This window comes from Lissotriton helveticus, chromosome 8 (assembly GCF_964261635.1).
Source record: "Lissotriton helveticus chromosome 8, aLisHel1.1, whole genome shotgun sequence".
Taxonomy (NCBI): Eukaryota; Metazoa; Chordata; class Amphibia; order Caudata; family Salamandridae; genus Lissotriton; species Lissotriton helveticus.
Genome location: NC_136069.1, coordinates 1,363,509,188 through 1,363,581,276, shown reverse-complemented (window position 1 = coordinate 1,363,581,276; position 72,089 = coordinate 1,363,509,188).

Here is a 72,089-nt window from a genome sequence, read left to right as displayed (position 1 = left end):
CAAAGCCTCCCCCAGAGGCTGCTGGAGGGGCGACGGATGACCAGGGCTCCACTCTGGACGTTGGTCCGGCGGCGGGTCTGCCGCAAAGCCAGCTGGAGCAGATCCTGAAGGCCATCGCCGACACCAGGGAGGCCCTGCATCATGACATCGGGCAGGTGTCCAGGAGCCTGGGCCTATTACGTGCGGACCACGGCAAGTTGGCAGATCGGGTCAAGCAGGCTGAGATCCGGATGGATGCACTGGAGCCCGCGACAAAAGCGGCGGACGCCCTGATGGGGGAGCTACAGCAAAGGGTGCAACTTCTGGAGCAGAGGGCGGAGGATGCTGAAGGGCGCAACCGCCGCAACAACATTCGCGTGGTGGGCCTGCCGGAGAAGATTGAAGGGACGGACATGCTGAGCTATCTGGAGGCCTGGCTGCGAGACGTGGTTGTTCAGGAGGGTCTGTCGCCGTTCTACACTCTAGAGCACGCTCACCGTGTGCCGGCTCGTCCCCCGGCCGAGGGTCGGCATCCCCGCCCGGTGGTGGCGCGATTGCTGCATTACAGAGATCGGGACCTCATTCTACAAAAGGCGCATGCTCTGGTGCCCTATAAGGTGGACAACGCCCAGGTCTCCATATATCCGGACTACTCCTTGGAAGTCCAGAGACAACGATCGACTTTTTGGGCGGTCAAGAAGGCTCTTCGGGAGGAGGGCGTCCGCTACTCTCTCCTGTTCCCGGCCTGCCTGCGGATCATGATGGATGGCAAAACTTCCTTCTACGATTCTCCCGGCGACGTTTGGGACTGGCTGGAGTTATACAAGACCGGCGCGGATGCACATCACACACCGGGGGAACAACGGAGGGCACCACCGAGACCCAGGCGGAGTAGGAGACCCAAGAAACGACCGCCGAACGTTCGGACACCTTCGATCTCACAAACTGAGCTGGAGCGCAGAGATGCCCTCCGGGCAGTCTCCACTATCTCCCAAACGAAGGGTTCTGCATCGGCTGTGGAGTCGGGCTTCCGAGGAGGCACTGACGAGGGGACTTCGGAGGAGTCGGGAGCTGGGGACCCCATACCGCCCCATGTCACAACTGGGACTGCTGATGGTTTGATGGACGAATGATGTTAATGCTCCCCTGCGGTGGTATTGTATAAACTGATGTGTTCCTGATATGGGTTTGGGATGGAGGCAGTGTAGCCCGGATGGGCCTGGAACTGGTGTTGGGCGGCTAACTCCTATAGTGGTTGCTGCTTTAATCGGGGAGGAGATGCGGGCCACATGGGGCACTTTGGGGAGACCTGACTGGGAGGAGTGTGCGGTTCAGGGTCTGTTGGAAGAGGCGACAGGCCACCCCCTCATATCTCACACCTACTGTGGGACTCTGGTAGTTGCCAGAGACTGTTCTTTTTGGGAGTTAATCATTTGGATGTGTTTCTACTGTTTGGGGCCTATTCTGGGGAGGGGTGGGGCATGGGATTGTTGGGGGATATCGGGGTTTTGGTTTTGGGGAGTAGCCAGTGTGCATGCGATACTTGCTTTCATTGGGACTGTACTCGTTATCCGGGATGGGGACCCTCCTTGAACTGAAGTGTGTGACCTGGAATGTGAGGGGTCTGAATTCCATGCTGAAACGTCATAAAGTCCATGCCTATCTTGTCCGCAGGGGGGTGCAGGTTGCCTTCTTGCAGGAAACTCACATTGATCGAACTGAGGGGAGGGCTCTGCAGCGCAGATGGCGGGGACACATGTTTTACACTACCTACTCGGCCTTTGCAAGGGGGGCTTTGATTTGGGTACCGGCGGGGATTCCCTTCCAGCCTTTGGTGACGGTAGTTGACCCTGAGGGGAGGTTTGTGGCTGTACAGGGCCGCCTAGATGGGAGGGACGTGACGCTTTGCAGCGTCTACGCCCCGAATGTGGACCAGCCTGCCTTCTTTGCTCGATTGTCTGGGAAACTGGCGACTGTCCTGGCTGGCACGGTCCTGCTTGGGGGGGATTTTAACTCTGTACTGGACGTAGAACTAGATAGATCTCACCCACCACTGGCGCAGGCGTCGGCTCACAGACTAGCGAAGAGTAGGAGAGAGTGGCAAAGTAGCTGGGGCCTGGTAGATGCATGGCGGACCCAACACCCCACGGAAAGGGACTTCTCCTTTTACTCCCCCCGCACGATCTGCATGTTCGCCTAGACAGCATTCTGTGTTCGTTGGACGCTCAGAGCCTGGTCCGCCACAGCGAATACTTGGCCAGGACGATATCCGACCATAACCCTTGCTTAGTGACGGTTCAATGGATGAGGCGACGCCAAGCTATCCCGACGTGACGGTTGAACCCACTAACACTGGAGGACCCGGCATTCAAGGCCGATGTGCGCAGTGGGGTGGAAGGTTACTTTGACGCTAATGTGGGCACGGCTTCCAGCAGGGCGCTAGAGTGGGACGCCTTTAAGGCGGTGATTCGGGGCGTCTGTATCTCGGCTACCGCGGGAGTCCGTAAGACCCTCCTGCAGGATGTAGAGCGCAGCGAGTGCCGCTTGCGCGAAGAGGAACGACGCAGCCACACGGACCCTGAGGCTCACGGAGCGGTTTCGGCGGAACGAGAGGTAGTAGCGACGACCATGGAAAAGCTGCGCTGCTTTGACTATAAGGAGTTTCTGGTCCGGGCTCACGCCGAGCGGGACAAGGTAGGCTCACTGTTGGCGTGGTTGGCCAGCCCTGGGACCCGTGGCTCCCCGATAGTAGCGCTGGCCACCCCAGAGAGGCACATGGTTTATACGCAGTCGGACATTAACAACCAGTTCCTCCAGTATTATACGCACCTTTATAGGAGCAGGATGCCGGACTCCCCGGTGGTGCTGGAGGAGTTCCTGTTGGCGGCGCAGTTGCCCAAGCTCGACCCGGAGCATGCGAACCGCCTGGGCGGGGACATCTCCGTGGGAGAGATCAGAGTGGCCATCAAGCACATGGCCCGCCGCAAGACTCCTGGCACGGATGGGCTGCCGATCGAATTTTATGCGGCATATGCGGATGTGCTGGTTCCGTGATTGCAGGCGGTTTACCGTGAGGCCTGGGACTCGGGGTGCTTGCCGGCGTCTACTCGCGAGGCCTTGGTGATACCCTTACTAAAGCGGGAGGGAGACGCGAGCTGCCGTTCGGCGTACCGCCCCCTCTCCATGCTTACTACGGATTACAAGATCCTGAGCAAAGTCCTCGCGACGCGACTGCTGACCCACATGCGCGCCTTGGTGCATAATGACCAGGCGGGCTTTATCCCCCAGCGCACCACTGCCACCTGTGTGCGCCGGTTGCTCCGGATCATGGGGGGAGAGGCCGCTGCTCATCCGGGGGCTGCAGTCCTCTCGATTGACATCGAGAAGGCATTTGATAGTGTCGAGTGGCCGTACCTGCTCCGTGTACTGGAGGCCTTTGGACTGGGCGAGCGCTTCGTGAAGTGGACTGCCTTGCTCTACGCTGCGGCCACGGCCCGTGTCAAAACAGGGGCCACCATCTCCGCCCCTTACGAGGTGGGTCGGGGGACCCGACAGGGGTGCTCTCTATCCCCCCTGTTATTTGCACTCGCTATTGAACCACTGGCTGCGCATGCCCGTCTGGGTCGAGCGTATGCAGGTCTCCCGCTGAGAGCCGACACCCACTACATCTCTCTCTATGCGGATGACTGTTTACTGTTTCTGGCGGACACGAACGATTCCCTGCGTGGTGCCGAGCGACTGCTGTCGGATTTTGGTCAACTCTCGGGACTGAGAGTTAACTGGGGGAAATCGTGCCTCTTCCCGCTGACCCCGGGGGCCGAGGACACCCAACCGGAGGGCGCATTGCGGTGGGAACACCATTGCCTCCCCTATCTGGGCACTCACATCTACCACTCACCATTGGCCCTCTTAGACGGCAACATCAACAGAGCGATTCGGAGCTTGCAGGGCTGCATGGGTTTCTGGCGGACGCTGTCGCTTTCGGTCGCGGGACGAGTCGCGTTGTTGAAAATGGTGGCACTTCCCCGATTGTTATATCTGTTTCGCACCCTGCCGATCTGGATCCCTGCATCGGTTTTCAACAGACTCCGCTCCCTAACATCTGGGTTCATCTGGGGGTCGGGTAGACGACGAGTTGCGCTGACCACGTTGATGCGCCCCAGGGCGGACGGGGGTCTCGCGGCCCCGGATTTTGAGTGGTACTACTTAGCGGCGCAACTGCAGTGGCTCACCCAGGTGGTGGCTTTGGAGTTCCGAGGCCCAGTGGGAGTGGCGGGCAGACTGTTCCCGAGGCACATCATCTCCTTTATAATCTTGGGCCAGAAAGTAGACCTCGCCCAGCTCACACTGGAGGAACGCACGATTCGCAGTTGTTGGCTTCGGTGCCACAGGCGCTTCGGTGCCGCTCCCCCCTATGCCCCTGAAATCCCGCTAGGGATGTGCACGGCCTTTCCGCACGGTGGCGACTGGTCAGCACTGGCGATCTGGGAGGAGCTTGGCTTGCAGATGATTGGCGATCTCTACAAGGATGGGTCACTGCTCACGTTTCAAGAATTGCGGGACACGTACGATCTGCCGAGGGGTGACTATCTGCTGCACGCTTCCTTAGTGGCTGGTATTCGCCGTCATTGGAGGAGTGGGCTCACCGAACCGTCGACCTCGGAGTGCTGTCAATACGTGGTAATGGCCGCTGGCACTCACAAGGCCGTCACGTGCCTTTACCGAAGGCTGTCGACTGCTGCCCTGCGACCCCTAGATGAGCTGCGAACCAAGTGGGAAGGGGACATTGGGCGACCTATTCCTGAGACAACATGGCCACAGCTGCTGCGCCGGGCATGGAAGGGCACTAGGAACACCAGGTTTCAACTGGTCCAGTTTTTTACCCTGCACCGTGCATACCTAACGCCAATTAAAATCTCGCAATATTTCGAGGGTGCATCCTCGCTATGTCCTAGATGTAGGACAGCGGGCGCGGACTTCGCTCATATGTTTTGGACCTGCAATTCGATGGCGGGTTACTGGGAGGCGGTGATGTCCTGCCTGAATGCTGTCACGGACCGGCAGATCGATCCTGACATGGGCACCTGCCTATTATTGTGGTTCCCTCACACCACCGGTAAATTTTACGACTTGGGTTTGATATTAGCCAAACGAGAAATCACCATGCACTGGAAATCTACCCAAGGTCCCAGCTACTCGCGTTGGAGGACCACTCTGGAGCGCTGGGCGAAGGCGGAGAGTACCTTGCGGCTGCGACAGGCCAGGAGCCTAGATAATGACAAGGCATTAGAGGTGGCTAGGGCGTGGGAGGCCCTAGTTGAGGCGCTCCAGCAACCGGAGGGCGACCTGAGTGAGGATGAGGGAGGGTCACCAGGATAAGGACACTGAGTTCAGGGATACCTCACACCCACCATGGCGCACACACTACTTACACCTAATAATAACAGATCTGAGGGTTCTGGTTCCCCATTGAAGGACGTTACTTACCCTTACCAAGGTTCCTATCCAGGAAAGGAATGTGATAACGTGTAAATGATTGAGAGGGAGGAGTGTGACACACTGGCTGCGGGGGTGGGATAAGGGGTGGGACGATTCGGCTAGGGGAATGTTCTATATAAAAGGTGTCTTGTTGGAACTGTACTGATATATTGGACTACCGGCTAATGCCTTGATTGCTTTTTCATTGTAATGTACCTTTTGAACTCGACTGCCAATAAAAACTGTTTTTGCAAAAAAAAAAAAAAAAAATGAGGAAATGGGGCAAAATACAAGGGAATATGCAAGTTCTCAGTGTCCATCAGAGCCTCACTGGTACAGGCTCCTATTGTCCATCAATATGTTGGCGGTCTTGAGTACCGGCGGTTGAGCTTACTCTGTCCTAAGCTTGGATCCCACATCCATCACATTGGTATACCTTCATGGTATACTTTGATCTATCTTGTTCAATGTTCAAACAGTGCACAGAACTCTCATCACCTCAAACTAACTCCGTTGGTCCTATATCAAAGTACGACCTGACTTACACAGTCCATCCCTAACTAATCTTTCTTCTGCCTTGGTGCACCGTCTTTCAGACAAGAGTGTAAGTTGTATCCTGTAGCCCAGGGCACAGAATGCTCAACAAACAACAGCTTCTTGATAGCTTTTATTTCCGGAGGAACCGCTGCATTCAACATGTCATCATTTTCCTTATCTGTCTGTGTCCACGTCAGTTGGGCATCGCTGAACGGGACAAATCGAGACACCGTTTCACACTCAGAGTACCCGATGCTGTCTTTTACCCACTGGTCATAGGGCAATGACAGGGGGATCCTGCAAAAATGAGTCACGTGAATTCAGTTTGTACACCCAGCGACCTTTACTGCGGTGCACATTGCTAAAAGGACTTGTTCTGGCCCCTTCCACTGTGGCTACAAGCTCTTCTTCCACTGAAAATTCTTAATCAATATGAAGTCTCCAGGCTGGCTATCATGGCCAGGTCCCACTGGCGAAGAAGGCAGTGGATCCGGGACTTGTTGGCAAATAGAACGCAAAATTACTATTAACTGGCCAAGATAATCAAGCAACAATGGGTACTCAATAGCAGAAAACCGCTGAGGGTGCGGGACGCCTCAGACATTTACCGGGCATCCAAACACGACCTCATATGGTGACAATCCTGTTCTAGAAAGTGCTGTTGTTCTCTTTCACAAAAGAGCTAACGCTAAAACATCTCAACCAAACCTGCTGACTGTATATGATTGGCAGCATGGAATTTTTGCTTCATGTTTAAACCATCACAAATCAATTGGATCACTTCTTCGTTAAAATGAATTCCGTTATCACTCCAAATCAATCGGGCACGACAAAATGAGGAAAGAACTCCTTCAGGAGTACCTTTGCAGTTATAATGGCTGTATTGTCTTTCGTGGGATAAGCCCCTACCCATTTACAAATTGCACAGACAACCACCAAAACATACTTCGAATTATTGCATCTCTCTCTAGTTCAATATAGTCCATTTGAAGGAGTTCAAAAGGAGAGGTGGGCGGTGCAATATTACCAGAAGGTGTAGGGGTACCCTTCCTGGGATTATGCATCATGCATACCATGCAGTACTTCACCAAATGTACAGCAATTTTAGAGATATTATCATTCTTCCATACAGGGTCTAATAATTTACAAATATCCTTAACACTAATATGGGCTGGACCATGGGCCATCGTAACCACAGGGAAAACGTTTGCATCGGGCAACATCCATCTCTGCGTCCCTGACTTATCAATCCAATATCCCTCAATGTTCAATTGTGCTGTACTTTCCTGCCACACTGCTAACTCTTCTACTGTGGCTTTGCACCTCTTTTACATTTTAAAGGGTGTCCTCGAACATGAAACTTCAGGCACCCACCTAGCCGGACCTGTTACACAATCTTTTCATCTTTGTCTGAGCCGTTTCCTCAACTGTTTTATCTGCAAAAGCATTTCCCCTACCTACATCATCGGTGACCTTCCGGTAGGAGCTACACATTACAATTGCCAATTTCTTGGCGAGTGTGAAATGAGACAAAAGCCTCCATATAAGGTGCCCTTGCTGGATTCTGGTTTCATAGGAAGTAAGGAACCCTCGCTCAGCCCACAGTCTCTCAAAATTATGCACAACTCCAAAGGCATACTGGCTGTCAAAATAGATATTGACAACCAGCCCCACACTCAATTTACAAGCTCGAATAAGGGCAGTAAACTCAGCAGCTTAAGCCAACTGATAAGGGACTCATGATGTCTTTACTACTGTACGCAGCGTAGTAATAGAAAAAGCTGCAGTTGTAGTGCCTTCTGGTACTTTGAAACAAGAGCCATCGACATATAGTTCCCCTTGCGGGTCGGATAAGGGAGCATCAGTCAAGTCTACCCATCCTTTCGTATCTTCTTCTGTCCAGAAGATACAGTCATGTTTGTCAACTTCATCACTCTCAGAAGGGAGGGGTAGTAGCGTGGCTGGATTCAGAGTAGCACACCTTTTGATCGTGATACGTTTAGCAAACAATGTCAATTCATAGCCAGTAAGATGTGCACTGGTGAGGTGCTGTGTCTTTGTCTTATTCAGAATTGAATCCATAGAATGGGATACCATGTCTGTGAGGCGTGTATCCTCTACAAGTCCAGCGGATTGTCTGATCGAAGTGGCTACGACTGCTCTTAGACATCTTGGGAGTCCTATTGCCACTGGATCAAGGACAGCAGAGAAATAAGCACACAGCTGTTGCTTATCTCTAAATTTTTGTGTTAGAACAGAAAGTGCGCAACCAGCCATCTCATGCACGTACAACAGAAATGGTTTACCATAATTAGGGGTGCCAATTACTGGAGCCGAACAAAGCGCAGTTTTCAATTGCTCAAAAGACTGCTGACATTCAGGCGTCCAAGGCAAAGGCTCATGCACTTCTTTCGCTGTTAAGGCAAGCAAGAGTTTGAGTAGTTAGGTATCAACTGCAGATAGTAGAAAGTGATACCTATAAAAGCGCGCACACATTTCTGTGGAAAAGGCATTTTCACAATGTTACTGATGCGCTCAGGAGTCAACCTCCAACCCTTCTTCGACAATAGGTGACCTACGTAGGTGACCTCCTGTAGACAATACTGAAATGTAGAACAAAAAACGTTATTTACATGTTGAGCCAAATGCAACATTAATTGAACTGTACTATCTTTACAACCCTGCTCTGTATCAGAAGCAATAAGGAGGTCATCAACGTACTTCACAAATACATTAGCTGCAGGAAGCGAAAGGGAATCCAACTGACTCTTTAAAGCCTGACTGTAAATACTTGGACTCTCAGTATAGCCCTCAGGAGCTGAACAGAATCTAAAGCTTCTGCCACCCAGTGTAAACTCCAACAAGTACCGGATATCTGAATGAATAGGAATACTAAAAAAGGTGTTTTCAAATCAATCACAGAAAATAATTTGACAGTGGAAGAAATCATCGTCAATAGTGTGGTAATATCTAGAACCACTGGAAACTGGGGAATCACTATTTTATTACCTTCATGCAAGTCAACCAAAAAACTGTCAACATCATCTTGATCATCAGGAGAACACAAGGGTGCCCGTTTGAGAATTGAAAGAATGGGTCTATTACAAATATTGGCCAACGTCTCTTCAACCACTCCTTTCTTGATCAAATTCTGAATGATTTGCAGTAAGGCTCACTCTCCTCCCTGTGATATTTTATACTGAGGAATACGAGGCAAAATAGCAATGTTTAAGACCTGTATCGAAATCAGTGGTATATGCAGCAACCGTACATCTGTATCACCTGCCCTCCACAAAGTGGGTGGCACATCGGCAAATTCAACAGGAAGAGGTGCATTCTTGGACAAACACTGTTTAACACCTACTACTTTTGGGCTCATCGTCATATAGACACCTGGCAGGGGACAATAAATAGTGGCATGCAATTTCTTCAACAAATCCAAACCCATCAAGTTCTCACCACAATTAGATGTCGGCAAAAATGGAGCATCCACAGTGAAAGGACCAATGCAAGGGGTCTTAAAATGGGGCTCACAACCGGTACACCTGAAAAGTCTGCCAAAACATTATTATGGCCAGGTAGAGCTGCCCCAGCTGCCATATTTCGAGAAACAGAACTTTTTGTTGCACCTGAGTCCACCAAAGATTCCTTAGTCGAACCTTGCTGTTCCACTGTTACATAAGGACCACGCTGGTCTATAGGTATCGGAACTGGTCCCCCACTCTGTCCCTGGTTGTCCGAGCTGGTAGACATTCCTGTTGCTTTATCCATATCATAGTCATCATGGTAGTACTGCCCATAATGGGGGTCATCAAAATAATTATTATCAGAACGACCCCGTGAGGCAGCAGCAGTCTGAGCCCGATCTGTCCCTCTACCTCGTCCCCGAGGGCCTCACCCTGGCGGAACTGCCACCTTCTGCAAAAGCCCAGGACAATCCCTATGCCAATGACCCTCTTCCTTACAATATGCACACTGATTTGGCCCCAAAGGAGTTGTGGCGGACTGCCTGTTAGTGCCTGGAAGTTGTCTGGCAGGGCCACCAAGTCCTCTATCATTCCCTCTAAATGCTTGCTGCAACAGCACCTTCATCTTTAAATCCTTATTCCTTTTATCTGTCTTTTCTTTCTCTTCCTGATCACAATGCTCATAGTATTGGGCCATATTCAAAATAACAGAGGGGAAAGAGGTGGTCCAGGTACTCTCAGATGCCTTCAAACAAGTTGCAATTTTCGGGAAGCAAATTAGAAACAAACCTATCAACAAACAATCAAGCACCTCCCTCAGTAGACATATCCTGTTCGCTATAATCCAAGAACGTATCTTCAAATTGAATAAAGAAATCAGCCACACTTTCATCTTTCTTCTGTCAGCAAGCCGTCAACTTCTCACAGCTTACCTTCTTTGGGGGAATTAGAGAGTGCATATGTTGGAACCGGAGGTCTCTGGTTGGCACAGGTATGCACTTGTGACAAGCAGGGACCCTCACTTCCAGTCAGGGCAAGGGAACTACTCCTTTGGATAATCCCTGCTCACCCTCTAGGTAGTGTGGTGCGAGCAGACAAGGCTAATCCTCAGGGCGATAGTAAGTTAAGCATTTATGATCACGCACAGTAAACTCACTGACCCACCACAAATGGACACCAGTCATATGGTTGTATCAAAAATACGCATACTTTATATAAAAGATATATTCAAGCAGGATTATCACAAGACCATATAACTTTAGCGATTTGAGGCCTCCAGATTACAATAGGCGATTAGTCTTTAAATGTTCATTGTTCAGCAAGGTACGATAACAGGGAAATAAGAACGTTGCAGACCCTGGATCCGATATGAACTCGAGACGGAGTTCAAGTGTACCTTGCTTGTGGAAGTCCGAGGCGTTTCAGGTGCGGCTACTGGTGAGGGCGGACCCAGGATGAGGCCAACGGTTCTCCAGAGGTTCTCTCCGGCTAGGTCCCCCTCGAGGAGCGAGGCGGGGGAGCAGGACTGTGGAGGGTTGCGGCAATCCGGGGTCGATTGAGCTCACGGGGCAAGGCGCCGTTCAGGCCTGTGGGACGTACTACTTCTTAGCACGCCGGGTCGTACTCGTGGATCTGTGAGGGGCGTTGCGTTCTCGGGCAGACGGGTACAGCACCAGGCTTCCGGCACCACCGTACGGGGAGGCCTTTCTTGAGGGGCGGTACAAGCATAGGTATGCAGGGGGGCAAAGCGAGACAGTCGGGTACATTACGACGTACGGACCGTCCGAAGCTATGGAATGCGCTCCGTGCAGATTCCGGCTGGAGAAGAGGAGAGGCGCACAACACGCTCCATTAGCAGGCGAGGTGACAGGAGAGCGGGCGGCCCGGCACTGGAGCGAAGAGCGACTCAGGGATGAGCGGGGCTCTCTGCGGCAGGGCGACCAGGCTCCGAGCTGTCACGACCTTGGGAGGGGCGAAGGCACCCGAGTCACAACTCCGGCGAGGGAATAAGAACTAAGGCCCAACAGCAGACGGGCACAAGCAGAATAGAACCCAATGGTCCTGGGGTTCCGTTCAGGTGGCAAGCTCGCAATCAAGCCCTTGGAGATCGTTTCAGGCACAAGTCTACAAAGTCCTCTCTGGTCCTTTCCTCTCCGTTCTTAGCAAGGCACCTCTGCAGGCCAGTCTTACAGGATACAGACTGGTTTCCATCCTTCAGCTTCTCTTGGTCCTTCTAGTCAGGCAGAGGTTCGTCGTGGTCAAAACTGGATCTGATTTGTAAGGAGCGGAGCTCCTAAATTGATACTGAGATTCTTTTGTCTTTGCAGGCCAAGGGGCCTGAGCCTAGTTTAACCCGGTTTTGGAGTACTCTGTTGACAGAGTGCTGCCGTCTTCTTTCAGGGTGCAGGGCAGGGACATCAGACGCTCCGCAGGAGGTGGTGCCAGCATTGTGGTGGTGGAGCACAACCCTTTTCAGAGTCAAGGACTACTTCGCCCACCCATCCTGGAGTAAGCACCCTATTCACCACCTGGAACCCCAGACTGTCCCCGGGAATCTCCCAGCCCTGTCACTCACACAAACCCAGACAGCAGATACACATCCTGGCAGAGGCGGGCTGAAACAGTTAGGCCAGCAAAGGCTAACTTTCTAAAAGTAGCGTTTGCAAACACAGGATATTAAAATAAACCTTACTAAAGGAAGTATTTTATTATTCTGAGTTCAGGCATACTAAACTCGACGTGCTACCGTGTTCCCTGAGCCTGCCGGAATTATAGCGTGTAATAGTTCCGGCAGCTCATCTTGGCCTAAGAGAACAGGTAGCCCTTCAATAGTGAAGAACGAAAAAGGATGGTAATTCACTACTAGGACATGCCACACTCTAGGCTTGTCCTACCTTACGCTTACAATGCACCCTGCCCATAGGCCTACCATAGGGGTGACTGATATGAAGGTTAGGGAAGGTTCAGGGACCAGCCAGCGTGACAGTACGAGACCGTACGCGGGGTCTGCAATGGCGGACCCGAGACACATCTTACGAGGCCGCTTCTGTTGGTGGTGCAACCAGCGATGCAGGCCCACTAGCAGCATTTGTATTTACAAACCCCGGCACTCCTCGTGTACGTTACTGGGGACTGACAGTAAACCAAATAAGCCAATTGTGGAGATCAATTACATATACACTTTGCATTGGGAGCACTTGCACTGCGGCCCGGATTGACCGTGGCGCAGTGCCCTGAGCATCGAATACCAGCAAAACATCTGAGGCACATCAGCAAAAAGTGGAAGGGAGACTCACGCCAAGGTGCCAGGTCTAACAGCATATATGTAATAATGCGCCCTGGCAAAGCGAGTATCTCAGCTCGGGGCATTCACCTGGCTTTCGTTCCTGATCCCATCCTTTTCTCACATCCCATGTACCACCCAGCACCACAACATGGTCTTGAGTAAGAACCTGTTTCCAAATATCAACTGGAAAAGAAGACCAAAGAACAGTTCAATGTCAGTAAGTGACATTATAGTAAAAGAGGCAGCTTCAGTCAATTCTTTATAATAAGCAGTTGGATTTTGTCTAGGATCTGGCACATGAGCTTTAAGGGATAAAACCTAGCTCTGTTTCCACTGAGTATAAACCCACTGTTCTTGGAAATGGGCCGCTACACCCCGTCTGGTGACAACCCCATGCTGATCTGTTAATTCTGGTATTTCTGTGTTATATATTGGAAGAAACCTCTTGCATCAGAAAGTGAAACTGGGGTTGGACTCTTGTCATGCAACCTACCTCTATAAGCAACCAACTTGGTAATGTTCCCAAAACCGTGGCCTATGTCCAAACCAGTGGCATACAGGCGATCTCTAATATCGAATAAAATGTGTGGTGCGTTGTCCCCAAAATGTTGCTGCCAAAGGCCAATCAACGTAGAGGACATATGTTTAAGAGCATGCTGCTGTATAAAAGGCTCATAATCTTTCACCGCACCCCAAACATCCTCCACACTTTGTCAAATCCCTTTCCTCAAATCCACGTGTTGGCATCTCAGCACCCAATAATGCTGGGAAATGAAAGATGGAGAAGCAATGGATACACCGAGTAGGATCATCGCAAGGGGGTGTGTCGCAGGAGAAAGAGCTAGAGACAGGGATGCAGAGACAATAGGTGTGATAAGGGTGCTAGCAGTCACAGTTGCTACGGAGGGTGAATGCAAAGGAGGAGGAGCTGAAGCCACAGGAGTTGAGATGACAGCAGTGGATACATGAATAGTAGGAACAGCTGTAACAGGCGGCTGTGATGGCACTGGGACAGTGAAATTTATCCTTTGCGGGGCATATGGGGGAAGGGGTTGGGCATCTAACAATTCTTCCACAAAAGTATTAGGCTCCTCCTTGGCCATATACGATATATCAAAATGCAATCGAAATCTCCTATCTTCACATTCAACTCCCTTCTCCTGTTTTTCTCTATCATATGCTACAGCTTTCTGAGTCAGCATCTGCATCTTCCCTTTCAGTGATTCTTTCTCCATCTTCAATTGTCTCTGCCTAGCTGCTTTCTGCCACGTTCTGAGGGAATCAAATCTAGACTGTCTACTTTGACTCTTGAACAACTGTTCCTATAAATACCCAATCTTTTGTTCATCAAAAGTGCCTGTCAACGGCCACTGAAACTCGGCATTGTCCCTTGTATATTTGTGCCATAATGTACTGAACATAATAGGGCCAAGACCATGCTTCACATACATATAAAAATGTGGAGTGCCTTCTGGAGGCGCCGGCTGAGCTTTTTCCAATCGAGCATCTGCAGAACAAAATCAACAGCACTATGAAACCAGTTTACTGATACCAGGCATTCTCAAAACAAAACAAGTTACTATTTATGCCTTGCAAAGCAATTGCAAATGCTTTTATCCAAAAGACAGTCTTCAGATCGTACAAAATTTAAACCAAAATGGTACCATTTCCACAAAGAACTAAGACAAACTCAGCTGATATGCAAGTCAAGCAAACTAATTCTCCACTGCCAACTCTCCAGACCCAGCGGTCAGATCCAAGGGTTTTACATTTTAGGACTCCAGTCGGGATGACCACTGGGTGAGGCACCATCTGGTGGGACAGAAGGGGCAGCTGTGAGTATCAGAAACTCTTCGTGCAGGGATCCCTGATCCGTCAGTCCGACCCGATGATAGCCTCAACCTCCCCCCATCCGCAGAAGGTGATGAGTCACTCACCCAAAGGAGTCCCTGTTCGGGCACCAACTGAAGGAGGCACTGGGTACAATCATACAGCATGGTACATGCAATTCTTCAGCTCCCAATTGGAAGGGATGGTTGGTTTGGGCTATCAAGACAAATAGGTGTCAAGCGAGATTCAGGGGTAACACCAGAGGGTTTAATATCCATAGGCCTGACCAATGCTTTGTACACACAGACGATCCAGGGATAGTGATTTCTTATAGTGTTGGGAAGTTGCGCCTAGAATGGCTAAGAATCTCATCACTACAACAGGTGAAACAACACTTGTCCCTTCTATCAGACAACATGGATCTTAGGGATTTCTTGACAGGTCCCAAGTAACCGCTTAGGAAACACTTCTTGTATGCCATCTTTAATAAACTGTGGAAAGTCTCCCAACAGGATGCTGCTGAGAGATTATGTGAAATTGATAGGTTTAAGCTCGAAAAGGCCCTGGTTGTAGTAGACAATGGTATGACCACACTTTCTTCACGTAGTTATTCACTGGGCAACATTGTGACCTCGGCAATTGACATAATGGAACAAGATTTGTCTATTCTACAAGATGGGCAATCTTAATTGCGCTCTGTTATGCTTTTAATCTGCAATCATTACATGCAGGCCACAAGCCATGGAAATACATTAACACTACGTTTGTTCTCGGTTTACAATCTGACCGACAGACAGTTGGCTATGGCATGCCGAGGTTCAAAGTACACCATGCTCAGTGCAAAATTAGAGTAGTTACCTTTCACTGTAGTAGAGTCCTGATCTACTGAATGGTTATTTCATCGCTACATCACACTGCCAATCATGAGTGAAGGGTACATAGAGGAAACATGGGAGTTACTTTATAGATATAGGTGCAGGAATAAAGACACTGAAGTTTTCTTACTATGCAAAAAAAAATTCTGCACGTTGTAAAATATCTGCCTTATTAAACTCCCAGAGGCCAGCACCATATACCCCAGCTGGGATGCATTTGCTCCTACATATAGTCAACAGGCCTCATTTATGAGGCCTTGCGTCAGTTTTGCGCTTACGATGCGTCACTGTTGTGACGCATCGGCGGCGTAAAACATGCCTCCTGTTGCGCACTATTTACAAAGTGACGCATCTAAGCAGATGCGTCACTTTGTAAACCCCTGCGCTACATTATACCTGCGTCAGGTATAATTTATGCAGGGGGGGCTTTCCCCGCAAAAAGCCTCATAGAAGTGACGCAGTGAAATCTATGAGATTTCACTGCGTCACTTCTAGGACGCCGTTGTTTCAAAATCTTGCGCCTGCCTCACAGCAGGCGTAAGACTGATGCAGGCCCTTTCACATGGGGCTTGCCCCATGTGAAAGGATGCATTGCTGGAATGGCGTCACTTTTGTGACACACTCCAGCAATGCGTCACTTTTGCGCCATGCATATACATCAGAAATACTGACGTATCTGTAACTCCTTGCGACATGATGCGTCATACAGTAAATATGGCGCAACAGGTATGTCGCAAGTTGTGCGCACTGAGAAGTGACGCATCACTGCTTTCACGCAGCGATGCGTCACTTCTCATAAATGAGGCCCAACATTTCTGGGCTTGGTTTGTTTTGGAGCTTACGGGCAAATCTAAAGATGGCTTGAATGTTCCTGGTTGAAGCTTGTCATCTAAGTGGTAAAAGCGGGGTTAAGCTTAGTGACTAATTAAACAAAATTCATGGATAGTTAAAAAGATTCACCTTTGATTAAATAGAGTCCCCCACATTAAATATCTTTGAGTTGGTACTGGGGCGAGTGCATTGCATTACCTATGGCTTAGAGAAATTTACTTCATCTAGATCAGCCGGTAGCAAGCTGTCTTAGAACGGTCCCCTTTTAAAAAAATATGGATTAGGATAGCGGACTTCCAGGACTAAGGAGACGGCCAGAGCATTACAGATCTAAACACATTTGTAAGTAGCTGGGCCCATAAATAGGGGATTGAATTCAAAAAGTCCACTGGCACCCTGTCTGGGCTTGGAGCAATACCTCACATACTCCTGTTTATAGCATTAATAATATCTTGAATTTCAAAAGGAGATTGAAAATCACATGGGAGTAGAGGTGGATTACAGTCATGGCCTCGTGATGGGGACGCATTCTCTGGGGTGAAAATCCTTGCACAATGTGAGACTTATTACTCCAGTGGGATAACAACATCGATGCCAGGATCGTCATGAACTTTAAAAAAAGTCTATTAATCACTTCCCAAAATGTTGCACTTCCTTTCAGATTACCAGCCTCCTGGAGGCCATCCCAAGCTTAACTTGTGATTTCGGCCTTTTTGTCTTCCAGAGCTGGTTTATGGAGACTCCTAGCTTGCTTGAGTTGATTTCAGATACCACACTGGAATTTTTTTTTTGTGTGGGTAGCCCGACTCTGTGTGATACTGAACAGGTCGAATTAAACAAGCGGTAAAGTGACTTCTCCCAAACAGGATTAAAAGACATAAGATCAATAGAAATAGTTTTACAAATTTTGGGGAATTCAAGCGGGATAGGTGCCGGTCTTCTTTCATCTCAAAGACAGGTGATGCAGCGCCCATGTAGAAAAACTGTCTCAACAATGCCACCCAACACCATTGTACTTACCATTAATCATAAATCACTCGTAAGGCCCATAAACTAACGAGACAATTTTTGGGCAACTGTATCATGTGACCTAATTAATCAGAACCTATTCACAAACTATTTACACATTTATATACATCTGCAGATTATCATTTCTTACCATGGTTTTTATGCAAATACCTTTTTAATTAAGTCACTTAGATGGATCAACGGATCAACTGATGGTAACTAGACCATGAATAAACAAGACCAGCTTGTCATTTCAAAATCTAATTTATTAATTTTATTCTTCAAAGAAAAGCATTATTTTTAATAAGTCATTATTTTATTAGCATTTAAGCAGCATTTAATGAGGTAAAGGCATATTAGACTGACATTTTAAGGAATCATTAAATAGCATGAAGTAAAGCAAATAATCAGTTTTCCAAACCCTAAGTTCTATTTTCCCTGTCTAAAACTCACATCATCTAAAAAGAAATAGTCATTAAGGCCTACATTCCTTACGTGCGCCAAAAGTTCATCAGCATGACAGGCCCTTCTGGATTCGTGAAGCGAGAAGACACCCTCCTGTCCATGGGGGCAATTTTTATACCTTTCTGACTAGCTAAAGTAACTAATCTTTGCATTCTTTTCTGAAAATCCAAACTTGCGATTGGCTGAGCCCTGTCAGTCTACCATTAGGTCATTCACTCCTGACCAAGACCGGGCCTCATCATAAGCTCCTATTGTTCTTAGATTCTCCATCCTTTCAGATTCCTCGAAAATGTTACTTTCGCCCAAGCACAAAACTTTTACTTCCTAATCTTGGCAGGCAATTCGAACATCCTGTCCTTGGTTTTTTCTTCAAGAACACATTCAACTCGACCAAAACCACGTCTGCATCAAACGTTGATTGTTCAGCAAAAAGCTATTTTTTCTGCACATGAATGAAGGATTCACTCTGGTCAAGTTTTCTTATTCTTTCCAGCACTGCCAACCATTTCTTAGGCCCAACCGAAAACTAATATTTAAACAAACACAAGACAATAATTAATTAAAGAATTAAAACTTATTCTGTTACCCACTCCCTTTGCTAAATTTAACCCATTAATTTATGTTACCTAGCTTAAGCACAAGCCACAGAATTCTCCATAAACTTAAGCCACATAAAAGACGAAAGACATAACATAAGCACACAAAATAAGCACATGCTTTTAATAAAACAGCCGCTGACAAAAACAATAGACAAGGTTAATTTATTATTTTCCACAAACTTGCAGTTTGGAACATAAAGCACATATGTTAATCCCCTATGTCGTGTAATACATTTTAATCTAGGTTGATTAGTATAATTCACTCACAAATTCATTAATATGATTATATTATGGAAGTTTAACTTCGCGAGTCAGAACAAAATATCATTCTGAACCTCGCTCCATCAACTCCCTCATCTGGTGATTTCAAAATCACCAAACTACACCCAAAATTTTTAGCAAAATTTTAGACTTTAGAACATGTTTTGATTTACACTGTATTAGTATTTCTAAAAACTTGTTTCTGCTGTCTGCTTGTAACTCTCATATTGTGACCTACGAAGTTCTTCTAATTCAAACTCCTTCTTCTGTTCTTTTCTGAGCTTGTAAATCCTCTTCTTTTCCCTTAGGTATTTCTTTCTCTTGTGTAACATGCAACTAATTTTCAACAAAAGTATCACAAAAACTATAACTAATAAAGGAGTCAGAATCTTGCCTAAAATTAAACTACCTATCTCTTGGAACCAGGTTTTGATTGCTGCAAATCTTTTACTCAAGCGTTCTGAAAAGTCCTCATCTTCTAAAGGAACAACTTCTGAATGAAGCTCTGTGATGTTCCTAATGTACATCTAAATATTCTTGCTCTTGTCAGGAATATATGTGCAGCAATGCTGGACATGTAATATTCCACAAACTCCTCCCTCTTTTGCTAGCAGAATGTTAAGTGCAAGATGATTCTGCATAACCATGGTTCTCATGGCAATAATTTCAGTATCCACTAACTGGAAACCACCAGCAGTGTCAGTGGACAATCCGTCAACAATAGTGGACAATTTTCTGATTTTTACTGCATTCAAGGTTATACCCACAAAAGGAATTACTGCACCAAAAATATCTCCCAAAATTTCTGAAAAACTTTCCCTTCTGAATCTACTCAGATGATTACTAATTTCAAATGAACATTTTTCATTTCTGTCTACATGAAAAAATTTTGGGAAAACTAAACCAACATAACAAATCCGATACCAGTGGTCTGGGAGATTGTAGTAAGCCTTATCCCCACATACAAAATAAATTCCAGGAAAAATTGGATCTTTGCCACCTTTGAATCCCCATCCGCCCACGATTTGATAAGTATCCTCACACTGACTTGCACCCACAAAATAATTGTCAAAAAGCGTGTTATCTCTTCTAATACAAAGCTTTCCACTAACTGGTTTATCTATGTTAATAGCAACATTTTCTGATGATCTACCATTAAGCTTTTCATCCTCAACTTGCCAAAACTTTAGATTTGGTTTGTTTCAGCATTTCATTTCTTTTATAAATCGCTCTTCTCTCTTCAACTAAATTCAAGAAAGACATCTCCTCAGTTCTCAATTTGCAAGTTAAATTTTTTCTAAAAGCATACTCATATGTTAGTTCATTTGTTACAATGAAGAATTCCCTCATCAGCTTAGCTTGTTTATGCTTATTGAAAATTTTATCAACCTTTAAATTTGCAAAAATCTCATCATGGTTAGAATAATAGTACTCTAAACGACCTGTCTGATAAAACAGACTAGCTATTACCCTACATGTAATGCCATAAGTAAGTGGAAGCATGTTATATGTTACCCCCTCAGAAACAGAGGCTGGTCATTTCACACAAATCTAGCAATCCTTAACATCCATCACTCTAACATATTCAGAAAGAAGTCTTGAAAAGGTATTACTAGAAAAATCACCAACAGATCTATCTTGGTGGATCTCTGGCTTATGATCAATAACTCTGTTAGTTTTGTCTGCTGTATCATGATTATCTTGTTTAGCCATAGTTTTACTTGTCATGTTAGCCTTGTATATTTCCTTGTCAATTCCAAAAGGGAAAATGACAGCCAAAATTGACCAGACCAAGATTATTAAAACCACAAAAATTAAAGACATTTTACAGCATCTTTTAAGGATTGAACATCTCAAGTTATTGTTAGTATAAGGCATCCTTACTTTATAACAAAAGCCTTACAGGAAAAATCAAAATTCAAAATAAAAAATTTAAAAATCATTAAATATACCCCCCTGTTTTTAATTTTTTTTTTTTTAGACAACCCTATTTTCTAACAGCTTTTCTTCGACTTTGCGTTTTACATAAATGTATTTTACAGCTAACACAATGTCTTCGACCTTGTGTCACCTAACACAATTTCTTCAGCCTTATGCCAAATTTACAGAAACCATTTTAATCATTACCACTTGTGTCATCTAAATCTCCCTGACTACTACTATTCACCTCCACCACAGGTGGGATGATTATTTAAGTCCACTCAGGGGACTTGTACTTCTGATTAGGCTTTACAACTCTTTTTGCTCTACTACTGATCACTTCTATTTTCTTCCCTGCTTGAATTTTCTTATCAGAGTCACTTTTCTGACTAGAAACTTCATTCACCTGCTCTTTTGATCTGTTCACAAATTTGAATTTTAGTCCCTCATTTTCATTAGGCCAATTATCACCTTTTCTTTGCACTTTCTTCTTTGGTTCAGATGTGTTGCACTCTGCTCTCCAAGCTCTTTTTCTAAAATGTCTTATTTTAGAATCTTCATCACTTTCATTTGAATCTGTTTCTGATACTTCAATTCTAAATCTAGGCTCTTCTTTTCTTGGCAGTTTTAGGAACATCATCCTTATAGCTGGTACTCGGCTTTTCGTCTTCTTCTTCTTTTGCAATAACTTCCAACTTCCCAGTTTCAGGAATTCCGTTCCTGCCTTCAGAGTTTCCAATCTGCTTTTCAATACTCTCCTGATTTTGAATTTTCACTTGATCAGATTCTTCTGCTTCTTTTTCTAGCAGATTTTCTTCATCTTCTGAGTCTAGTATCACAATCTCTTCAGTATCTTCATTCAATGCCTTATTCGCAAGTGAATTATCCAGATGTCGATCTTCTTGTCGATCTTCAGGATCTGGATTTCTTTCAGGTTCTTCTTCAGAATCTGAATCAGTTGTAGTGTCACCTTCGTCAGGATTTTCAGGTGTTGGCACACGAATGGTGTGACTAGCGTGAATCCATCTTTTCAATCCTCTGCACTTCACTGTATTTGTTGTAACAAGAATCACCTGTCTTGCTTTCTGCCACCTGGGTACTAGACAATTTCTTCTCCGGTGTATTTTTGTCCTTACCCAGTCTCCTGGTAACAGATCATGAGCTTTTTCCTTGTCTCTTGCAATTACATCAGTTCCCACCTGGTGGAACACAGAAGTCACTACATCAGAAAGGTTCTTGCAGTATTCCAAAATGACGCTATCATTTATACTCATTAGCTTTCCAACCGGTACAAATGCTTGTCTCATGACTCTACCCATGACAATATCATGAGGGCTTAGACCTGTCTTTTTATCAGGAGTACTTCTCAAAGACATCAAAACAAGTGGAAGTGCATCTGTCCACTTTACTCATGTAGCTAGACACATCTTTGCTATCCTATTCTTAATTGTGCCATTTACTTGCTCAACAACACCTGATGCTTCTGGTCTGTAGGCACAGTGTAACTTTTGTTTTATATTCAATGCTTCACAAATCATTTGTAATAGTCTGTTTTCAAAATGTGTTCCACAATCAGTTTCAACAGTCACTGGAAAACCGTACCTTTGTATGATCTCCCTTAAAAGTAATTTTGCAACTGTAACCGAATCATTGTGACGTGTTGGGAACGCTTCCACCCATCTTGAAAATAAACAGATTATCACAAGTACATATCTTAGCTTATTGTGTGGTGACATGTCAATGAAATCCATTTGCAGTCTAGTAAAAGGACCACCCTCCCGTCCTATGGTTCCCATGCTCACAACTGTTTTTCTGTTTGGGTTCATTTGTTGACAGACTAAGCATCTCTGACAAAATGATTCTGCAATTATTCTGAACTTTGGGTTGAACCATGTCTGCCTAAATAACCTGATCATGGAATCTCTTTCAATATGTCCTGGACCATGATACATTCTAGCCATGTCAGCAATCATTCTATTTGGCATTACTGGTCTGTCGTCTTTGTAACCCCAAATTTCATCTTCCTCTCGCTGTCTGCAACCTGCTCTTAACCATGAGTTTTTCTCCTCATCATCTGCCTCATCTTGTAAATCTTTAACTCCTTGCCATGTCTCAACTACAGATGTTAGCATGAGTGAATTCAAAACATGTTCATTGTCTTTTTCCCGATTGATTGAATAATTGTTTATTACGCAGTGTTTGGCAATCTCATCTACCTATGCATTTCCTTTGGTTAAATAATCATTGCCTTTTTTAAGTGCTACACATTTCACGACAGCAATTTTCTCTGGTAATTGAATGCCATCGATCAATCTTTTGATCAACTTTGCATTTCTTATTGGTGATCCCGCAGAAGTTAAATAACCTCTTTGAGACCAGAGCTGACCATAGTCATGGACTACGCCATACCCATACTGACTATCAGTCACTATGGTAATTCTTAATCCCTTTGCTCTTTCACACGTACAAATCAAAGCAATCAATTCTACTACTTGAGCTGAACGAATTCCTTCGAGACAGGAAGCCTCAACTACATCTGCAACTGTGCAGACAGAATATGCTGCTCTCAGAATACCTTCATCTGTTCTCAAACATGATCCGTCAACAAAGTAAATAAAATCTGGCTCTGGCAATGGAACATCTTTAATGTCCTGCCTGGGTTTAGTACAATGTTCTAAAACATCCAAGCATTTGTGATCAATGTCATTTTCATTTCTGATCTCTGTTACAGAACCATCAGGCAACAATGTAAAAGGATTTAAATTCACACACCTTGCTATTGAGACATTATCTGATCCCAGAATAGTTTTTTCATATTTTGTTAATCTGTTACTTGTCAGGTGCTGTGTTTTGCTTCTGGTAAGGAGAATTTCAACAGAATGGGGTACATAAACTTTTACAGGAAACCCCATTATGATTCCTTCACTCTGTTCAAGGCTTACACTTGTTGCAGCCACTGCTTTTAAGCAGCCAGGTAATGCTTTTGCAACAGGATCAAGAACAGCTGAGAAATAGGCAATTGGCTTTCTCAGTTTTCCATGTCTCTGGATTAGAACTGACAATGCACAACCTTCTCTTTCACTGCAATACAGCTCAAATCCCTTCTCATAGTCTGGCATACCCAGAGCTGGAGCTTCACATAGACTTCTTTTTAGCTTTTCAAAAGCTTCTAACTCAGTTTGTGTTCGAGTAATCGGGTCTTTTATGTCTGCTTTTGTCAGTCTTTGAAGTGGTTTTGCAATTACTGAAAATCCACTAATCCATTGGCGATATTAACCAACCATTCCTAGAAACATTCTGTCTTGTCTCTGTGTTTTTGGAGGTTGCATTCCCTGAATCATTTTAATTCTCTCAATTGTCACTTGCCTGATTCCCTTCGCAATTCTATGACCAAGATATTTCACTTCTTGTTTGCAAAACTGTAATTTTGCAGGGGACACTTTATGTCCCTCATCTGCCAGATGATTCAAAAGAGTAATAGTATCTGTTACACAATTATCTCGTGTTTTTGCTGCTACTAACAGGTCATCAATGTATTGAACCAATGTTGACTTTCCAGGTAAATCTAGATTTTCCAAGGATTTCTTTAGCAACTGATTAAAAATAGATGGACTCTCTGTATACCCTTAAGGGATACAACACCATGCTAGGATGCAATCCTGGTACCTGAACACAAAAATGTGTTGGCTATCTGGATGTAATGGAACAGTAAAGAACGTATTGCAGAGATCTATGACTGTGTAGCATTCTGCATCATGCGGAATCTGATATAGAATTACCGCTGGATTTGGAACAACTGGGCAACATGAAACAACTATCTGATTAACCTTTCTCAGGTCTTGAACAAATCTGAAAGTTCCATTTGGCTTTTTGATACCCATAATCGGTGAATTACATGGGCTACTCTCAATTTCTTTTAAAACACCCTGTTTTATGAATTTGTCAATTACAGGTATGACACCTTCAATAGTTTCTGCTTTCATTTTATACTGAGGAATGTTTAGAAAATCTACTCCTTGTTTCACTGTAATTTTAACTGGATCAACATTTTTCATCAGACCCATTTCACTTCCTGTCAAATCCCAAATTTTAGCATTAACTGTTTCTTTTAATTCTTCTGGAAGATTATCTTTATCAAATGCAGGAAATAATTTACTTTCCTCTGCTTCAACCATTAACATTGTTAATTTGTTAAGCCCATCTTCCTCTAGAGTTTGGATCTCTACACCATCCAGTGAGCAATATATCTTGCAATATATCTTGCAGTTCACAAAATATCCCTCCCTAACAGATTTACAGGACTGCTGTTACAAACAACAAATCTATGTTTGTCTTTAAATTTACCAATTTCAATATTTACAGGTTCTATTAAATCTGTTTTAATTTGTTGATTAGCTACTCCAACTACTTGGATGGTGTCCCCAGAGAGAGGCAGGTTTTCTATTTCCACTGATCTAACAGTAGAACGGGTAGCACCTGTGTCCACAAGAAAAGTGAATTCTACATCATTCACTTTACCATTAACAAATGGACCCGACTGGTCTACCTCAAGAGTGGCTCCAAGTACACACTCTTCCTCCTCTCTCAGGCACCGTCATAAATAATCTTCAGAATCACTCCCTCCATTTTCATTCAACAAGTATTGTTGAGAAACATTTTGCACATTCACTCTTTGCGATCTGTTTACCTGTTCACCTCCACAGAATCCCGTCTATGAATTGTATCTCTGTACATTCACACAATTTGGAAGTGGTGGTTGTGGAATCTGACTGGTGATTCACTACCTGTCGCTGTAGCTGTTGCTGTAGCTTTTGCTGCAGATTTATCTCATTCTGCATCTGTGGATTTAATGATGCATTTTTTAAATTTCTGGGCGGATTTTTACATTCGCGCTTCCAGTGTCCAATTTCACCGCAATTAAAGCATGGGAGTTTTTGCTTAAGTTCTTCAATATTCACATTAAATTTTGGTTTATTATAATTACCTTTAAATTTACCTTGATTCTGATTAACATTTTTATTTTCTGAACTTGCAATTTGTTGTTCAACCACTTTTACCTGTGCCCACATGGCTTTTTCTTTTAGCTTCTTCTGCTTCGCATCTATCTCATCACTACAATATTTTGCCTTTCTCAAAATGTCATCAACTGAGAGTGATTGCCAACCAACTATTCCGTTTCATCTTCATATCACCAATTTCAGGTCTTAAACCATAAACAAACCTGTATATGAAGTGGCTCATGTCCTTTTCACTTAATTTTTCATAGCCACTGTACTGTTTAACAACCAACAGTAACCTTTCATAAAATGAATGTACTGATTCTTTTGGCTCCTGATTTGTTCTATCTATTTTAACCCAATCAACTTCTTTCAGGGGAATCTTGTTTTTTAACCAATAAATTACTTTATCATACAAATCCATAACTTCTGATGAAGGTGCACCTGTTATACTATCTCGTGCAGGTTCTACTTTTGGCCAACTTACAGAAACTTTACATTCTGTCTAAAGATCGGACGGAACGACAATGTCAAAGAATCCATCAAGATCAATCCACAGAACTTTTGAAACCTTGATAAATCTAGCCACCTGCCAATACCACTCTACAGGCTTTTCTCTCAGCCGAGGGAAATCATTAGTGAACAATAAAATGTCCTGTCTTGTCCAAGAAACATGCACATACCCACCTCCTGCTATTTCTCTCATCGGGAACTGATTTGCCACTTCACCTCTTTCTCTCCTTTCTTCCTCTCTTTTCTTTGTCCATTTTACTCTCCATTTACTCAAATCTCCTAATCTTTTTAAATACACAATTAAATCTTTTATATGCGATATTCTTCCATTAGAATTCATGTTTTCAATATCCTTCTCGGTAAATTCTATTCTGTAATGCTTACCCAAAGTCTTCTGTCTGCTCAAATCAACTTCTAGTTCAATGGCTAATTCTTCCAACTGTTCATACTTATTTTTAGTTTTCCATTGTATACTTTTACAAATAAACAACAATTCTTCATCCTGATAATGCTTCAAATTGTCAGGTCTAATTGTGCCAATAATTAATTCCTCCAAATCTGCTTTTAATTTTACAACATCAAGTAATTTAGTTTCTGGAGTCTTTGGGATATGCGGTGTATGCGTTAAATCTATTTTATTTATACTCTTTTCTGGAGTATCAGCATCAGATTCTGCACCAGTTGGTGTTCTATCTAATGCACTTTGATTAAAAGTTAAATCGGGCATCCTTGTTTTTTCTCGATGAATTTCTGACAAATCTGAATAAAATTTTTCAGCTACTTTCTGAATTTCTGTATTTAATGGAATAGTCAAAGCTGAATGTCTAATTTCTCTTTGATCAAATACTGGTTGAACAGGACCAATCGTTACTGGAACTGTTACTGCTTCCATGCTTTTAGTTAACTGCTCTATTAATTCTTCTTTTGTTTGAAAATATTCTGAAGTATTTGGCATATCCCCAGAACCTTCTGTTCTCATGACATTTCTTAGGGTTTCATTTCTGCGAACTGGAGTTTCAACATCATTTCTGTTTTCACCAGATATGCTTGAATTAGTTCTGGTTTCTATTCTTTCTGGAGTATTTGCATTATTCGGGTATAATCTGGGTGATGCTTCGTTAATAATTTCTCTTGGAGCTGCACTTGGAGTAATTCCTGAAGGAACCATTGGGGAAGACCAAGTACAAGCTGGTTTATAAGGTGTATTCTTTTTCTGATTTGTAATATAAATCTCTTCTAATACTGGATCTTCTAAATCACTTTCTTCGACATTATTATTTTTCTTTTGGGTATTCTTTTGACCTTGTACTTCAGTAACCATCTCTCTTACTGGGTACAAACCATCACACATGTCCGCTTGATTCCAACGACGCATTCTATCTTCATGAGTTTTCCTATTAATTTCTAACTTTGGACCTCTTATTATACCACTGTTTTCCCGTGCTAGTTCAAACATCTCATCCTCCCATTCAACTAAAGCTTCAAATTGAGTAGGTCTAGGCTTCGGCACAAGAGCCATCATTTTTTTTCTCAAGTTTTTCAAAACCCTCAGATTAAATGATCCATCTTCGGGCCATGCTAATACACCATCATCTTTGGTATAATCCATCCAATTATCAAACCAAGGCAAGTATGATAACCATATTCACCTTCCATATAGGCTGCAGGTGTTTTGTACTTATGAAGTAACTTTCCACCTCGCTTTTCAATTTTCTTATCAGGTGTAAATATATTTTTCAATTTCTGAAGCCATGTAAGCTTCTTTTCCTCTTTCTTGTAGTAATAACTCATGTTTTTAATCAAATCCGCTTATTTCTAAATGATCGTAAATATTTCCTTGTTGTTCCGCAAACCCAACCAATCCGTGCGCGAAACTCACCAACAAACCATTCAGGTTAAGCTACGTCACCACCTTGCTCAACCAATAGAAACACTGCTTTCTGGTTCAGCCAATCAGCTGTCAGCTCGTCTTTGTCACGTGAGCCAGTCAGTGCGCTTGCTGTGATGTATGTTAGCCAATCACAGCGCGGACCCTTGTGATGTACCCTGCCGCTTCTCGTCTCTCACTCCTAGAGCTCACCCCTCCTTTACAAAATATTTTCACAGCACCATTTTAAACAAAACTTTTCAATGAATTTCAATTAGTAACTCCAGAAAAAACAAACCATTTGCCTGTTTCACTAAAATAAAGTGAAAGCTATTATGGTCACTCAAGTATTCTTTGCGTGGAATAGACGACGCTATTCTCACAGAATATTCATTCGTTGATAAAGTAGGTCTACTCTACCCTTCTCACAGGTAATAACGAATTCGTTTCTCTCTGAATGCACATAAAGTGACAATTCAAAGTTTAACTTGAACGTAATTACAAAATCATTTTCGCACAATCAATCAAACAAGGAAACCTAAACAAGCATACATAAATCTTGGTAGGACTTTAACCAACCAATGAAATCTACAATTGCCAGTAAGTATAGACATCACTACCTTACCCTTCACTCAAGCTTGGATAATTTCTAGTACTCTTTTCACAGTGAGTTTTAAAACAGGCTCCAAGTCCCTATACTCGAATGCTACAATTTCATAGACAATCCTCACTATGCATTTTACCTAGCACGCACACCTAGTGTCCCTATACTTGTGCTGTACGTCCACAACACTAGTAATATATGTCAATACCACTATTTTGAAACAGAACAAATGCACTGTGTAACTTTACCTGTTACACTACTCTTGTACCGGTACAAAACCAGGAATTTTCACACTGCTGGAAAAAAACCTTTCGACTACATATAACAACTTAACAAACTCAACATATGTTAAAACATCGATCCTATGTAATTACCATGTAGCATGTCCATTACCATAGTAACCATAACTCTGCTACCAAGAAATTGATGCAGCGCCCATGTAGAAAAACTGTCTCAACAATGCTACCCAACACCATTGTACTTACCATTAATCAGAAATTACTCGTAAGGCCCATAAACTAACGAGACAATTTTTGGGCAACTGTATCATGTGACGTAATTAATCAGAACCTATTCACAAACTATTTACTCATTTATATACATCTGCAGATTATCATTTCTTACCATGGTTTTTATGCAAATAACTTTTTAATGAATAAACAAGACCAGCTTGTTGTTTCAAAATCTAATTTATTAATTTCATTCTTCAAAGAAAAGCATCATTTTTAATAAGTCATTATTTTATTAGCATTTAAGCAGCATTTAATGAGGTAAAGGCATATTAGACTGACATTTTAAGGAATCATTAAATAGCATGAATTAAAGCAAATAATCAGTTTTCCAAACCCTAGGTTCTATTTTCCCTGTCTAAAACTCACATCATCTAAAATGAAATAGTCATTAAGGCCTACAATCCTTACGTGCGCCAAAAGTTCATCAGCATGACAGGCCCTTCTGGATTCGGGAAGCGAGAAGACACCCTCCTGTCAATGGGGGCAATTTTTATACCTTTCTGACTAGCTAAAGGAACTAATCTTTGCATTCTTTTCTGAAAATCCAAACTTGCGATTGGCTGAGCCCTGTCAGTCCACCATTAGGTCATTCACTCCTGACCAAGACCGGGCCTCAACATAAGCCCCTATTGTTCTTAGATTCTCCATCCTTTCAGCTTACTCGAAAATGTTACTTTCGCCCAAGCACAAAACTTTTACTTACTAATCTTGGCAGGCAATTCGAACTTCCTGTCCTTGGTTTTTTCTTCAAGAACACATTCAACCCTACCAAAACCACGTCTGCATCAAACGTTGATTGTTCAGCAAAAAGCTCGTTTTTCTGCACATGAGTGAAGGCTTCACACTGGTCAAGTTTTCTTATTCTTTCCAGCACTGCCAACCATTTCTTAGGCCCAACCGCAAACTAATATTTAAACAAACACAAGACAATAATTAATTAAAGAATTAAAACTTATTCTGTTACCCACTCCCGTTGCTAAATTTAACCCATTAATTTATGTTACCTAGCTTAAGCACAAGCCACAGAATTCTCCATAAACTTAGGCCACATAAAAGACGAAAGACATAACATAAGCACACAAAATAAGCACATGGTTTTAATAAAACAGCCGCTTTTAATACTGACAAAAACAATAGACAAGGTTAATTTATATTTTCCACAAACTTGCAGTTTGCAACATAAAGCACATATGTTAATCCCCTGTGTCGTGTAATACATTTTAATCTAGGTTTATTAGTACAATTCACTTACAAATGCATTAATATGATTATATTATGGAAGTTTAACTTCGCGAGTCAGAACAAAATATCATTCTGAACCTCGCTCCATCGCAGGCCATGATGGAAGTCCTTGCTTCATCAACAACGAGATTATTAAAAGCACTTGTATGGATTTTATCCCATTTCATTCTGAGACCTTTATTCCTAGTCAACTCCCAATTGTCCGGCTAACTTGCCTTGGGGGTCTTAATAAGGGGGGCAAATTTAATAAAAAGGGGGTTATGATTGCTTACACAGCTACTAGTTATCACAAAATCAATTAAGTATGGGCGTAGTTCATTTTACAAAAGAACATGATCTATAGTACAGCCCTATGGTTCCCTTGAAAGGTTGGGATGAGGGCATTTTTAGTTCCATAAACGTCACTAAGGAAAACCAAATTGTATTTAAGAACCGAGGGGCATATTATCAGCAAGAAGCGATATTTATCGCTAACTAAGCTTAGCGAAATTTTTCTATCACCGTGCATCGCCAGATTTTATCGCAGAGATAACGTGCTATTAGCAACGTTTATATCAAATGCGATAACATTTCTGGCGTTAGCGGTGAAATGCTTGAATATTGCTGGCAATCCAGCGATATTCACGCATTGTCGCCAATTGGGAGTTAGCCAGAATATCCACCTCCCATTGAATAAAATGGCGAAGAACTGGTCTGAGCAGGCGTTCGTTTTCAGGGATATTCGCGCTGAGCGCAATTTTTTTAATCGCTACACCTGCATTGATAATAGGCGATAGCGATGTTAGCGACTGCTTTCAGTCGCTAACAGGTTGGGTACAGCCACTTTGCATGTCTTTAGCGATAAATATTGCTGACATGCAAAGCAGGCCCCAAACCACTCGCTATCGCCTACAAACTGTCACTAACTGCTGTTAGCGACAGCTTGCTAATAGGCGATAAAATTATCGCCGCTTTGCGGGCGAAAACGGCCGCTAAAGCGTCGATAATTTCATATCGCCCGCCTTGATAATATGCCCCAGAGTCCTTTAGCGCATCACCATAAACAGAATGAGAAAAATAGGTAAGGTTACCAAATTGACCGTCATGGCCACAGACCCTAGTATCTGAAAAACTGCATAAAGTGATATTAAAATCACTGACCCAGATGATATGAACAGTACGTTCGACATTTTGTAGGAAATCTTTTAAAAAGTGACCTAGATGGTCAAAAATGTCCCCAGATGGCTGATTAAAAGTATTATTATACAAATTAATTAACCAAATATCAAAATCACCCCGGAGTAACAAAAGGGAAACAAGAAAATAAGGGGAAGACCAACATTTTGTGATATTTAGATCTTTGATTTTGATGGAAAGAAAGGTGGCGAACCCCCCTCTTGCTCTCTCTGACTTTTAGGGCAAAGCAGAACGAAAAATACCCTGATACCCATGTATGTAAAAGTCTGACTGCATCCAGGTTTCTTGGCAATATATATTATCCTAAGTGTTTATAACATTTATAAAATCAGGTTTCAAAATGTTTTAATGGACTCCCGCAATATTTCAAGAAACTATACTTAAAACCTTTTTCTCCATAGGAGTTGCTTCGAGCTGGGCCTGTACCAGTTCTCTAGAACAAGTCAAGGTATTGCTCCTGTGTGCAGTCATCCCCTATTGTTTGAACATTGTGGAATTCAGGTGTTACAGGGATGTATGACGTTTCAACGCATGCTTTTACCACGCATGCTGTTACAACGCAGTTTTTACTACGCATACCATTACAATGCATAGCACTTTGGGGTGCTGGATAGTGAATAGTTTAATTTACTATTCCAACTCCAGTCCCCGTGGACACTAGGGAAGGTGTTGGATAGTAAATTAAATCTATTCCCTATCCTAGAGCGCCCCCCAGCGCAATGCGTTGTAATGGTTTTCGTTGTAAAACCTGCGTTGTAATAGCACTGCGTGCTAAAAGTCGCATTGTAAAAGATGTTTCCCGTGTTATAGGTGTTAAAGGTTTAACAGCTATGTTACTGAAGGAAGGTTGTGTTTCCTTGTAGCATCTGTGAATTTCCTACAGTCTGGACGGAGAATCGAAGAAATTCCCGCTCAAGGTATTACACCTGTGACTAGTTGAAGGTGGATAGTCTTTAAAATCGGCAAAAATAGGTTTGCATAGTGTGGATGGTCTATAAAAATAGCTTAAAAGAAGCATCTGAATGTTACTTAAGAATTGAGGATGCATTTCCTGTGCATCCAAAAGTGTTGTTGCCGCCATCGGGGTTCTGAAATTCACAATCACACAGTTTGCTGTTGACTCCTTTCTGTCAAGTACCAGCCAGGGTCTTTCCTAACCATCAATATTTCATAAGGTAGGTCCCCCATCCAGCCCCTCCTGTCTTTGAACCAACAAACAATGTTGTTCTTTAAGCCCAAGAAGTTGTCCTCTACTTGTTGTGAAAGAGCAGGGACATTTTTTAACACTAGAACGTAGGGGGTGCATTCAGGGGGGAGTTGGGGATAGGCATGCCTGGATTCTGAAATAGTTGGAACATCACTAAAAATACACTTTCTGGCTAGGATAACTTTGACCGGTCGCGATGCAGGCCTTCTGTCTAATTGACTCATACTTGAGGTGTCTGAGCATGCATTTAAGTTGCATAGGGCATCCAAAGTTTGTAGTTTGGTTCGTAACAGATTGAGATGCGGACTCCCTGGTCCTACCCCTGATCCTGTTTCTGCCCTAATAGGAGTTTGAGCAAGGAGATCCTTTAACTTGGTCTCAATAGCTTCCAATTAGGAGAAGAAAAGTCAAAACTGCTTGAAATGTGATCCAGTAAAGATACTTTAAGATCATCAACAAGAGTCTCCAGGGGCCTGTGGAAACTGGCTGGATCTGTCATATCCTTGCTATGCACAGGGGGTGCAGGAGTTATGCAAGGCAGTTTCCATTTAAAGTCCACTGATGCTCTTTTCATTTTACCTGCTTTACCCCCAGTGGCTCCACTGTACACTTTTATGCATATGTATAATCCTCATGATATAAATCATACACATTACCATTTCGCATAAGACACAAAGGAGGAACATTCCATGGTTATGTTGGGTATTACTGATAAAGGTACATCACAAAAGGCAGGTAAAACAGAAATATATATACTTACTGGGCCACCCATCTTCAGCCCAAGGTCGTCTATGACATCTGCTTCCCAGGCAATGACATCTACCCATTTATGTTTCATTTGGACAGTAATAGAGTGCACACGTAAGATGTTATGATGGTGCCAACGCACACGGTCCTACCTGTCATTCTTCTCCTTGGCAGAGTAGCCCTGGCTCACCCACCCCACCAGCTGCAAGCTTCCTTGAGAGGTAATGGACTATTAACCATATCAAGCCCCCCAACTCCGCCACCACTCCCGGACATTGTTGGCACACTCCCAAAGAACTACTCCCCAAAACGAACACTCCAATAAGAAAGTCCAGAAAACCAAACTCTCAACATTACATAGACAATTATTACACAAAACACAATGACACTGCACCAAATAAACACCAAACACCCACTGACAAGATTAAAATGCACTTTTTTTATGGAGAAATTCTCCAAACACATCGAACATCAAGTACAGACTAACAGAGAGTAAGAGAAAGTGAAAGTAACATCACTCATCTAAATTTGAAGCCTGCCACACCCAATGTGTCACTTCTTCAGTCTATTCTGCCCATTTTTTACAAATTCGTCATTTTTTCTGATGCATCAGTACTTAAATTGCCAAAGCATGATTAATGCGCAACGCATTAGCCACAATTCTATCTTAACGAATTGGTGTGATGCGTGACTTACGACCCTTGCAATCGGGGAACTGCGAGGTGCAAATGGGTCGATGCGTGGAAAGTGGCATATTGTTTGGTATGCACTGTAGGAAATTATGCAATGCAGGAAAACACACCTTGGTCTTACCTTTCTTGCCGCTCTTTTCTTACCTGACAGGTTTTATATTTTCTGATGTGTCAATTTTTACTGGCCCTAGGGTCCAAATCGTGGGGTGTTGGCATAGATCATCACAGTAAAGGCCCTGCATCAAAGTTAAACAGTAGGAATCCATCGTATTCATCGTACATGGTACATTCCTGTCCTTTTACCCTGTACTTTGCTCATTTTCAGCTGCCTCCCTACAACGCAGGCACCCTTGCACCATGGTGCAAGGGTACCTGTGTTGGGCCTAGGTAGCCAATCCAGCACCAGCAGAGGGCAAGAGGCATTATATCGAAGGTGTTATGTTCTATACCTTACGTTTGTTGCATTGTGCTTGCAAACATAACAGTGGCATAGGGTGACTATAAGTCCTGCACTATCTGGGCATGCCCATTATATGTTCCTCTGTTGGCACTCACAGGATATCATGTAGACTATACTGGGATCCACAGATGTAAGACAGAAACTACCATCATGGAGTGCAGGGCACGTTCTCAGTAATCACACCCTCTTTAGTACTACACTGACTTTGGACTGTGATAAAGGGTCCATAGCTGAACACACTGTAGCAGCACACACAATATCTGCATGAGCACACTGTTACACATTGCAGACTTTCTGTTGTGTTTATATTTCACAGGCACATATGTTTGGAACATAGTGTTATCATGTACACGTATATCAGAAAACATGATCTAGTTCTAGGGTGAGTGTGCCTCATGGCAACAGCTTTTCGGAGTTGGAGAGTGGGTCATTAGTCATCACTGCAGCGAAACAAGGTTAAATAGACAAATTAACTTGTGACGATCAATTAACATGATGCTGCCATTCACACATGGTCTCTTTCACACTCCTGTCAATGTTAGTAGCAGGGCATCTACTTTGAGGACAGGCCTTTGTGTGTGTCTCCTGGTCCAAGAATAATGTATTCCCTGACACAGGCATATATAATGGTACACACTCAACTTACATCCACCTTTGGGTTAGTACAAAATTTGTGATTCACTCATCTATGAACTTGTACACTCAGGTCAGAGGTGCACAACTCTTGCCATGCAAAGGAAAGTTCATTTCACAATACCAGTTTTGTCTGTCTTTTTATCCAAGTGAAATTACACTATTGACATCTCAGTATTCTACAAGTGTTCAGATGTTTGCATATAACCTATCCAATGTCATACTGCTCTGCCTATTTATTCACTTTACAACGTCATCTACTCATATTGCATTTTAACAGGCCTTTGCTCCGCATTACGTTGCCGAACAACTCATGGCAAATGTGTCCTTTTCCTTCTGTAGCATGATGTAGTATATATGGCAATGTAGCCAGGAAATAGTTCATATGAGCTGTGTTTTGTGGTAAGCCACACATGCATGTATGCATTCTTTACAAGTGACAGCTTTTAGCTGTTCACGTGACACTAGGCCATTGTCCATGACAAATGCACTCATTATCTCTGATGGTATCTTCAACGACATTACTTACAGCAAAAGGCTATCATTCTGCATGATAACACATTGTTGAGACACACTACAGCGGGAGGTTATTCTCAGGTATGGCAGTTGGTGGTTTGTGTTCCTAACTTAATAGAGTGGTATCCGTTGTACACTTTGATGCTACACAACACAGCAAGACTGCGAGCTGTAAAGGTCTGTACTGCTCAAGTGCAAGGAGAGAGTATTGTGGCATGAATGGGCCTGTACGTTTAATGCAGTACAGTGCTTCACATTGCATTCCTGTATATGTGCAATTGATAGGAGAGACTTATTGCCCCATGTTACTCAACAGGTCTTATGACATGGTTATTACATTTTGAGGCTTACTCCTATATGACGGGATGTGGTCAGCTTAAAGTTTTTTTTTTTACATTTTTCAAAAACCTTTATTAAGAGACTTGCACATCAAGTTACAATATATGAAGGCGGAGGATCCACGTTCAAAGAGGAGAACTACATCTGTTACATGCATCGTAGAACAATCGTACATAAGCAGCCCATTACAGTACATGGAGAGAAGTAGCATAAGATGAAGCAGGAAGGGCATTGGGGAGTGCCCAGGGGAGGCCAAGTGCTGGCGAGAAAGGCGGCAGGGAATCAGTAGAGCACATGAATGGGGAGGCCACACACTACGAGCCATCCCCGATAGCCGCCGCTGTCAGAGTGCCGGTGGGGAGCACAGGAGAGGCCGCGGAGGGCAAGGCGCTCTGGCGCTGGAGGTAAGAAACAAGAGGACCACAAATGTTGATCAGATGTGATTGAGAAGGGATGTGCAGTGCAAAAGTCAATGTAGCAGATAACATGTTACAGAAAAAGTTCAATGAACCCCTCCCTCCCACCACCCACAGCAAAACCCCCAATTTGGTTGAGAAACCAACCCCTCCCACCCAAGGAAGACCCAACTGGGAAGGGGAAGATCAGAGTCAAGGAAGGGAATTATCCCGTGGAGGCATGGTTCAGCTCGGCGAACACCCCTGCCACAAGGACAGGCTGGCCAAGCTGTGAATTATTGCAGACATCGATTTCAACAAAGAATGACAGCGGGGTGCCCGCATGGTCGGGGCACGGAGCATGTAAGCAAATGGAATAACAGGTAGTCTGGAGTGAGGGCCAATGTTAAGTGCGTGAGGGGAGATGTAGAGGGGAGCCATCACTTCAGGAGCGGTAAGTGGCTCCCCGACTAACGATGTGATGTATTCCTATAGGTTCTGTATCGATCCCCCTATTCCTGACCCTATTCTGGTTAACGAGTTAACTAGCAGCCATCCCATGATGCAGAAACCGTTATCTGATTATGCCAGACCACGGCACAGGAGCGCGTTATCTGATTAGGTCATAACGCTTGCCATCTAATTAGGCAAAGCAATATTCCTCCAGCCCCTGATAAGGCATACGGAGTCCTCAAAACAAATCAAACCTATGACAACCTGGGAAAAACCCTGCGGCCATTGTTTTGATTTCACCGAGAACTTCAGTAAAAGAATGTGCTAACGACCAGCTCGTATGACATCCTTATTGACGTATCTATGTCCATCCTTACGTCAATCTCGGCACCTTACAGGTATAAATATTACCGACATTGCCTTAAGCAAACACACGCGGTGGTGACGAGATCGGAGCAGCGAGACTTGCCGAAGCCCAGCAGAGAGCGAAGCCCCCGGCGCTGCCCCGCCTTCCTGACGCGCTGAGAACGAGACGCTGCTTTCTCCTGCCGAGAAATCGAGCTCCGGCGCTTCCGAGCAGCCCTCGCAGGCAGCTTGGAATATCGAGACCTCAGACGAGAGATGCTATCCCTCAACCATCCTAGATCTCAGGTACGGAGCTGAATAACCCCTTACAGAGAATTCTTGAATCAGTCACTTGGCAAAACAAACTTAACTTAAACTGCTACTTTCTATCCCCGCCCACGTATTAGGCTTAGGTCAGGCACACTGGGGTAGGCGTAGTTAGAAGCACCAGTTGAGTACGATTAGTCAAATGTTTATATGTATGTATCTATTTTATCCATTTTAAATAACGTATGGCTTAGAAACCATATCAATGTTTTTACAGTATTATTTTATAATTCTGCTTTTATTGTATGCACTTTACTTCACCATAAGTATTGCAATAATATCGATCCATTTCTCTTGTACGAGAAAAGAGACTGATCAATAAATAACATCTTTTATTGAACACGCCCGTCTCTTCCTTTTCTCTACAATCTGGTGAAACTAAGAATGCACGTACTCACTGAGTAAAATAAGTTGTCTTTTGTTTTCACACGACTCTAGAGATACACTCTTGATTAGGGGAGAGCAAAGTTGTCATGTTCTATGGTTGTCAGAAACTAAATCCCTTCTTGTCTATCCAGGGAGGTTCAACTCCTCCTTGTCTATTCGAGAAAGTTTCTAGTGAACTCTGAGCTAGCTGGCAAACCCAAAACTTTAAGTCTAATATCGACAGTAGAAGACCTAGTTAACGTCTGGTCTAGGTCTATACTATTGGAGGTATTATTCCAATGCGCAGAGCCTATTGGGATAATAGGAACTACACTACATGGCGCCCAACGTGTTTGGATAGGCGATAAAACTAACGCAAGACTTTAGAGTAACTCAGTCGTGCTTTTTCACTCAGACCCCTTTTTCCCATAATACTCCAAAGACGTCTGGAGTGGGTGAGAGGTAAAATCCGCCAAACCTCGCAGGAGGGAACTCCTATGTATGGTTCTTGGTTCAATCAACGTTGAAGGATACACTGTTCCAAAATATTGTGCATCTAAATCTTTGTTTCCATAAGGAACCTGATCTGCAAACAAACAGAATAACCTTCCTGACAGTAAAATGCCAGAAAGTGATGATGAAAGAGAGAGAGCTAGATTAGCAGCTGAAATAATAGAAGCTGATAATACTATGCAAGGAGCAGACCCGGATATAAAACTCATCCCGGTCAACATAAGAAGATCTATAACGTTAAAACTTATAGACAATGGACTGACACCAAGAGGTGGTACAGTCATATTCGTAATTGAGGCACACGAATATCGGCAGACAGAGGTATTCTATTCATGGATACACTTTCCAGCAGCAAATGCTGTAACAAAGGAGTTCCACTATTATAAAATAGAGGAACCACCTGATACCTACACTCCTTTCGAGGAAGTGGAAGTACCACTCAAATTCCAAGAGCACCTGCTCTTCTTTAATGGCGCCCTGAAACATAATAATCACATCACCAGGCTCGGTCCACTAGGTAGACCAGGAGCAACGTGGCCGGTCCTAGCCGGATACACACCACATCCAGACATCGAAAGGATGTCTGCAGAAGATGTTTTAGTACAACTAAAACAATTAATTAAAATATATAGATAACTAGTCCAATATGTAATGCGGACTTCAACCATCCAACCTGTAGTTAAAATTCCACAGCTGACCCCACATCAGGGGAACACAAATAAAATTACACCACAGAACATACAGTCCTGCCTAGGTAAAGTACCAGCTAAACGGGAACAAATACCATTCTGGTTAGCACCAAAAATCACCCAAATAGAGGCGGTGTTTCCAGACACCACCCCTGTGGATAAACACAGGATTCTGACTATCTGTCTTCCAATGGGAATCGCACCACACGTGGAGGGCTGTGACACTTGGGGTACAGTCTTTGCTTCCATTTACACAAAAACACATGGTGTACCATCCATGTCGGTAATACCAGATGTGCTAAAACAAATTCAAGACGAATACGGTCCAGAACCCGCTTTAACTCTTGGTATGAAATTACTAAAAGACTTCAAGCAGGTCTCGGCAATATTACTAGCCAACATAAAAGGAGAAGCAGCGAATGTGGCGATCCGCCAGAGGTTAAAAGAGACAGATATAGCAGACCAACCAGCTGAAATTGCCAGAATTATAGAAAAATCCTATGAAGAACTAGGTAGAGATAGTTTGGGTGGAATACCAGTGAAGCCCCAACTAATTGAAAGTCCTGAAAAAATATTTATTAAAAATAATCTAAACAGTCAAAAGAAGAACTGGGATGGAAACAAACAATCCAATCCAAAAGAAAAGAGATTCCAGTCCAGAGGAAGGTCTCCTCGGCGGAGAGAAAGATCTCCGGACCAAGGACCCAAGTCTCCCCAAACGGAGCCCTCTGTGAAAAAATACAACCTTAGAAATAGGGATAACATAAAGAAACCGGATAGATATCAAGATTTTGATACACGTCCCTCTCAATCTTTTCAGACTTCCTCGCAGAAATCGGAAAGAAGAGGACGATCGGAACCCAGGGAAGGGCACGTCAAGTCCAAAGACAAGGAACCTGCTCATCCAAATAAAAAATTACAGTTTCCAAAAAAGAAGGTAGCCAGTATTAAAGTATTCAACAATGCCGAGAATACTGAGGACACAGCTGAAAAACGGAGAGTGGGCTCAGACAATGATAGACAGCGCAGCAGTAGTGAGCATAGCACGCAAAGTCCTTATGAATCATCTGGAGACAGTGGACACGAATGAATACATTCAGGTGGAAACTGCAGACACCAGAGTTAGCAAACCTCACAAAATATATGAAATAACTTTACGTATAGAAGGGGATAAGACTAGAAAAATAAGGGGCCTTTTTTGGGATAATCTCTCCAAGGGCTATGACATCCTTCTAGCTGAAAAAGACTGTCCACCAGAGTTTGTCAGGGAGTGCCCACACGGCGAAGAAATAATTATGCCTGCCTTCTCAAATCATATTCCAATTCATAAAAAATATACACTTGCAAGAAAGTGGGCAGTAGCTCAAGCTCCTGCTTTATATAAAAATCATCTAGGATGGGATGAGGACTCTCCTCCTCACAAAATCCAGTTAAAATCACAACCTACTGCACATAGGGAGTATCCAATCAAGCAAGAAGCTAAAAAACAGGTAAAAGAAATTCTAGATCAACTAGAATACCAGGGGGTGATTGAAACTTGCACCTCACAAATGAACAACCCTTTGTTTCCTGTCTCCGAACCAGACAATTCATATCGTCTAGTTTTGGATTACAGACACCTTAACTCATGTTGCAAAACTTTTGCAGTTCAAAACTCGCATAGTGCTGCACTAATGAATAACATAGTGCGCAAAAAATATAAAACAACATTAGACATCTCTAATGGATTCTTTTGTCAAAATATAGCACCAGAGAGCAGATACTTATCAGCGTTCTCAATAAATGGCGCTCAAAAAGAATTCTGTCGGTTACCCCAGGGGTACAAGAACAGACCAGGAGTATTCTCAGCGAGGGTAACAGAGTTACTACAAACATATGATGACGAAGCATTATCTTATGTCGATGACATATACCTAACAGATGATGACTTGGATACTCACTTGAAGAGAGTGAACACCATAATACTTGGGTTCGCGGCAGAGGGGTTACAAATTCAACTTTAAAAAATCTAGAATTGCCCATCTAACAGTCCTGTTCTTAGGATATGAATTATCAAGTGAAGGCAAAAGCCTGGCTGACAATTTCCTAGAGAAATGTGCCGTACTCCAAGCACCTAGAACACTAAAAAACCTACAGTCAATTCTAGGTTTCCTAAATTTCGGAAGAACATACATTGCAAATTACGCAGAAAGGGTCAACCCCTTTATGATCTAATAAAACCAGATTTTAAAAAAAACAATTGGACTCAAATACACACAGAAATTCTGAGATCCTTACAAACAGATATGTTAATTAAAACAAAATTAGAAACACGTGATAACACACGCAACCTTGTGATTCGAGTCATCCCAGGAAGATGCAGATTCACATACCTGACCTCTAATGAGGGAGAAAAGGTACCAATTGCATTCAAATCGCACTTGTACACAGAAGCTGAAAAGAAATTCAGCATTAAAGAAAACATTGTTCATGCAGTTCAGACCGCAATAGCTAGAGAAAAAGATAAAGCTGACGGTAGACACATCACAGTCAGAACAGCGGAATCAGCCTTTGAGGCATTAACAACCCCGTGTAATTTACCAACATCAGCATTGAATCCGGAATGGATACAATGGGTGAATTCCATTACAATGGACAAAGTAAAATACTACTTTGATCCAGAACTAGAGGAACTAAAATATCTAGAATATGAAAGAATATTCCCTCTGCCAATCGACATTCTGCCATTACGACAGTACGCTTGTTTAATCTATACAGATGGACATGCTCAACCATCCGTTTGGGGAGAACAAGCATACAACCCCACATGTGAGATTACAAAAGAAGTGTGGCGCGGAGGTATACTAAGACCTCTATTAACAAAAACACACTCAGTAGAAACTAATTCAGAACAACAGACTGAAATAATAGCATTGAAAATGGCGCTAGACAATGCAGATCGCGAATTCCCAACACTCATAGTGTCCGATTCGTATTACTGCGTCAAATCATATAACAGCGATTTACAGAAATGGATTCAAAACGGTTACAAAGATGACAAAGGTGCAACAATAAAGCAAAAACTGCTTTGGGAACAAATAGTTCTGTTAAAAAAAGAACTACCAAAGACTCACGTGATACACTCACTGAGTCATCAGCGTGATGGCGTTCACGTTGCAGGGAATTCATTGGCTGAGAAAGCCACAGCGGTAGCAACTGAATCGGCTTCCGTAGCTAGAAAAAAGCGTGCAGTAAAATACATTGACGGTGAAACAATGCTGGCGGTGAAAACGTCATCAAAAGGCGACTGCTCAGCGTTACCGATCAGTTATCCACTCAAATATACATACATAATCGATGCGAACTCCGTTCCTTTTGCTCGAATCCCTGGAGTGGGGGATAGAGTAATTCCAAACAAGGACAGGAGAACTTTGTTAATAGCAGACGCACATATGGGCGAGGGTCTCAGACACCTCAAACTAAAAGATTCTCTGGAAGAACTACAATCAGTGTACTGGTGGCCAAGCATGAGCCTGCATCATCACATTTTTGTAAAAAAATGCCCGGGCTGCAACAGAGATCGCAGCGGCGAGAGGAACGGGGTAATACCATGGCGTTTCACTCAATAAGGGTTAAACAATAATCAGTGAAACAAGTGTAAATAATGCGTCCCATTAACAAATAAAGACTAGTTTCCACTTATAAATGTAGACCCCAGCACTCGGCTGACGTCGGGACTGTTATACAAAGATTTGCGAGTCTAAATGGCATATACGCTAGGAGCATGCTACGTTTGACCAATGTTTTCACTTTAGCCCTCAAGCTTGTGGGAAAGCACGGCCAAATGAGCATAGTGAAGCGGGATTCTTCTCACTTCCTTCCTGAGGGATACGGGATGGTGTAAAGAAAAAACCAAGGCATAAAGCAATCTATAACAGCAAAGGTATTAGGTTCGGGAGCTGGGTGGGTCAAACATCTAATAAGTGTCCAACGTAGTCTAAACAACTTGCCAAGAAATTCTCTGAGGGGATTCAGTCCGTACGAATTACTGTTTGGGACTAGGATGCTAGTCTTAGATCTTGACAGTCAGACTTCAGTGGTGAAAGAAAAAAGCTTTGATATCAAAGATCGTTTGGCTATTTTACAGGACTTAAACGAAACAAGAAAAGACCTGAGCAACATAAAGTTGAAACAGCAGCCAACAACCACTGAAGAACCACCACCAGTCCCAGCAAGACCTGTCTGGATTCCAAAAATCGGGGATCTAGTCAGAGAAAAGATCGCGGTAAAGAAGGAATTTGGGCCTTCTTACAGAAAAGCAGTTCCTGTCTTGTCCATCAACGGGACAAGATCAGTTGTATTACCGCCACTTGCTGGTAAAAAGGAGAACCGAGTTGTATCCATCGACCTGGTAAAACCACAATCATGTGGCCGATAACAAACAGTAGGCCAAGTGGACTCCCGATAAGTAGTAGAACACCAAGGTTTGCTACAAGTACAGAGGTGCTAACTAAAAGGCTAATCACATTCGAAACGCCTACAGAACAACAACAAGGACTATGCAACAATGCAATGGAACTCACACCTATGAAAACCCAAATAAAAACATTTAGTAGAGACACACCAACCTACAATGAAGTAACAAATGAATATGCTGAAGCTGCAAGAAACAGTAATCCTGAAGCAATTGGAACAATAGACAGAACGGCATCCGGCTACTTCATCAACTTTGATGATTCTTCTGAAGATCTAAGTGAATCAAAGACACAGCCATCAACAAAAACTTTTAAAGATAAAGCTAAGGAACTTTTGAAACAGCTGAAAGAAACCTATCTGATTTCTCAGTGGATTGAATTTTGGGTGTCCTTTGGTGTATTTATCCTGATACTTTGGCTCATCATGATACTATGTTTGGGACGCTTTATTGAGGGAAAATATGCTAAAATGGACACAGCAAGCCAGAAAATCAACTTGATCCTCAAGCCACACACGTCTTCACACGTCAAGAAAAGAGAACTTTCTTCAGTCAATTTCACAGCCAATCCTATACCGGGTGGGGTAGCATGGGACAATACTGACTATGAAATTTATGGTCCGGTTGAGATCCTCAAATATCCACACCAAATCAAGATCTCGTTGAGTGACTTTGTAAAACCAAACTCATTTGCTGATGATTGGGACTTTGAAAGTATTAATAACATGATGTCTGATCTAGTGATGTCTGCTAAATTTACCAAACATGATTATTTGCAGGGTTCATCTAATTATGATAGTATGTACTGCTACAACCACTATGGTAACCATTTTTTACATAAATCAGCACAACCTAGAAATGTTTTAAATTATAATCAATGGGAACATTGTGCAACCCCTCCAAAAGGAAGCTCAAGAACCTTTTATGACAAATATTCATACTTTTCAGGGTTCAACACAAGTAATGCTGAAACATTTTATTTCAAATTGTCAAATAAGACAGGAACAAAAACCATGCTTACAAACACGAAATTGATATATTCGGACTCATTTTTTGAACAAATGAATACATTTGGTTTTGATTATTGGGACAAAAATGTTGAAGTAAAAAGTGTTTGGGGTACAGAAGAATGGCAAGTACAAGGTATAGAATCATTGTTTAGAGCCTGCATGATCCCAGAACAAATTATATTCTTGAATGAAAGTATTCAACAAACTACCTGTCTTGGATTAGCCAAAATCAAAGACTTAAATAAACCGTCTATTCCAAAACCAACAATGAACAGCAATAACTCTGCAGATGAAGAGATAGACGTAAACTATGTATTAAACCAAAACAGAACAAATCCTGATTGGAAACAATGGTTGATCTGGCCCACAGATACTAATAACTGTCAAGACAGATTCCTGAACAAAACACAGGGGTTCACATTGACCAGGTCAGACCCTAGATATTCCCAAAGACAACACCCAGGGATAATCACCACCTACAGTGTGGGCAAACTCTGCCTTCAATGGCTAAAAACTTCCACACTGACAGAAATTAAGCAACACCTAACTTTACTTACTGATGGTGCTGACTTGCGTGATTTCATTATGGGACCGCGCAAACAGCGTCAAAAACGCTTCATAGCAGCCTCCATATATGCAGCTTACAACGAGGCCTGGAAGATAACTCAAATTGAGACAGCAGAAAGTATACGGGAAATTGACCGTATTAATTTGGAAAAATCGCTTTCTGTAGTGGACAATGGGTTAATGACTCTGTCCTCCAGAATCTTTTCATTGGACAGCATTGTGTCATCAGCAATCGACATATTATCGCAAGACTTACTGTTGTTACAACACGGTCAGTCTCAATTGCGTTCTATTGTACAGCTTGGCTGGACGTTACAAAACCTGCGTTCAGGCTATGTGCCTTGGCGTTTAATCAACACAACGTCACTATTCAATATCTTTAACCTTACTGATAAACAGATCAGTATGGCACAGAAGGGTGCTGATTATACAATCCTGAGCATTGAGAAACTCGAGAGATTACCATTGACAATGTCAGAACGACCTGTCATTGAATGGATAATACATGGGATAATTAATATTCCGATATCTACTTTCAGGTTTCAATACTGCCAAAAATATATACAGGCTGGCATGTACGAAAAATTGGGAAAAGGGTACATTAAGACAACATGGAACTTGCCCTATTCACATGCATGTGTCTGTAATAAAGGACAGAAAGTGTTTCTTAGTGGCAATAATTGTGCAATGTCACTAAGCGGTACACTTCTGTGTAATGAAATTAGTTTGCATGGAGCCTGTGAAGGGAACTCAAGTAACCTTTCATGTCACCAGCTAGGCGCACCTGCAACAGAGATAGAACCATTCTTTAAAAGACTCTATAACGGGAGTTACATTCTAATTGTGGATCGCAGATGTTGTAGTCTACTGCCCGGGGTTCCTTATCTCGTTAGTACGACTGCGAAGGTCATGTGCTGTGGACGCTTATTGTTCCCCAGCTCCTTTCCAGACAGGGAGGCAAGGGCATGGCCTAACTTGAAAATTACTTCTATTCTAGTTGATACTTTAAGCAGAATGAAAACAGTGCTTCTTCAGACGCCGACCAGGCTCACGTCATCAAAAGAAACGTATGATCTCCTAGTCGCAAGGACGACTGCAGAGATTCACTCATTGTTATCAACTAATTCCCCCATACATTTCGCAGAAATCCTGAATGAAATCTTAAATATTTCTGATACCAGTGGAGTCTCAAATGTATTTAAGACAGTATTTTCGATGGCATTAACACCATTCAAAGCCATACTGGGTATTTTTCCAGACTTCGTCCATTCGATTTTTGGAGGAGTTCCCCTCATTTTGGGACTAATTGCAGGAATCCTATTCTTAGTCCTTATATTTCGTTATGGCAAACCATGTCACAGACAAAACACCCGCGACAAGGGAAGAAACAATCCGAGCCATTGGATACCGGGACCGGATATCAAAAATCCTGGGACTAACCCGGCTTAGAGACCTGAACATGACTTGGTTTCTTTCATTTCGGCCAATATGGCAAAGATGTGTTTTACCTGTATTAAGGTGCATGCTGTGCGGAGAAGAATGCGTGTTGGACACCTGTCTGACGCTACAATCGGATGCGCCAATGGATGCAGAAACACTGTTGGGTCCGGTAAAGGCTCATGCATTGTGCTGCCCTCAACGGCTGCCAATCCTGATGACGGCATTCGTGGAAACTTCACCACTACGATTAAGGGGTAGTGAAGATCAAGATGAAAGCAGCATCGATCAGGTACAACCTTCTGTCAGCAATACTACTCAAAACGTCAATGGAGACAATCATGCACATGAATGCATGGTTACATCCTTTTCCGAGTTAGTGGAACTCTCACAGGAAGCTGTTGACAGCTTTTTCAGCAGTCTCAATGATATGATGTTCTCACCAGAGCAGAAATAATGACTCTTGAACAAGCTAGCACACGGCGTTCCCGACACCTTGAATTTGGCCTTCAACTTTAATAATAAAGTAGCAAGATCAACTTTTCCTCCAGTCCACGGACAGCAATTTTTTTAGCAGCCCCAACATTTTTTAAATTTTACGGGACACTTTTCTTCTGCTTAAAGTAAGAACTATTCTTAGAGAACTAATTTCTGTTTTTAGAAACTTCATAGACATTAGCTGCCCGTTGGTATGTTCATAAATATTTTTTTTTCTCTTGAACTGTGATGAAGTGGTCTCGAACTTTTCTTCTGTATTATGAGCCATTTCATGTGTAATTCTCATATTCGATTACTGATAATGTATACATGCATGATTAATTTAGCATTAGTCTACTGCTTAAGTGCATATAGTACATATGGCTATTTTATTTTTCCCGTACATTACATAATTTCGAAATGCATTATATGTATTTTGGGGTGGTAAGGTATACACAATACTCTACAGTATGTTTTACTATGCCTAGATTCGTAAATATGGCCATAGTTAGCGTGGAGTGGGTGTGATGTATTCCTATAGGTTCTGTATCGATCCCCCTATTCCTGACCCTATTCTGGTTAACGAGTTAACTAGCAGCCATCCCATGATGCAGAAACCGTTATCTGATTACGCCAGACCACGGCACAGGAGCGCGTTATCTGATTAGGTCATAACGCTTGCCATCTAATTAGGCAAAGCAATATTCCTCCAGCCCCTGATAAGGCATACGGAGTCCTCAAAACAAATCAAACCTATGACAACCTGGGAAAAACCCTGCGGCCATTGTTTTGATTTCACCGAGAACTTCAGTAAAAGAATGTGCTAACGACCAGCTCGTATGACATCCTTATTGACGTATCTATGTCCATCCTTACGTCAATCTCGGCACCTTACAGGTATAAATATTACCGACATTGCCTTAAGCAAACACACGCGGTGGTGACGAGATCGGAGCAGCGAGACTTGCCGAAGCCCAGCAGAGAGCGAAGCCCCCGGCGCTGCCCCGCCTTCCTGACGCGCTGAGAACGAGACGCTGCTTTCTCCTGCCGAGAAATCGAGCTCCGGCGCTTCCGAGCAGCCCTCGCAGGCAGCTTGGAATATCGAGACCTCAGACGAAAGATACTATCCCTCAACCATCCTAGATCTCAGGTTCGGAGCTGAATAACCCCTTACAGAGAATTCTTGAATCAGTCACTTGGCAAAACAAACTTAACTTAAACTGCTACTTTCTATCCCCGCCCACATATTAGGCTTAGGTCAGGCACACTGGGGTAGGCGTAGTTAGAAGCACCAGTTGAGTACGATTAGTCAAATGTTTATATGTATGTATCTATTTTATCCATTTTAAATAACGTATGGCTTAGAAACCATATCAATGTTTTTACAGTATTATTTTATAATTCTGCTTTTATTGTATGCACTTTACTTCACCATAAGTATTGCAATAATATCGATCCATTTCTCTTGTACGAGAAAAGAGACTGATCAATAAATAACATCTTTTATTGAACACGCCCGTCTCTTCCTTTTCTCTACAATCTGGTGAAACTAAGAATGCACGTACTGACTGAGTAAAATAAGTTGTCTTTTGTTTTCACACGACTCTAGAGATACACTCTTGATTAGGGGAGAGAAAAGTTGTCATGTTCTATGGTTGTCAGAAACTAAATCCCTTCTTGTCTATCCAGGGAGGTTCAACTCCTCCTTGTCTATTCGAGAAAGTTTCTAGTGAACTCTGAGCTAGCTGGCAAACCCAAAACTTTAAGTCTAATATCGACAGTAGAAGACCTAGTTAACGTCTGGTCTAGGTCTATACTATTGGAGGTATTATTCCAATGCGCAGAGCCTATTGGGATAATAGGAACTACACTACAACGAAAGTCCCCAGGCTCAGGAAACCAGCGAGTATGAGGGCAGTAAATGAGCGTGAGAACAGATGCGGCTACAAGAGCAGGTGATTATCCAGGCAGGGCAGAAGGTATTATGCCAGAAAGCACAAATAGCAAAACAACAACAGGAGAGGCAAAAGTCAGTCATTGTCACTCCAATTGCCGTCGACAGCAGCTTGGTAACTGGATGGTGAAGAGCGTTGTGACTTGTCTAGTTTTTTTGCGTAGGCCAGTGCCGCCTTCGGCTCCCTAAAGACATACACTTGGGAGCCTTGTTTGACAGGCAGCTTAGCACGGTTAGCCAAGGAGGAAGAGACGTCATGTTTCTGGAGCAGCCGCATGGCTTGGTCGGGAGGAACTCGCGGCGGGCAGCTTGCACCGCCACCCTATAATCAGGAAAGAAGGCAAGGGAGTTCCCCTAATGTCAAATAGCCCCCTTTTCCCTGGCCGCACAGAGAAGAGCCTCCTGGCCCATGAAATTGAGCAATTTGGCAATTATTGGGCCAGCATACATGCCAGGAGCAGGCCGAGGAGCCAGGGAGAGGTGAGCTCGCTCAAGAATGAAGACAGGGGAAAGAACATCACCAAATAGGTCGCGAAGGAGTTGCTCAATGAAATCTTCCATTTTAGAGATGTTGGAGGATTCGGGTACGCCCATGATGTGGAGGTTGCTCCTGTGGGAGCGTGCCTCCAAATCCTCATTCTTGTTCTTTATCAGCTCAAGAACTTTGTCCATTTGTAGTAGTTTGTGATGGTCACGTGTCACAGCATCTTCAATGTCGGAGATTCTCGCTTCAACAAGAGTCAGCTGTGCATCGTGGGAGTCAACCCGGGCTTTGACAGTGTCCAGTCGGGCTGACATTTGGTCGAGCTAGTTGGCTTTTACGTCTAACATGATGATCTTTAAATTGTCTTCCTGCTTAGATTAGTTTCAGTCAGGGTGTCAGGCTCACCCGTGTCCATGGCCGCCTCATCTTGTCTCGTTAGCCTGCTCTAGTAGAAGGCCAATTTAGGTTGTTTGGGATCGGCCTTCCCCATTATTGGGCCTCCGACCCTGCACAGGCACACCAACTGAGCTGCCGCGGGTCACCAAAAATGCAAGAAGGCATCCCAGGGACGGGCAAGATACAGTGTGAGGACCTGAGGCCTGTGTGGTGTACTGGAAATGCGACAGGTACAGGACCCAAGAGAGAGGCCGCCGCTGGCTGGTGCTGGCCGGCATCGCAGGACCACGGGGCATGGCCGGCAGCTGTGCAGATCCAGATAGTTGATGATAATGTTCCAGGCTGCCCAAATGGGGTTATAGTCCGAAGGACAGCAGCAGGCACCGGCAGCAGCGCTGGGGGGGGGGGGGCTGAGCAAGCAAGGAGGCAGAGTGGTGGTGTGAGAGAGTCATTAGGTGGAGGCCAACAGAGGGTAGGGCCACTAACGGAGACCTACGCTGCTGGGGCGCCGTAGCAGCAGGCCGAGGAGGGCCAGCGGGCAAATCTGCGAGTGGCGGCAAGCAAGTAGGGCCGCAAAGTAGGCGGCAGGCCTCAGATGCGGGTGGCTGCTAGTGCGAAGATCCTGGTGTGCAGGGCAGCAATGGTTGACCCCTCACTTCATGGCAGGTAGGAGGCCGCTTTATAGATTCCAGCCACTGCGGTAGATCAGCAGGAGCACTGCAGCAGGCCCACGCCCACAGGGGTGAAGACAGCAAAGAAGCACGGGGTGCACACTGCCCATGTCTCTGGCCCAAGTAAGGCAGTGAGGGGCGATGGGCTTGTGAGGCACCGGGTGGCTCCAAACAGCGGGAGGAAAGGCCCAGGCCCATGGTATAGCGCACGTTCACCCTACCCCGCCGCAAAGCGCCCCAGCAGTGGTGCGACTCACCGGGAATAGGAGGTGGCAGGACGGCGGGCAAGTGTCGTCGGGGCATCCTGACCTCAGGGTGCCGGTGCAAGCAGGCCCGCAGCAACCTCGTGGCCTGGTGCAGCCAGCAGCTTCCAGCTGTCAGGAGGGGCCGGCAGCCACGCTCTGGGTCAACAGCAGAACTCGGTGCAGTGTCAATGGCGGGCGCCCAACGGGGTACCAGACGATGTCCCTGGATAAGGAGAAGCAGGATGCGGTGGAGCAGAAAGGCAGCTCCACCGAAGTCCGCAGGATCTTGACAGATTGAACGTCTTGGCCGGCAGAGCCCACTCAAGGTGCGGCCATCTTTCAGCCAGCTAAGCCACGCCCCCGTGGTCAGCTGAAAGTTGAACAAAATTACAACTGTCAGTGCTTTTACTCTCTGTTACAGCTACATTTCTGTACATGTGTGTTATGGGTGCTGAAGGACTCAAACACATCTATTGTTATTTCACAAGATGTGTTACTTATACAGTTGGCCATAGGTTTACACATATCTTCTAGTTCTCTGTATAATAGCAAATGATGAGCAAGGCCTTCTACATTGAACACTTCTACATCCTGAATTTGATATTTATCAAGTAGCTTACTGTGATGGGTATTTACAGAGATTCCTGATCGCTCTATGTTATGTGCACTCACTACATGTGACTGATTATTGATCATATATTTGTTTAGTCGGTCCTCCCCAGGTTGAGTGTGATATTGCCATCATAATTAACACTCACACATACATATATCCATTATTAAACCACAGATTATGTTTGTGGCCTACATGACATTGGCACAGCCATTTCATAGTTGACTTACTTTACCATGTGATTTTGGTGCATACGCTTGCTGCAGTTCAGATATGCCACATTGTTATACTATTTACTGTTCGCATTCAACTGTTGTTTTTGCCAGAAAAGTTGTCCTGCTGCACTTTGATTGACATATATATATTGTAATGTGGTCAACATTTATGTGGGACACACTGATGCTGTTACAAGGAGCTGTCTACTCCATTAGTAAACAAAATACCTTGGTTTTTCACATGTACGTGTATGGATCTAAATTGTAGGGGATTGTGTGTTTTTATGCCTTTATTTGTTACTCATTGCTGTCACAAGTGTATGTTGAGATTTTTATCCTGAGTACATTATGGTGCTTTGTTCAGGTTGAGAATGTTTTCTGTGTTTATGACTGGTGTATGACATGTTTGCCTGCATTGTGTTTGCTTTTGTGAGTTTCACACTGCTGGATTCATCTGCTTTTCATTTGAACTACTTTCTCCACAGAACAGGTGAGCTATCCAACTGGTAATGTCAGTCGATGCGGCTGTCAACCTGTGTGTATAGGTGTACGTAGACTGTCAGCACTGCTCAGACATATGTGTGTTTTGTACTGTTGGTGTCTCAATGTTATCCAGTATTGACATTTACATGTCTGAGGCCTACACTGACATAGCATGCCACACCTGGCCAAATTCCTTCCTTTGTTTTTCCAGTAACTTTCGTCAACATACTAGAATACTGCCATGTGTGACACACTTGCTTATTAACACAGCACTTGTTCTCACACCACTGACCTTGCTGGTCTTTGACTAAATACCAATAATAGGTATGTCATTGAGAAGACACTAATCTCAGACTTTTCTCTTGGGTTGCCTTTGTAGTCATGTTGGGTTGTCTGTCATATTCCACATGTTTATTTTAGGGATTTGTTACCTAGTGCAGTTGATGTGGTTCCATCCTTTCGAGTGAAATGACTAGTGCTACTGCAATTGATAGATTAGTAAGTGCATGTCAATCCATTGTGTAGTTGAGCTTGACAAACTGTTTTGTGTGACTTGTCTTCATGAACCACAGCCAATGTGTTATTTCCTACACCTGGGTTGCCAATGCGCAGGAATTTTGACACATTTCTCCCTTCTGAACTCCACTCTCAAAATCTTGGGCTGTCTTACTGAATTGCCTAGAACATTGGGCAAGGGATAAGAACATCTTGATACCAACCCAGTATGGATTCCAGAAGGGAAGAGGCAATGTTGATCAATGCCTGAACCTAAGTCTGACAATGGCTAAATACACCATAGCAAAGGGAGGGCATATATATCTGGCCTTCATGGATCTATCAGTGGTGTTTGCGTAGCCCATGCAAGACTGTGGGCAATAAAGATTGAGATGGATATCGATTTTAGACTGATAACCTTCATGCGCCAAATGTACTCACAGGCGATGGCCTCTGGCTTCTGTGGGAAGGATGGGGAATGTACAAGACTTTGTAAGAACTTGAGGGGAGTCAGGCAAGCCTGCGTTCTTGCCCCATTCCTAATTTCACTTTATACGAAAGGGGTAGAGGCACCCTTAAAAGGATGCATGACTGATGGCCCCTCCTTTCCCTGTTACACTACCAATCCTGGCCTATGCGGAAGATGGCATCTTAATAGCAAGGACAGGCGTAGCACCCCAATGCCTAATAGATACTTATGTATGTTTTATATCATCCCTGTATCTAAAGGAAAATGATTCAAAAACTGTTATCTTAATGTCAGGACAACAGCCCCCTAAAAAGAAAGATACCACCTTTTTTCATTGCTGCTCAGCCAGTATGAGTGTGGTGTGGAATGTTGGTGTGGATGGAATGTTGGATGTCTGTGAGTGTCAGATGGGTATGGGCTGAGCAGAAGGGATGTTGCTCCTGGTGGGGTTTCTCCTTGTAACTACTTAATAAAGACCCCTACCTAATCTATACTAGAAGTCCTGATCTTCATTTGATTACAACATTTGGCGACGAGGATGGGATTATTTAGTTGATCGTTTGTAAAATTACATTCTTTAAAAAAAAAAGAAAAATTACATTTTTGCACTCACCCCAACGGATTCTGCTTGTGCTCACTGATCTTTGAATCAGCTCGAGCCCAGTATTCTTTTCACGCATTGTCCTGCAGCTTTTATGCTGGACTGCATGGATGTGCCGACAGCCACCCAGCTTAGCGTCATGAACGTGCTGCCATCTTGTGGTTGAGTATTCAGAACGGGGTAACTCTGTGTCCCTCAGAACCTGGGTAAGTATATATGTAAACGAAAATGGTTCTGTCGGGTAAGAAATGTTGATAATGGATGCTCAAAACAAGTAGCAAGGAATTACAAGGCAACCTCTACACAATAACTGAAAAGGAAGTAACTCACTGTCGTTACTTATTGTACAGATTGTCCATGAGTAAGGATTCAAAAGGATTGAGAGTGAGACAATCAATTTCAAATGTTACTTTTATCCGAATTGCATCATTCAATGATATCCAAAGTAAACAAAGAAAAAGTCAATGTTGTCAACAAGGAATTTACACATAAGTGACAAGTGAAGTGACACAGGTGATTACAGTGCTCAAAAAATTTGAACAATATATACAGTGCAGGCATATGTACAATTTGGCATATGTACAGTTTGGGTGGTCAGAGGTTTAATGATACAGTGAGTCCTATCCTTAGTCTGAAGGAATCCTGCAATCTCTGAACTTAGATGTACGTCAACGTTTCGACCCTAGCGGTGCCCCAGTGGGTGGTCACAACGGGTCTTCCTCAGGACGGGGGGTGTCGCCTCAAGATGACAGCCCTTGCTACTTGTTTTGAGCATCCATTATTGCCATCTTGTGGTTTGCTGAAACACACGAAGCTTGAACTATTCTTTAGCGTCCTGACTTACTCTTTGTTTTTTTTTACCCGGAACGTCGCTTAACATTCCTGTCGAGGTCTGCCAACCATATCACTGGTATGGGCAATAGTGTTTATTAAAAGCTGTAGATTACCTGGTAAATTGCTGTGTGAATATCGGCAGCACGACCTATAAACCAGAATGGCAACAGAGAGTCTGACTAAAAACAAGAGAGAGAAAAGGGGCAGAGAGCCCAGAACCGGTATAGCGATTTAAGAAGCTAGAGTCCTGAGTGAGCCCGGAACTGGGGCAGCGATTCTAAAAGCTAGAGTCCAGAGTGAGCCCGGATCCGGGACAGGGATCCTAGAAGCTAGAGTTTAGAGTGAGACCAGACACGGGACAGTGATCATAGAAGCTAGAGTCCAGAGAGAGACTGAAACCGGGAAGGTGATCCCAGAAGGTGGTCCGAGAGTCCAGAGTGAGCCCAGAACTTGGACTGAAAAGCTGAAATGGGACAAAGGTCCCAGTACTGGGAGCGGGTCTGAGAGCCCATGTTGGAGACAAATGTCCCAGAACTTGAACCACGACAGAGAGCCCAGTCCCACAACCAGAATTGGAAGGGCACAAAGGTCCCAGATCTTGAACCACAACATATAGTCCAAAACAGTGACAAAGGTCCCAGAAGCAGAACCAGCTCATGGCTCCCAAAATGGGGGAGACAAGGTCCCGCAACTGGAACCAGGTCGGAGGGTTGTTGTGTATGAGATGGCGATGAAGTGTTAGGCCACTCATTGCTTTGATGTCGTGTATGAGATGGCAGTGTAGTGTTAAGTCACTCATTACAAGATATTTGTTGTTGGAATGACGGTGCGAGAATTAGTCACCAATTGCATCATTGTATTTGTGTTTGAGTTCCTCTTTTATGGGTAAGTGAGTTTAGCATTGTTTTGATGGTGTGTTAGTTAGCGACTGTCTGATGCGGTATTACAATTTTGTTGAGTGCGTGTAGCAGTGTAATGAGGGTGTATAGGTTTGCTGATGCGTGGTGCGACTTCAAGTTTTGTTGCATTGCTCTTCGTAAAAAACAACAAACGTGGGGGAGGGTCTATAGGGGAGATATATTTAAAGACCTAGTTGCATCCTATACCCTAATCTAACTGACAACAAAAACACAAGGGATGCTAAAGGTCTAAATGTGGCTCAAAAATGGTCCGCTTGTTCAGAGAATGATGCATGAAAAGTGCTGAATGGTGAGAAAGAAAGTGGTATTTTGAAGAAGGAAAATACCCATCAGCCCACCCAATGGCGGAAGCTCATCATCTGGGAATTTTTGTAAAACTGGTATCTACTAGGTTGCTCACTTGGAATATCGTGAGAAATCCTAGTATGTGATCCACCAGTGATGGAAGCCAAACAGTTGTGGTACAGGTGCTGAAATGGGAGAAAGTTGCAGTACTCAAAAAGGTGTGTGAACCAAGAAAAAGTGTGAAAATTAAAATTGCCTAATGTGGTGCCAAGAAATGACTTTAATGAAGAGGCCACCACAATGGCAAGGTTAAAAAACAGAGTGTCGATAGTGCCAACAAATACTACTATCAAAAGATGGTCGACATGTTTCAGCCAAAAAATGGCTTTCTTCAGGACCTATTGATGTTAAAACACTACTGCAACAAGTGAGGACAGAGTAGAAGATATCTGTCCGTAAACAAGAAAACAAATTGTACCATGCAAAACAATAGCCTACCGTACTTTAAGTATTGGAGGTTGAAAACATGGTCAATGAAATTTCTCACCTCGCTCAGGTTGAGAGGCCCCGCTCTAAAGAGATTGAAGAAAAAAGAGAAAGAGAAAACATCCATTGCTTGCCTGGCATTAAATGAATAGATTAGTTCTTTAATTCAACCATCTCTTATATAGCAGTCTCTGGTGCATGATGAACATAAAAAAGAGAGCGACCTCAGCTGGCCCCTAGAGCTGACGTTGAACCAATACTTGGGAGATCTGAGTCTATACTCAAAAGTGGAGGAATAGACTAGTGCTAGTCCACACTAGTAGAAGGAACAATAAAGGTCCAAATATTCAGACTCATCGGTAAAGTGTTCAGCCGAGATTTGCAGAAAAAACAAAGGCGCAAACCACGCTGCACCCAGTAAAGTCCTCCAAAGTATAGAGATCTCTCAGGCAATAATTCTCGCAAATCCTGCACGATGGTGTAGCGCCTAGCAAAATGGCCACCCACCTGTCAGTCGGTACCTCAGGCTGTAACTGAGCCGAGGGGAAGGTACCGGGACAGGCGGGACGGCTGTTAAAGAAAGGAGATAGCGTACCATAGAGAGAACCAGCCTCCTCTTCTATAATTGGTTAACCGGAAGCCGGAAACCGGAAATAACAACAATCACCACAATATCGGCGCAGCTCCCGGGTACGGATGACAGCGTCTCATACCGGAAGTCGAGCCCGTTCTGAAGTTTAGGTGCCTGTGCTGTAGTGTATGGACAATAAGTCTTAAGGTTAGATGAAAATGCAAAACGGACATCTCGAAATTTTTCGAAAGGCGGACCACAGAGGAGACCAACTTCCTCTTCCATGATAAATCAGTCCACAGAAACCGGAAATGAATGCAAGTCACTACGGGCCAATGGGGCAGCAAAGACTCCTACTTTCTAATTGGGTGGCTGCAGATACCGGAAAAAAGATCAAGCTTTTACTCGTGGCGGCACGTCCTCAAAAATAAAAGAAAAGGGGAAACAAAGGAAAACAAAGTTCCGTTTTGAGAGACGAACCCGTGTGCAGAAGATGTTGTTGCACAGACGTCTCATATATCATTTAGATACGGCCCCAAAACCATCCAAAGAAAAGATAAGGCTCCACTAAGCTGATTGGCTAGCCAGGCAAAACCGTAAATAAATGTGGAAAAAGCTCCGGTATCGAGTATAGCAACAGATTGGCTCGTGAAAAATGCTACATCTATGTCCAGTCACAGATGTTAAAGTGAAAAACACGGCCACATTTGGCAAATAGCGCAACAGACCACGAATATCTTCAAAGGGTTGTCAATGACAACAAGGGGGAATTCTGAAGTCAATGGCACCAATGTGGATCATAGAGGAACCACTGTAAACTGGAATGTGTTAGCCCCTGAGTGTGACTAGGTTTCTCTGAGGTCGATGGAAACAGCATGACCTAACATGAATTACATAAGTCCTGGAATCTTGAAGAATTAAATCTGAATCCATGGGATTTCATCATTTAGCCCATTTATATCACACTTTAATTTAAAAATCCATTTTTGTTCCCTGATGAACAGATAACGGGAAACATCATTCACATGTTGGGGGATGAAAGGTTGTTCAAGGACCACCCACTTCATTTCTTCAGCAGTATGTTTCATAGTAAAGTAGTGGTTGGTTAGCCGTGTGGCCTGTCTGTTGCGCCTAATTGTGCTTTTGTGCTCCTGAATTCTAAGCTTGACCTTCCTAGAGGTCATACCCATGTAGCGGAGGGAGCAGAGGCACGTAATTAGATAAATAACCCTCTCACTATTGCAATTGGTATGGCGCTTAAGCACCCATGGGCGCTGTGTACCTATATCAACTGTCAGGGTCCTCTCTGTCTGTGGGCACACAGAACGGGTACCACATGAATGATGACCCTGAACAGGAGGAAGGTTCCACAAGGTAGTTTTAGAGTCCTGAAGGGTAGACTGAGGTCTAGTGTGAAGTAGGTCATGTCTCAGATTTTGGCTTCTATTAAATGAAAAAAGTGGGGTGGGATTGTTACCCCAGCAGTATTCAGGATACGCCAGTTTTTCCGGACAATTTTTTGTACCTGTGTGGAAATCGTACTGAAGGTGGTTACAAAAGTAAGCTTATCAAGGGGCGGTTTTTCAACAGGTGGTGCTAATAGGGCCTCCCGGTGGTTATTTGAGGCCCTCTTCTGCGCCCTTCTCACCAAAGTGCTTGGGTACTGTTGTTGCTTCAATTTTGTGGAGAGCTCACACGACTGGATGTCAAAGTCAGACTTCTCTGAGCAATTTCTCCAAACCCTTAGAAATTGCCCAAAGGGCAGATTTTCCCTAAGGGAACGGGGATGATGGCTATCAAATCGGAGCAAGGAGTTCATTGCCATTGGCTTCCGGTACAGTTTACTCGCTAGGTGGGATGACCTTATTTCCTGGCGGTCCCCAATTGCATCTACTTGCAGCTTTGCTCACGTGGACGGATACCCGTTCCTCCCCTGTGGGGCCTGCAATCCGGATTTGGATAACTCTGTGTTATCACTAGCTTTGCTGAACTGTTGCTCTCTACCTAACCACGCGACCGAAATTAACTCTCTTATTCTTGATCATAAACTGGATGTCCTATTCCTAATGGAGACCTGGATTTCCTCATGCTCCGGGCCGGACATGGTCAGAGCACTTCCACCAGGCTTCCTTATATTTCATCTAGACAGACCTGTGGGGCGGGGCGGAGGAATTGCCATCCTTTACAGGGATACGTTAGTGTGTAAGGCTCAAGATGGAGGGCTGAGCGACTGCGAGAGCTGTCAGTTCTCCCTACGTCTGTCGCCTACGGCGTCCCTGGCGGGACTTCTTATTTACCGCCCCCCTGGGACTATGGGCAAATTTATCAACTCCTTCCTCGAAACGGTCGCGCTCCTTGCCTCCTCTACTGCCAACTTTGTGGCATTGGGGGACTTCAACATTCACTTTGATGACCCTTCTGGCTCTCCGGGTGCAGATCTGCAGTTCGACCTCAAGGCGTTTGAGATCAGCCTGGCCAACTCGGGTGCAACGCATGTGAAGGGACATCTGCTTGATCCTATATTCTCAAACTCGGATCGCCTCAAAGTATTGCCCGCGTTGGCTCTGCCCTGGACAGACCACTTTATGGTCTCGGCCCGATGGCAGCTTTATGTCTCAGTGGCACTAACCCCCAGGGTATTTATGGTTGAAAGAGCCTGGTCTAGGCTTCCAGTGGACACTTGGGCAACACATTTGGAGTCGTCCCGGCCCCTTCTTGGGTCTGATCCACTGGTAGCCGATGTGAATCTTAGCACCTGGCTGACCAATTCGCTCGATGCCATTCTCCCGAAGAAAAGATTACTTACCAGGGGTAGAAGAGTGGGATCAGCCCCCTGGTATACACCAGAACTGAGAACACTCAGGAAGGGCTGCAAGAGGATGGAGCGGATTTGGAGAAAGGACTGGAGTGAAAACAGCCGGACAGAATATCGGGTGGCTCTCGGTACCTATAAATCTGCCATCAAGGCAGCGAAAGCTGTGTTCTTCGAGGAGAGAATAGGTCTCTCTTCTAACTCCTCGAAGGAATCTTTCAGGGTTATCAGAGAACTCCTGCAAACTCCTGATCCCCCGGTTACTCACGACAACCCACGTGAGAAATGTTCCGAACTGGCTTCTTTCTTCAAGACCAAAGTCGAAAACATCTTGGCATCTCTTCCTCGGCTAGCCCAGGAGACACACTCGGGTGGCAGCCCAGGGCTTCGACCCGGGCCGCGGTCAGTGGAGCTGGATTCCTTTGGTCTAGTCACTGTGGAGGAAGCTCTCGGGGTCATGGCGACTGTGAAGAGTGGGTCCCCGCGAGACCCCGTACCGACGAAATACCTGAAGCAGGTCGCCCCTACCATCGGCGGCCCTGTGACTGACCTTATAAACCTTTCTTTTTCCAAAGGAGTGGTGCCCCCCAGTTGGAAGGGAGCGGTTGTCAAGGCCCTCTTGAAGAAGCCTAGCCTGGACCCCGCCGACCTGGCTAATTTTAGGCCCATCTCTCTGCTCCCCGGCATTAGCAAGGTGGCGGAGAAACTCGTGAATAAGCGCCTATCGGGTTTTCTGGAATCCAATTCCCTCCTGGGTGACTCCCAAACGGGTTTTCGCCCTGGTCAGGGGACGGACACTGCCCTGCTTGCAGTCGTGGAGAATGCCAGGAGCATTTTGGATTCAGGGGGGATCGGTGGCAGTCATCCTCCTGGACCTCAGTGCGGCATTTGACACCGTAGACCACCAGGTGTTACTCCATCGGCTGGCGGGGTGGGGGTCTCCGGGATGGCCCTGAAATGGTTTGCGTCATTTCTGGAGGGCCGGACATTTGAGGTTTGGGGAGGCCAGGAGAAATCAACATCAGTCCCTCTCCAGTGTGGTGTGCCACAGGGCTCATCGTTGAGCCCTACACTTTTCAACATTTATATGGCCCCTCTGGAGAGTGTGGTGCTGCCACTGGGTATTAAGATCATCAGCTATGCTGATGATACCCAGTTGGTGGTAGGGCTCCCCCAGGCGGTAAACCAACCCGACCGGCTGCACACCTGTTTATCCCAGATCTTTACGTGGATCTGCAGCTCGGCACTCAAACTTAACGGTTCGAAAACCGAATTGATGATGCTAGGGAACTCCCCTCCCTCCCTCTCACCGAGCAGCTGGCCCAGCTGCCTGGGAATGGCACCCATCCCCAAACAGGAGATTAAGAGCTTGGGGGTGTGGCTAGAGCAGGACCTTTCTTTTAGGACTCACGCCAAAAAGACAGCAGGCATGTGCTTTGGTCTGCTCCGGTCTGCCCGAAAGATCCTACCTCTCCTCCCGATGGCCTCGAGGAGGCTGTTAATCCAGGGACTCATCATCTCACGGCTGGATTTCAGCAATGCGCTGTTTCTGGGGGCTCCAGAAACAACCCTAAACAAACTGCAGCAAGTACAAAATGCTGCTGCTAGGCTCTTGACGGATCTGCCCAGGCGCCAATCTGCCCGCCCGGCGCTTAAAGCGCTCCATTGGCTTCCTATCAGAGAGAGGGTGAATTTTAAAGCACTCTGCATGGCCCACAAAATCCTGCAGGGCAAAGGGCCACCGATCCTACGGGAGATGGTCCAACCCTATAAGGCCCCTCGTACCCTGCGCTCGGATCATCAACATCTGCTACAAGTGGCGAGAGTAAGGAAGGCCAGGACTGGCGGCAGAAGATTTTCCATAAACGTTGCAACTTTGTGGAACTCCCTTCCGTTATTCTTACGCTCTGAAACGAGCTCTTTACGGTTCCGCAAACTTTTAAAGACCCACCTGTTCCCTGTCTAATGTCTCTCTCTTCTGTTATGGTGCCTCTGTTTTTTGGAAGAGCGCGGGGATGCCCAAGGGTAACCAGGCGCGATATAAAACTCAGTAATAATAATAATAATAATAATAATAATAGGTGGCCGTCTTTGGGGATAATGAGAAGATCTAGAAATGGAAGCTCTACCTCACTATGTTCCACCGTGAATCTGAGAAATTGATTCTGAATATTAAGCCAATCTCGAAAAGCGAGTAGGGAGATTTCATCCCCTCGCCATACCACCAGGATGTCGTCAATGTATCTCTTCCACAATATCATTTGATGGTAAAACGGAATATTGTGGTCGAGTACATGCAGGGTTTCGAAAGAGTGGACATATAGGTTGGCCAAACTCGGGGCGAAAATGCTCCCCATCGAGGTACCTGATATTTGTAGATATAGTGTGTCCTCAAATTGAAAAAAATTCTCAGTCATGGCTATCCGTGCCAATTCCATGATAAAATTGATGGGTGTTATACTCTCATGTACTTGTGCTTCAAGTAAGCGCCTCACTGTCAGCAAAGTTTCTTCCTGCGGAATACGAGTGTAAAGTGATTCAACATCGAAACTGACCAAGATGTCAGTCTCGATGTTGAAAGGAACTTCAGGTAGCAAACGGAGTATGTCCTTAGTATCCTGCAGATAAGTTGGCATAGTACGCACCAAGGGCCTCAGGAAGAAGTCAACAAAGGACGAAAGAGGTTTCAACAGGGACCCGATACCTGAAATGAGGTGGCTTAGTCCTTTTGTGAATTTTGGGTAAGGCATAGAAGTACGGAGTGACTGGATGTGTGGTAACCAAATATTGGGCTTCTTGCGATGTTATCCAGCCCTCCGCACTTGCCTCTTCCACTAAATTCTTGATCTCAGCTGTAAGTCGAGTAGTGGGATCAGTGTCAAGTAAAGTGTAGGAGTGAATATCTCCTAATTGTCCCAGGCATTAAGCTCGATAAGTGGTGGTGTCAAGAATGACAATAGCACCACCCTTATCAGCGGGTTTTATCGTAATGCTCTGGTCCTTGGACAAAGTGTCTATTGCCTTTCTTTCTACCTTTGAGAGATTTTGAAAGGTGTCCTGTTTGGAGAAATCCAATGCACCAATCTCGTGAATCACTGCTTTCTCAAAGGCTCCGACCATGGAAGGTACCTGTTGGAGAAGAGGAGTAAAAGTAGATTTGTTCTTGAGGCCAGTATTGGTTTCAACATCCGTCTGGTCCTGATCTCTTGTATTGTTAGAGAAGAAGAAGTGAAGGCGGACTTTTTGAAAGAACTTTTCAACTTCACTTCGCAGTTGAAATGCATCACCACTATATGTGGGAACAAATTCAAGTCCCTTATGGAGGACTTGATGCTCAATCGAACTCAGAGTACGTGTAATTAGGTTTACTATCAGATCCTCATCGCTTCCCGAGATGACTATTGCTGACCTCGTCTGCTGCGAGTATTTGGTGGCTCTTGCTCGTCTTCCCAGTGTACTTGTGGTTGGCCCCTCCGTCTGCCCCTGCTCCGGCCACGGCCCTGTCCTAAAGAAACCTGGCTGTCATAATATTGGGGTGGTGGGTGGTACTGGGGCATCGGTTGTGGGAAATGAGGATATCCCCATGGGGCTGGTGCCACCACGGGCCTTGTTGGTAGAAATGGCCTTGTCCAGTTCTTCTACGATTTGGTCGATTATAGTGACCTCTCCCTCTCATTGATGGCATTCCATTGGTACCTGTCTCAGAGTCACTGGACTCAGGATCCGAAGATGGTGTAGAATAATTAGATCCATATCTTTTACCCTTTTTGGTGAAATCCGGAGGTGTGTAGCTTTCACTTGTATAAGGGTAGATTCTCTCAAGGGAGAATTTAGCCAGGTCTTTCTTAAACTAGTCTATCTTTGTGAAGAAGATGGAGTCTCTGTACTCCTTGTTAGTCTTGTTTTTCTCATCCAGTTGTTTTTGAAACTGTTTATTGGTGAGAGTGGTCTTAATCTGACCCTCCAATACCTGGATCTCGATGAGGATGGCATCAGCCACCCTCTTCGCGGTCGTGATAATGAGAATGAGCCAGTCGCGGGTACGAAAACGGCAAAATATACAATCGGAATGCACTGGGACTGCTGTGGCACGGCTGAATGAGCACAGCAAGCAGGCATAGATCGGGAAACTGCCCTGAAGTCTGAGAGTGCGGGCGCCCGTAACGAACTAAGATAGCGGCTTCGGAGGCGGACTGAGCTTTGAATGCAAGACGACAGCGCACTTGAAGGATAGCGGCGTACTATCAGTCCGGTGAATCGGTAAGAACGCTGAAACAACGGCGAAGTGAACTGATTGCACCAGATTGAGATACCGTGATCTCAGTAGTGGCAGAAGCGCTGCACGGCTTATTGATGCGACCAGGAGGAGCGCGAAATAGTGGACACAGTGCGTGAACAAGGGCAACGTCTAAAGATTGCCAACAGCCCCTTGACGCTGGCGCAGCTCGGAGCATGCGATCTAACGACCGGTGACAACCCCGCACCGTGGTCATAGCCGGGGACTTGGACCATTACTGCACGAAAGTGAAGTGTACACAGACGCTACAAAATGGCAGCGCTCAGGCGGGGATAGCGAGGAAAGATTGGTGGCTGCTCTTTCCACCTACGAGGAGGCAATGCGCGCTGCACATATCATTGAAGCGTAAACTGGTGCACACAAAATAACGGCAGATGGGAAGAGGTTGACGATTGCACGTACGCTAATGCGGGACCAGCTGGGAGTACATTGCGTCCCGGTGTCGCGCTGAATATCGAATGACGGATGACGTGATTGGATGAGAGAGCAGACGGCGAGAAATGCGTGGCGAAGGGGATGCTGAGAGCAACGTGATCGTCACTTGAGTATGCTGACATCCGGGAACTGCGGCCAGTAAGGCAACCCTGGAACATGGCATATGAGCATCAAATGAACCCCTAACGCAACTATAGGTGGGAGCCAATGGCAATGCTGTAGCTGGACTGCAGAGAAGCGACGGACGACCAAGCGAGACCACTGGTAGAGGTACCGTGCGCCGCATTGTTGGCACCTAGCGGTGGAGTGAGATAGCCGAGTGCAGCATCCCAGGGGTGTGGAACTACAGAACGCATTAATCTACTAACTGCGATTGCGCTGAACGCACTTCCCGACCACGCACAAGGAGTTAAGGAATATTTCAGTCGCACGCTGCGTACAGTGGGCTGGCAATAATGGGGAAACCAGAGAAAGTAAAATCCAAGCTGGCATTTGATTCAAGAAAAAACGCGAAAGGGGCCAGTGCGCCTTCGGATACTGAACTGGACAATGAAGCTGATTCACAGGATGGTTTGGCGCAAACGCTAAAAGCTATACACAAGAGTCTGCAAGACGTCCACGGAAAGCTGGATTCCATCACGCAAAGAGTAGATAACATGGCTGCGAAGCTGGATAAACATGGTGAAAGGCTGGAAGAAGCTGAAACGCGCATATCGGCTGTAGAAGATGAGTCGCGCACCACAACACAAAAATGTTCGGAGATGGACAGAGTACTGGAGGTCATTAAAAACAAGTCTGAGGAGTTGGAACCGAGATACCGCCGCTATAACGTCCGCATAGCGGGAGTACTGGAGTCGACCAACACCGGGAAGATGGAGACCTATGTGGAGGAGTTGCTGAAAGCAATATTTGGAACTGACCAACTGTCGGAGGTATTTATTGTGGAACGAGCACACAGAACCCTGGCGCTGAAACCCAAACCAGGAGCCCCTCCACATCCCATCGTAGCGCGCCTACTCAATTATAGAGATAGAGACGCAGTACTGCGGATGGCGCGGGAAAAACAAACAATTGAATAGCCTACCGTACTTTAAGTACGGGAGGTTGAAAACATGGTCAATGAAATTTCTCACCTCGCTCAGGTTGAGAGGCCCCGCTCTAAAGAGATTTGAGAAAAAAGAGAAAGAGAAAACATCCATTGCTTGCCTGGCATTAAATGAATAGATAAGTTCTTTAATTCAACCATCTCTTATATAGCAGTCTCTGGTGCATGATGAACATAAAAAAGAGAGCGACCTCAGCTGGCCCCTAGAGCTGACGTTGAACCTATACTTGTTTGTTTTGTTTGTTTAACAATGGGAGATCTGAGTCTATACTCAAAAGAGGAGGAATAGACTAGTGCTAGTCCACACTAGTAGAAGGAACAATAAAGGTCCAAATATTCAGACTCCTCTGTGGTCCGCCTTTCGAAAAATGTCGAGATGTCCGTTTTGCATTTTCATCTATCCTTAAGACTTATTGTCCATACACTACAGCACGGGCACCTCAACTTCAGAACGGGCTCGACTTCCAGTATGAGACGCTGTCATCCGTACCCGGGAGCCACGCCGATATTGTGGTGATTGTTGTTATTTCCGGTTTCCGGCTTCAGATTAACCAATCATAGAAGAGGAGGCTGGTTCTCTCTATGGTCCGCTATCTCCTTTCTTTAACGACCGTCCCGCCTGTCCCGGTACCTTCCCCTCGGCTCAGTTACAGCCTGAGGTACCGAAGGACAGGTGGGTGGCCATTTTGCTAGGCACTACACCATCATGCAGGATTTTCGAGAATTATTGCCTGAGAGATCTCTATACTTTGGAGGACTTTACTGGGTGCAGCGTGCTTTGCGCCTTTGTTTTTTCTGCAAATCTCGGCTCAACACTCTACCGATGAGTCTGAATATTTGGACCTTTATTGTTCCTTCTACTAGTGTGGACTAGCACTAGTCTATTCCTCCACTTTTGAGTATAGACTCAGATCTCCCATTGTTAAACAAACAAAACAACCAAGTATAGGTTCAACGTCAGCTCTAGGGGCCAGCTGAGGTCGCTCTCTTTTTTATGTTAATCATGCCCCAGAGACTGCTATATAAGGGATGGTTGAATTAAAGAACTTATCTATGCATTTAATGCCAGGCAAGCAATGGATGTTTTCTCTTTTTTCTCCAATCTCTTTAGAGCGGGGCCTCTCAACCTGAGCGAGTGCCAGGCGAGGTGAGGCTTTTCCCCATCAAATATTTGGGTGAGTCATTAATAAATGTAGTACAAAGTGGCTTCAAGACTGGATTTAAGGCCATTATATGTTTAGGTATATATAAACTTATTTTCATAAAACTGTATCTGCATGTATCTGTGTTGTTTTTTCACAGGTGAGAAATTTCATTGACCATGTTTTCAACCTCCAATACTTAAAGTACGGTAGGCTATTGTTTTGCATGGTACAATTTGTTTTCTTGTTTACTGACAGATATCTTCTACTCTGTCCTCACTTGTTGCAGTAGTGTTTTAACATCAATAGGTCCCGAAGAAAGCCATCTTTTGGCTGAAACATGTCGACCATCTTTTGATAGTAGTATTTGTTGGCACTGTCGACACTCTGTTTTTTAACCTTGCCATTGCGGTGGCCTCTTCATTAAAGTCATTTCTTGGCACCACATTAGGCAATTTTAATTTTCACACTTTTTCTTGGTTCACACACCTTTTTGAGCACTGCAACTTTCTCCCATTTCAGCACTTGTACCACAACTGTTTGGCTTCCATCACTGGTGGATCACACACTAGGATTTCTCACGATATTCCAAGTGAGCAACCTAGTAGATACCAGTTTTACAAAAAATCCCAGATGATGAGTTTCCGCCATTGGGTGGGCTGATGGGTATTTTCCTTCTTCTTCAAAATACCACTTTCTTTCTCATCATTCAGCACTTTTCATGCATCATTCTCTGAACAAGCAGACAATTTTTGAGCCACATTTAGACCTTTAGCATCCCTTGTGTTTTTGTTGCATTGCTCTTCGTGTCAATCTGTCCAAATGGCATGATCCGGACATGGGGGGTTTGGTTTGTGATGTGGGATGCTGGTTGTTTGTTATTTTTTTTATTTTTTTTATAGAGCACAAACTTGACCCGTTAGGGTATCAGAGCGCTTTACATGTGATCACATTAGGGAAGGAAACACATTAGGGGTAGAGGACAAGTATATACAGTTTACATTTAAATAGCTCTAGATAAGGCCCCAGGTTTCCTGATGAGGTAGTGTGGTATTCTGAAGGGAGTCGCTAGTCAGTAGTTAATCAAAGTCTATGTGTTGGTAGGAGACAGCATTTAGGAGAGGAATTTTCCCATAAGAAAGGTTTTGGCCTCCTTTTTGAAACGTGCCAAAGAGGGGATTCTTCTGATGGCTGGCGGGAGAGAGTTCCATATTCTTGGGGCGGATCCAGAGAAAGCCCGGTTAAAAAAAAAAAATTCCGGAACCGTGCGGCTTGGAGTAAGAGGTCTCTGGCGGACCGGGAGTTTCTGATTCCACCAGATACCACCAGTTTCTGAGCAAGATAAGCCAGGGACTTTGAGTATAAGGCCTTGTGTGTAATGCAGGCCAGTTTAAGTTGTATTCGGGCTTCTAGGGGAAGCCAGTTCAATGCTTTCAGGTGTGGGGTTATATGGTCAAATTTTTTTGAGCTTGTAAGAAGTCTGGCGGCAGCATTGAGGCAGGCTCTCAAAGGTGCCAGGGAGATCTTGGGGAAGCCAGAGAGGGTGGAGCATCCATATTCCTGTATAGAGATTACTAGCACTTGTACTGCACTTTTTAGGTTGGTAGTGTCAAGGAAATGCGCGGACGAACTCGCCCCTCTGTGGACCCCGCCCAGCAGACCCGGCAGCAGAAAAACCCCATGGTTCACCAACGAACTCAAGAGCTCCAAGAAGAACTGCCGAGCCCTCGAGAAAGTATGGAGAAGGGAACCAACAATGGACAACATGACCACCCTCAAGCTGGCCACCCGGAAACACCACCAACTGATCCGCGCCACCAAGAAAACTGCATACAAGGACCGGCTGGACAACAACGCACACAACTGCAAGGAACTCTTCAACATCGTGAAAGAGCTCTCCAACCCCAACGCCGGAAGCAACGACATCACCCCGTCGCAAGACCTCTGCAACTCCCTCGCCTCCTACTTCCACAACAAGATCGCGGACATACACAACAGCTTCAGCATCCAACCGACACACGCCACAACCGCAGCAACGCCACCCACCACCACCCTCCACGCCTGGTCTCCGATCAGCACCGAAGACACCATCCGCACAATGAACTCCATCCACTCCGGATCTCGGACCGACCCCTGCCCTCACCACGTCTTCAACAAGGCCGACGCTGTCATCGCACCCCACCTGCGGGACATTATCAACACCTCCTTCGACACCGCCACCTTCCCGGAGAGCTGGAAGCACGCAGAACTCAGCGCTCTACTCAAGAAACCCACAGCGGACCCCACCGAACTCAAGAATTACCGTCCCATCTCGCTCCTCCCGTTCCCGGCCAAAGTCATCGAAAAGACCGTCAACAAACAGCTGGCCGCCTTCCTCGAGACAAATGGATCCCTCGACCCCTCACAGTCTGGCTTCCGAGCCAACCACAGCACCGAGACCGCCCTCATCGCTGCCACCGATGACATCCGAACCCTGATGGACAACGGAGAAACAGCGGCCCTCATCCTCCTGGACCTCTCCGCGGCATTCGACACTGTCTGCCACCGCACCCTAGTGCAGCGCCTCGGCAACATCGGAATCCAGGAGAAGGCACTGGAATGGATCACCTCCTTCCTCAACGGAAGAACACAGAGAGTCCACTTACCACCGTACAAGTCAGAGGCCACCGAAGTCATCTGCGGCGTCCCTCAAGGATCCTCGCTGAGTCCCACCCTCTTCAACGTCTACATGAGCCCCCTCGCGGCCATCGCACGCCAACACAACCTCAACATAATCTCCTACGCCGAAGACACCCAGCTGATCCTCTCCCTGACCAACGACCCCGCCGCCGCCAGAGCCAACCTGCAAGAAGGGATGAGAGATGTAGCCGAGTGGATGACGACCAGCCGCCTGAAACTGAACTCAGACAAGACGGAGGTCCTCTACCTGGGCTCCTCGCCCTCCGCCTGGGACGACTCCTGGTGGCCCCCCGCCCTGGGCACCGCACCCAAACCGACGGACCACGCACGCAACCTGGGCTTCATCCTGGACTCCTCCCTCTCCATGACCAGACAAGTCAACGCCGTCTCCTCGTCATGCTTCAACATCCTACGCATGCTACGGAAGATCTTCTGGTGGATCCCCACCGAGACCAGGAAGACTGTCACCCAGGCCCTCGTCACCAGCCGACTGGACTACGGCAACGCCCTCTATGCCGGAACCACCGCCAAGCTCCAAAAGAGACTCCAGCGGATCCAGAACGCCTCAGCCAGACTCATCCTCGACATCCCACGAAACAGCCACATCTCCGGACATCTGAGAGACCTGCACTGGCTCCCCGTCAACAAAAGAATCACCTTCCGTCTCCTCACCCACGCACACAAAGCCCTATTCAACCAAGGCCCGACTTATCTCAACAGCCGCCTCAACTTCCACGCTCCCAAACGCCATCTCCGCTCGACCAGTCACGCCCTCGCCGCCGTCCCCCGCATCCGAAGAGCGACAACAGGAGGAAGGTCCTTCTCCTACCTGGCCGCCAAGACCTGGAACTCCCTCCTGACCGACCTGCGCCTGACCCAAGACCACCTCTCCTTCAGGAAGAAGCTCAAGACCTGGCTGTTCGAGCAGTAAAGGCACCCCCCCTCCCAGCGCCTTGAGACCCTACGGGTGAGTAGTGCGCTCTATAAATGTCGTGATTGATTGATTGATTGATTGAAGGAAGGGTTTCAGTTTCCAGAGGTAGCTCAAGTGGAATCTGGCTGATTTGGCCATCAAGTTGATGTGGTCCTGCATGTTCAACTTGCAGTCAAGGGTTATTCCCAGAGATTTTGCTGAGTCCACGATGGTCGGTGGGCAATCTAGGGCTGTGATAGCCTTGATCCATATCTGCGTCTCGGGATTGGTTTTTGGAGGGGAAATTAAGAGAAATTCTGTTTTCTTGGCGTTGAGCTTGAGTTGATTGGAGGCGAGCCAGTAGACGGTTGATTTCAGGGCCTCATTCAGGGAGAGAATATCCTCGAGAGAGGAGGTTTTGATGTAGAGCTGAGTGTCGTCAGCATACATATGGTAGGAGATATTTGCTGAGCGTAATACTTCGGCAAGTGGTTCGAGGTAGAGGTTGAAGAGGGTAGGGGACAGGGTTGATCCTTGGGGGACTCCGACTTTGACCGGAGAGGAAGCAGAGAGGTTGCCATTGATTAGGAATCGCTGCGATCGGTTTTGGAGGAAGGATCTAAACCAATTTAGAACAGTGCCATTCAAACCCATCCTGAGTTTGAGACGTTCGATTAGTTTTTCGTGGTTGACCGTGTCGAAGGCCGATGAAAGATCTAGGAGGATTAAAAGGCATGTTTTCCCTTGGTCTAAAGCTAGGAGGGCATAGTCAACGATGTGGAGTATGGTCGTTTCAGTACTGTTCCCAGGTCTGAATCCAGATTGGAAGTCGTCGGGAAGGTGGATGTTGTTGATGTGTTGGCTTAGTTGCTGTTGTACACACTTCTCCAACACTTTGGCTAAGAGGGGTCTGAAATTGTCTGGAATGGCTGGGTCCAGCGACAGCTTTTTCAAAATGGGGAGGACTTGGCCGGCTTTCAGAGAGTCAGAAATGGAACCCTGCTGGAGCGAGGCGTTAATTATTGCAGTCCAGCTAGGGATAATGGAGGGGAGCGGGTCGTTGAAGTTGTTATTCGGTTTTAGGGACGATGGGATTTTAGATACGGAGTCTTCGTCGTAGAGGTTGAAGTCAGTCCAAAGTGCTTGGTTCTTAGGTGAAGTCTGTGGGGGCATCTCAGGAGGAGGGTGCATGCCTGGGAGGGATAGAGAGTATGTGGCGCACTAAGTTCAGTTTCGAAGGCAGTGAATTTGTCAGCGAAGAAGGAGGAAAATTCCTCCGATGATATTAAGGACTTGGGCGTTTCTTCCGAGGTTTTAACCAGTTTATTGGATTGGTGTTTGACCATGTCGAAGAGCTTGCGAGGTCTGTTCTTGGCGTTTTCTAGTTCAGATCTGAAAAATTATTTTTTTGAGTTAAGGATGTTCTTGTTGTAGGCATTTCTGGCCAGGCGGAGAAGTTTAAGATGAGCGGCGGAGGGGTGCTGTCTTCAGATTCTTTCGGATTGCCGGAGGCATCTCCTCTCATCGATGAGGGGTCCAGTGAACCACGGGTTCTTATCTTTTGGTCGGGTTCTTTTTAGCTTTAGTGGGGCTAGTTCATCCATGATGTTCAAGATAGTTGTAGAATAATGATTATTGAGGTCATTGACCGTTGAGAAATAGGAGGGGGGGAGGTCAGATGTGCAGCGAGCTTTCAGTTCATTGTGGTCTAGGTTTCTAGTGTCTCTAATCCAGCATGTAGGAATCACTAGTTGTGGTGCCCTTATCTTGTGGGTGCCAGGTAGTAGGAATGTGATGGCGTGGTGGTCAGACCAGTCACACAGGTCTATAGAAATAAGCTTGACTGTTGAGTCCTTAGAGATGATCCAGTCGAGGGTGGCCCCTTTCGAGTGAGCTGGGAGTGAACAGGCTTGG